This window comes from Psittacula echo, assembly GCF_963264785.1.
Source record: "Psittacula echo genome assembly, chromosome: 2".
NCBI lineage: Eukaryota > Metazoa > Chordata > Aves > Psittaciformes > Psittacidae > Psittacula > Psittacula echo.
In genome coordinates this window covers 147563558-147624505 of record NC_137737.1, presented here as the reverse complement: position 1 = coordinate 147624505, position 60948 = coordinate 147563558, and the positions used below count along the sequence as shown (strand labels likewise).

The 60948-nt window shown below is 40.2% G+C and overlaps 1 protein-coding gene across 1 annotated transcript; it reads left to right on the top strand.

The window, feature by feature from the left end:
- Positions 1-2508: 2508 nt before the first annotated feature.
- ENPP2 (ectonucleotide pyrophosphatase/phosphodiesterase 2) lies at positions 2509-57418 on the top strand (the record flags this gene model as incomplete). Its single annotated transcript, XM_080610506.1, has 25 exons — positions 2509-2559; positions 2998-3100; positions 8817-8972; positions 11071-11196; positions 13117-13177; positions 15064-15161; positions 15986-16065; positions 17246-17365; positions 26786-26841; positions 29060-29125; positions 29857-29929; positions 38242-38353; positions 39482-39607; positions 41566-41597; positions 42740-42867; positions 44894-44981; positions 45103-45190; positions 46037-46209; positions 46512-46560; positions 47046-47182; positions 47679-47814; positions 49002-49079; positions 51574-51706; positions 52339-52495; positions 57248-57418. The coding sequence occupies 25 exons, from the start codon at positions 2509-2511 to the stop codon at positions 57416-57418; spliced, it is 2598 nt and encodes an 865-aa protein (XP_080466632.1).
- Positions 57419-60948: the final 3530 nt, after the last annotated feature.

Genomic DNA, 60948 nt, shown 5'->3' with positions numbered 1-60948 from the left:
AAGCCAAAGACCAATTCTTATGCACAATGACTGATGAAGGGTATTTCACATTCTGTTGGTCTGGTTAAAATTCCTTTTTAATGTGTTTCATTTTTGCCCTAAAACTTGCACTGAACTGCTGCATTCTTGGGCAGGGAATACATTATTTCAGCTGAAGTCTTTCCTGTTTTGATGAGTAAAATAGCAATTAATTGCTTAAAAAGTTAATTGCCAGTGATCCCAGCAGTGAAATTTTGCCTGAACAAAATCATTAGGCTTTGTTTATTCTAATAGGTTCCTTGTGCATCTATGGGTTGGCTCCAGGCAGAACCCTTGTGACAGAAAGATGATTGTGCATCTGGGTATGCGGTCAGTTCAGAGCTACTGAAAAATGTATCTTACATAACACATATGAAAAAGATTAGCAGTTTCAGAGTCAGCATCATCTATAGTTCTAAAGGGTATTACAAAGGAAGTTAATTAATGTAATATACTTGCAACATGGGCCAGGAAACATAAAACGAGCTCCTCCACTTATGTAAAATTGTGCTGTTTGAGAGGTTATAGGAATGGAAAATGCAATATGGATTTTCACATCAGTAGAAGTCATCCATGCTGCTGTATTTTGGGGGTTTGTTTCTTGCTTTAATTTTCTGGGTGGCCATTTTTAACTTATGCAGAAATTTCCTTTCAAAAGAACTGAGCACCTATGTGTAAGGAAGATGTGCAGGAACACCAAGGGCTCAGCAATGGGCACTCAAAACTGGCCACCAGATTTGAAAGTTCAACTGTGTTTTGCCTGGGTCACTTAGTGCCCCGAGGGTCCCAGGACAGAGGAGAGCTTGGGGCTGCTGACTCCCATGTTTTGCCTGTGGAATCATGAATTTCATTAGCTATGCAGGCAATACCATCGAATGATTTTATTTGTGACACCTTTGGTTTCCCTTCTGCTGCTGTCACACACTGCAGTACTTGACTAGTGTTTAGGTGTGAAGTTGTTTAACCATAGGATATACCAAAGGCTAACAATGAAGAGTTTTATCGGAACAGCTAGTAAAAAACTTTTGTGATTACTTTTCTCTAGACTTCTATGCACAGACTTTTTTACTAGCAAAATATTGCCTATTGCAACCTATTTAACTTCCAACCCAGCTAGTGAGGAAGTAACCGTTAGAAGGTGGGTCTTGACTTCACAGCCCTGGTCTGTGCAAGGGAGAGGAGCATGATGCTCTGGTGTAGCTAAGATGTAGGTCTTTTCAGGCTAATTACATTTACCTGAGCCTTGCAGTGCAAAGAAGTAGCTGCACAGTGGAGCCACTTGAGTTAGAAACTGCATAAAAAAGGGTCAGCTCTCAGCAAAGGCTGGTGGGCTGGTAAGATGTTGCTAGGAAGATGGGGGCTTTTTAGCCTCTGCTCTGTAAAGCTACACAGTGGGGAAGGAGGGATATTGCAGCAGGTAAAAGGTACCTCTAAACAAAGCTCAAAGTTGTATGTGTTTAATATTGCAAGATAGTTTTCAGAAAACAAAACTGTGTTTCTTCATGCCAGTATAGAATACGGGACAGGTCCCAAGGGAAGCTCAGACCATAGAATCTTAAGATCATAGAGTCATAGAAAGGTTTGGGTTGAAAGGGACCTTAAAGGTCATCTAGTTCCAACCCCCCCTGCCATGGGGGAATACTTTCCACTAGACCTTCTGAGGGCTTACGAATCTAGACTCTGTCCCTTTAAATGTGATTGTTAGTAAACACGTAAATGAAAGAAGCTTTCATCAGAGAAAAAAGTGCCAAACTACGCTGGTAAGTAATTTGCCTCGGCAAATAATATATAAGTCACTGATTTGACCAGTAGTTCTGATCAGCGTTATCATTTGCTTTGTAAATAGAAGTGTTTATCCAAACAGCTGAGCTTTCTGTTGTTGTTGATGAAAATGGGAAAATGTGGAGCAGATGGAACATGTCACTTCCCTTCCTTTCTGGAAGTCTGGTTTCCAGCTATTCAGATAAAGTTGCTTGTACTTCCATCAATCCAAGCCTTGCACTGCCACAGAAGCATGGGAGAACAGCACTGAAAAATACGCCCCTGCTCTGAAGGTGTCCCCAGTTTTGGGGAACCTTTGCTCTGCAACACAGTTGGAAACTTCAGGAGGACCCATAAAGAATGAAACGGGTGCCCAAGCTCCCCAAACCCACAGAGAGCACCGATCCCACCACACTGGAACACCAGCTGGCATTTGAGGGTGGCATCATATTTTAAGTTCTCAGCCCCGACGGAGCTTCTCTCCCTCCACTTTTTCTTCTCTGAGCCAGATGGAGATGCATTTGGTTTCTCTTTTAGCCATGTTACTTTTGAGAGGAGAATAAAATAAGCAGGAACAGCTCTTGGCCGCAGCAACACAAGACAGCCCTGCTTTGCCAGAGGAAACCACATAAAAGCGTGTGTGTGTGCGTGTGTGTGTTTGGGGGAGGGCGCAGAGAGGGATGATGCCTGGAGCTTCTCGCACTCGGAGCTGCGATTTGTGAGTGAAACATGATGAAATCACCCCCTGGACAAATCACACGAGCCTGTCAACCTCACCAGGTGGGATTACTTGTAGCTAATAGCCCCAACTCCCCGAGCAAACAGAGCTCTGCGCTCCCCGTAAGGAAAAGGCGAGGGTGCGCCCAGGCTCTTCAAGCAGGCTCTGGCATGGCTGGGGAGGGCTGCGTCCGCCCGCGCCAGGTAGGGAGGAGAGCAGCGTGTTTGCTTTCAGAGGAGGAGTAACCCTGCTCTCCTGAATAAGTTCCTACAAAAAGGAGCGTTTCAGCCTCAGCAAGAGATGTTTTATTCATAAAGCCCTCCTGGTTCGTGTTACTCTCTAAGGGTGACGCTGTCAGCTGCTGCTCCAGTGATGGGAACTGCAGTGCTGGGGAGCTCCAATGTACAGAGGACTATCTCTGCCCCTTTAACCGTAGTGCTCTTAGCGCGCAAGCACTGCGCTTTGCACTGTTTGCTTACTTTGCTGTTTTACTTTTGCAGGTTATATCTTTATTTGCTTTTGCCTTTGGAGTAAATGTCTGCATGGGATTTACAGCAAATCGTTTTAGGAGATCTGAAGAATGGGATGAGGGCCCGATCTCAGGTACAGTAACGGACATGAATTGTACATCGCAATACCCTTATGTTATATAGTGTACTTAGAAACCACTCCTACTCCGAAACAGTAGTTTGCTTGTTCCTTTTCCCTCTAGAATATAGAGGAGAAGAAATAACTCGCAGAGCCTGAGTCAGTTGACCTTTGGGACTCACCTATAGGTCTCCTATTTACTTAAACTTTTGCTCTGTGTGCATGTGACTATGGAAAATCTGGCTTATTTTAGGACTGAGTGCTGTCAGTCCCTCAGAGACTGCTCTCAGAGCACGTCCATAGCATTTGTCATGTTTTGCGCTCCACAGACTTTCCCTCAAGAGCTCGGAGAAGCTCCCCGGTGGGTTTAAGAGTCCTGGTTTTATTTTGGTAGCTATTGAAGCGGTTTCTAGAAACTTGATGAATGCTTTCGAGAGGCGCTGCTGAGAAACGCTGCTGGGATTTCTGCGGCTCCTGAGGTCATGCTGGTTTGCGAACAGCAGACGGCAGACATCTGACGGTGGGGAGGGCCGAGCAGAGGAGAGCAGGTGTTCACCCAGATGTGCTGTCACCAAGTCCTCTGGTTTTGTTCTGCAGCCTCCTTTTGATTTGGAGGAAAGCAAGAACATGCCGCAGGGAAGACTGTTGTTTGTGTTCTGGGGCAGGATAGGGGTTGTGAGCTCGGGCAGAGTCTGAACGGAAAAATACATTAAATGGAAAACTAGTCAATTTTTTCTTTAAAGAAAAGTAGGCTTGACTTGTGTGTCTGTTCCCTTTGGCAGGAAAAATGAAACCTGTGGTCGTTGACTTAGAGCTGGTTAATATAACTGAAATGAAAGGGTTTCATGTGCAATGCCTGTCTGTAAGGATAGCTTGTGAATTTTGATTACAATATTGTTTGCTGTGGCCAAAGTTTGTTGTGTTCCTGGTAATGTATCTGTGTCCTCTTTCATGGGAATTGGTGTTTAATGACAATCACAATCAGGGCTGTTGATCACTGAGCAGAGGCATTTTAGATAATCAGGAAGATAGCGGCCAGTGCTTTTGATCTTTAACAATAAAAAAATTGCTTGAAAACCAAATATATTTCTATTTTTATCTTCTGGTATAGTTGCAGAGTGTGTGTAATAGTGATGTGAAAGATCTATGTTTCATGTCTTCAATACCTGACTGCCAGTTGCTTTCTTTCACTGGTGACCATCTAGGCTTTAGTGCAGGGCTGCTCAGCCGATTTGTACTGAAGTTCCAAAGGTCTGATACTGGGAACCCATTGCAGCTGGTCAGCGTCAACTCTGCTAAGCCAACCAGTGCTGTTCAATGGTGTTCCTTCCCGTGGCAGGGTGTTGGAACTAGATAATCTTAAAGGTCCCTTCCAACTCAAACCATTCTGATTCTGTACCACCACCACTTCTGAGATCAGTAGCTGTGTGCTGTTTCCAATAACAGGAATTTTAGCTCAGCATTCCAGAAAAATAGGAAGCAATACAGAATCTCTTGCAAGAGGGCAGGAGATGGGGTACTTTTGGTACTCTATGGAGAATTTGCTGGTAGGTGGGACTGGACCAGCACTTGGCACTGAAGTAGTGCAGTTGAGGGTGCAATACTGAGAGATGGAAAAGTGATGGAGGGTTTTGTCCCTTCTGTGTTTATGCAACTTGGTTGCTTTTATTGCTGTAAAAAACCAGGATGTGATAGCAAAGAATAAAGTATTACAGTGACATCTGGCTAAAGGAGAAAGTAAAAAGTGACACTGGAGAGTTTGTTTTCTAAGAAATGAAAAGCACAGTGATCAAAGAAGCTATTTAGGCTCTCCTAATTGCATGACTTCCAGTTACATTTTCGGAAGTCCAGTGCAATGAAATATCCAGAAGAAAATATTGGTAAAAATTCTTTTGCAGCATCACCCTGCCTTGGCTTATTTGTTCCAAGTTTCTTGGTGTTTGGAGTTAATTATTAGATTGACCAAACACTCTCTTTACCAACCATTACTGTGTAGACTAGTTATTTCTTCAGAGGTATGCCCTGACTGTAAGCAAATTTCAGTTTTCATCTAGCATAGACCTCTATGAGTCAAAACCAACATGTTTTTTTCTTACTGCCATGTCAAAGAAGTACCATAGTTCCTAAACACCCCTTCTTGTTCTATTTTCACTGTGTAGAGGTATATAAACCTTTATATGTTTTGAGATATTTAATGTTTATACCCAGCAAATCATACCATTGAAATAGATTTTGACTTAAAATTTCTAAAAGACATTGAAGAACCAAGGCTCCCACTTTTTCATAACTTAGTTATTTGCTTTATGAGCTTTCTAGATATCTCTGTAAGCGCTTGCAGGGAAAATGGTCTTAATCTCCTAAGGCATGTTCCTTGTTCATGAGAGAATGATGGCTTAAAATTTGGAAGGAGAAACGTTGAAGTTTTTCTGTCCCTTTTCACTGGATTTTTAAATGTGACATTAGAAATTGAGTTCTATCTTTCTTGTATTACAACAGTTAGGACTTGTTTTTATACTTTATGGACTTTTCATTGAAATTTTACTCATTGCAATGGTATTCTCAGAAAGAGAATTTGTAATATGAATATTATCAGGTAGTCTCATTCCTGTAATGACTATGTAAGCATGTCTATGTTGTGCAGTTCTATGACTGAAATACTACTGAAAGTAAATGGATTTTATTTTTTGGTTTTTTTAATAATTGTAATGGGATAGATTCAGAGCAAGTAGTTGGATATGGCACTTTACAATGGAAATGTAATAACCTCCATGGACTGAATCAGGAAGGCACTGTTGCCCTAAGTAATGTCTGTTTCTAACCTATGACATGAGGCAATCCTTGGATGGTTGTTTTGAGCTCCGTTGGCCAACAAAGAATGCATAGGAAAGGACATGAAGAGATTTATGTATTAAATAAGGAGGGAAGGATCTTCATGTTATGGTTGTGCTGCATGGTTTGATGGCGGGAGCTGTGGAGGGATGCAGGCATTTTGCAAAGGACTTTGAAATTGTGCAGGATTGTTCTGTACAGGGGTTTCTGTTAATTTGAAAATGCTCACCAGGGTTGGAACTCCTGATGATGTATTTTCAAACTATTCTGCCATGGCATTGTGCATGACCTGAAAACTATGGTCTGGCTGCAAAGGCAAGGTCAAGCACTATAAACAAAGGAATGATCTTAATGTATTCAGAGATCACAGGAATTAAAACAAGCCCTTTTTCCTGTTGCTATATGGAAAGTGTCCTACATTGGCTTAGGAGGTGTGACCTGAATTTGTTAAGTAATTTAGCATAATTTGTCACACCAGTAATAATGTGATTGTGAAGAGATGTGAAAAAATAACAGACAAGGTAATTGGGCTAAACCATTCTTATGTGAAATGGGACCCTACTTGCAGTTATGGAAAATGGATCTAGAGGAGACCCTGAACAGCCATGTAGACTTTCTCTGTATCCCAAGACGTGGTCAGTTATTACTGAAGTGCTGCTGACAGATTTTGGTTTAACCTGTTCTTCAAAATCTCCAAGATCAGAGATTGTACAGCCTTGGTGGGCAATTTGTTCCAGCTCCAGATAAACGAGAGCTGCTCTTTACAACGACAAGGCATTCCTTGAGCTGCAGATGGCTCTGTCCCTTATGTAATCTGCAATCAGATTTAAACCTTCTCTTTCCTAAACGCATGTTGATGTGTTTTTTTGACCTTCTAAAATGATCTCACTCATTCCTTTGAAACGAAAAGGGCAATGCCAGTATGAGTGATATATAGTGTGAGCTAGTATGTAATACCTTTGAGTCCCTAATGTCTTTGATTTGCAGCTTACTGAATGTGTGATTGTATATTACCTAGCTTACAAAAAGGAAAGTAATAGAAGAGGTTAAATAACATGGAAATATTATTTAGTAACAGATTTTCGGAAGCATTTATCAGGAAGCAGCTGTCATTAAGAATAAGGAACAAGAGTTCATAACTCTGAAAATATCTGAGTGTTGGCAAACTTTGAAACAATTCTCGTGTGATTGCTTTCTAATGTAGCTTTGTGGCCTGTTTATGTGAACAAAGAAAATACTGATCTGTGTGTTGCCAGCATAGATACACAACATTTAGCTTCTTGGAACTCCAGATGACCAAAATACTGATGGCTCAATAAGAACATAGAGTCATAGAATAACATGTTTGCATGGTATGTACCATAGAGTGAAACTTCACTGCGTATGTGATGTTACTTGCTCTTAGCATTACTGATCTTACTGAAATCAAAAACTAACCCAAACCCAACAGCAGAGAGACACAGTTGTCCATTACTACCTTTTCCAGCACTCATACAAATGTACCTTGCCTGTGCATGGTCCATGACTGCAGCCGAGGTAGGTGTGAGTTTCTTACCCGTTATCCTGCTGTGGGGTTGATTTGTTTCCAGGTTTGCTCCCTGAAGTGGTTTGTGCTGGTGTCCAACTAGTGCCAGTGCCACTCTGAGGGACGTGGTGGAGCAGTAGTGCTGGGGATGAGAGCTGATGGGACATCAACCACTACAATGTCACCTCAAACTCCCCTTTCATCATCTTTTCCATCCATTCTCATGGTATTGGGATAATGCCATCTTGTTTGGGAAGAGGTTTCGTCTCAGTTGATATGGAGACTAAACTTTTAACTATGTAAAAGAATAGGAACATATATAAGAAAAGATCAGAGCAGCTGTTTCCCAAAAGTGCCATTGCATCAGTCCTCTTAAAATCATAGTGCTAAACATGGTGAGGTTTGCCAAAACCAAACCTTGGTCTAAAAGAAAACAAATCCCAAGAAAATTTCAAAGACTTAATAGGTCTCTCAAGGAGCTAAAGGCATTGTGAAATTTTCCTTGGAACACCTCTGTTTCTAAGGAATAATGTAACATTTTTTATTTCATTTCATAAAAAATGATTAACACTAAAAGTCGCACACAATCTTCCTGCTTCATGTAAGCTGCTATGTAGAATTTTCTCATAGGAAAAATGTATAAAATATATCAAATGTGTAAAATACTAAGTTCTGAGAAGAGGGCAGAGAAGTACATATCAGATTTGACAGTAAAGGCCCTTACTAATAAACAGGTTATTGAAGTCTAATACATTATTCATGGTTTTCAGACTGGCAGTTCTTCATTTAGTTATACATTAAATACATTGATTTTTTACGTATTTCTGGTTTTTGTTAAGTTTTTATGACTTAATGCTCTGCAGAAGCCCACGAGAAGATTGAGCATCTTACAGTTTTCTTTCATGCTTGACATTGATTTGGCACCTTCCAGTGTAGCAAACCAAGTCCTGCTGACTGCAGATTAATTGCAGTTCTTTCCTATGCAAACTGCCCAGCCAGCCATGAAAATGTCACTTGGCTTCTGAAAACAAAGACCTGCTTCTCAGGAATAGCTTCAGCTCCTGGAATAGGGCCTTGGAGACTTCAATACATTTCTGCTAATGATCTCTCAATTGTTACAGAGGTAAAGCCTATTTCTTTGCAGGACATTATCACAGCATGCTGCTTCCTTCCTCTTTCTTTCCTTCCCAGAAAAGAGCAACCTTTTTGGAGTTTGTTCCTTTTTTTTTTTCCCCTTCGAGCAACCCTTCTCTTCTCCCTGCTCCCTTCCCCAGAGCAGGCAGCCAAGGTTTTGCTCATCTGAGTGGCTCAGGGCTGAGCCACCTGTAACACCACTGCCAGCCTGACAGATGTTGCCCTGTTTCTTGTTCCACACAGTCCTGTCAGATTCCCCCTGGATCAGTACCTCTGGCTCCTGCAAAAACAGATGCTTTGAACTTCAAGAGGCAGAGCCTCCTGGCTGCCGCTGTGACAACCTCTGCAAGAGCTACAACAGTTGCTGCTTCGACTTTGATGAGCTGTGCTTAAAGACAGGTACGATGGGTCTCCTGTCCTGCACTGCCAGGCGCTGCTAATATCTGGTTTCTGCCAGCAGTCGGTACCTGCCTGATGAACCAGCGTTCCCTGGCATAACCTGCATCTCCTCCTTACCTCACCTTGCCTTGCCAGGCAGGCTTAGCTCAGCCCAAATTGAAGGCCTTGTTTCCTTGCAAGAAGCAGTAGGGATGCGCACCCATTGCTCCTCACTGCTGGGCTTCAGCCATGGTTTCTGGGGCAGAAAAAGCAGGGTACTATTCACACTACTTGAGAAATAGATCTTCTGATACTCAGATAAAGCAATACTCAGTGATCAGGCACCAATTAGACCTCCAGGTTGCAATGAAAAGAGCCATGGTAAAGTCTGGATGCGGGTTCATTCTGTGTCAGCCATCCTTTTTTGGTCCCAAGTGATAACTTCACATTGGAGCAACTCAAGCTTGTGGGCAAGCGATTGCTTGTGAAGTAGCCTCAGAAGCTGGAAGCACTGAAGCAGCATGGGTCTTTTGGGAATGAGCTGCAGGTGACAGGCTGGGCTTGTTACCCTTGCTCCAGTCTCCGATTTCCAGATGTCAGGATGCATATAACACACTGGTAAAAACGTTTGACTTCAATTCATTGGACCCTGAAGATAGAAATACAGCACTGGGTTCATTTTCATTTTGCCTTTTTCATGAGTCATAGGGAAGAAAATCTTCAAAGAGTACCATGTTTCACTTCTTAGTATAGTGCATTTAAATTATTAGTTGTACCCATCTCCATGGGTGTTTGCACCGTGGTCAGAGTTGACACAGGTGCCTGATACTTCTGCCATTAAAATTTTGATTGCTTTATCAAAGAATTACACTTATTAAACAGCCAGAAGAGAAGTCTAATGGTTAAAAATATCATTGTCCATTGATGTGCAATGCTTGAAAGTCCTGACTTCCTCAGTTCTGTTTGTAATGATATCATTTTAATAACTTGGTACCAAAAAAAATGGTGAGCTAATCTGGTATGAAAAAACTTCTGATTTTTAGGCTGATGCTGTTTTGCTCTTGGTGTAAATATCTGCAGAAAGAGAGGCTCTATTTGAAGACTTTCAGTGCAATACAAGATGTTTGTTACCAAAGGACAGATAATAAGTTTCTCAGCCACCTGTCAACAACGCACCATGTCCACATGTGTATGGATACCTGCATGGACCTTGGGACTGGTGTGTGAATTGTCATACACTCCCATATGCATTTATTAAGGCAATTATCACATGTACATCTGTAAATACTACATAATTATAGAAAAAGGCCCCAAATGAAGGAGAAAAATGGGTAAAAGACATTGCTCTTATGTGATGTGTTTTTTGCTGGCTACGTGTTGTCTAAAGTAATTTCTAAAGTTCCTTCTTGGTTGAGCTAGGATGTGGAAAACAATATGCTTACATCCTTGGGCCCTATTCCAAAATGTGTCAATGTACTGTCCTTGAGAGAGCACCCAAATTTAGACAAATGCTTAGATCCTAACTTAATTTACAAGATGAGAAGGTCTGGGGTGTTTTACAGGAGCTGTGCCATGCTTTTCCTTGATACACAGCTCTTGTTCTCATACCTTTTGTGGCTGATACTGAATCTCACCCTATAGGTGAGGAAATGATGGAAGGAAGGCACCAATTTGCACCCCCATAGTCTCTCTTTTCAGTCTTTTCTTATTTCTTATAGATTGAATCAAGGACAGGGGTAGTTGGGAGAAAAAGACTGGATTATCCAAGAAACATCAGAATCCTTAGCTTGTGGTTCAGGCCTCACCACTTTTCTGTTGAGATCCTTTCTTTTCTTCTGCTTTCCATACTTTTTGTGGCATTCAGGTTGTATAAAGCACGGAGTACAAAACCTGAGGGCAGCAAAAGCACTTGTGGGTGGGTGAAGGAGCCCTCCTGTGCTTGCAGGACACAAGGGTCCTTTTTGTTTCTGATTGACATGCCAGCTTCAGAGGTCTTGAAATCACTAAAATGGGGCCATAAACTTTACCTTCCACTTTAACGACTAGAGTGTTGGCATTATGGGTATAGTGAGTACTTTTTTGTTTTGATTATAATCTCCCATTCTTGCTTACTTTTTAGCTCGGGGCTGGGAATGTACCAAAGATCGCTGTGGAGAAACCAGGAATGATGACAATGCTTGTCACTGCTCTGAAGACTGCTTAAGTAGAGGAGATTGTTGTACTAATTACCAAGTCGTTTGCAAAGGTACATCTTTGGTCTTTCTACTTCTTATCTTTCCAAACTCGATAGAAGGAGTTTGATAGAAAGGAGCTCTGTGGGTAAAGAGTCTTCTTTGAAAGGAGGAATCTTCTGTTCTGCTTTTTCGGAGGATGGGGTGAAGAATGCGGAATTGCATGGGAACTAGCAGAGGTTAATGCTTCTAATTTATTGATAGTAGAAGGACATTGTCTTTGCCTGTAGAGATAATTACAGAAAGAGGAGTAGGTGGATGAACCAGAATTTAAAGCAAAAGACACACGTGTTCAGATGCATTTGCCTGCATCACAGGGAAAGCAGGGATATCTGATGGTCTTGGAAGGAATGGAGCATTCCTAGATATGTTATCTCTGTTTCAAAGACCTCTCCCCACCCCCACCACAAAAACTCCTTCTTAAACTACTTGGCCTAACACCTGTAGGCTTTGTTGCTTGTGGGAGTGGAGTTGTGAGAATACAGAATGGCTGTAATTCGCAGATGATGGCATGGGCTTTAGATAACAGCCACCTTTAGGCACACCAGGCACTGGTAGATGGATGGGCTTTGAAGGCTTAATTTTGATCCTCTAGCCTGACTTTTTTGGAGCACATCCTGCCTTGTGTAATGTGTCTCCCAGTCAGAGCAGATCTTTTGATCCTTAGTAATGTGCTCTACATGTTCTTATTTTTTTTTGCCTCAGCTAGTTCTTTTATTTTTATTCATTAACTTTACAGGTGGAAGGGTTACAGTTTGAAAGTCTTTCTTCCACACAATTTTGGCCAACTGCATATGTTGAGAAAAATATAATAATCCAGATCCATACACTGAAAACTGGGTTGGTTTTTTTTCTCTTGAGTTTGGAATCCAAACGAAACATGTACTTCCCAACAAGCTCTGTAGATTACGTTCTTCCCCTTCTCAAAGAAACTCAAGGCTGAGACTCTTAAATACTGTATAGCTTTCAGTTCCTGCCTTTTTTGTGAGCTCCCTCTTACAAGGGTCAAGACAGAAGAACTTACATGTCTCCAGCTTTAACGTACATAATCTTTGTTGAACTGGCTAATAACAAATGAGCTCAACAACCCTGGCACTCTAACAGGAGCAAGCCTTATGTGAGAACAGTGTTTCCTCTTTCACGCCTTTGCCTATCTGAGGATAGTGTGTTTGGGGTTTTTTTGTTTGGTTTGTTTTTTTTTCCTTCTTGGAAATAGTCCCTCCACCTCCTGTTCATGGTCAGTTGGAATTGCTGCAGGACATATTTCCTGCAGGTCTTTTCTATGGTGTTTTTTGTTTTGTTCTTTTAATTGAACTGCCGTTCCTTTAATAGTGCCAGATTCAGGAAGCTAGGCCCATTAGCTAGTAATTTGTTTTTCAATTGACCTGTGAAAGTGCAAGTCATGAGTCACTCTATAGACAGCATTCAGCAGTGAAAACCTTAAGAACATAGTTGATTACATAAGGTAATTTTAACTAATCTAGCTCTGAAAGAGTATTAATGCTTTTTTTAGCTGTGTCTGAGTCTCACCTGATCCATGACCTGATCAGCTGGAAACTATTTAGAGTTGTTTTTCTTCCCCAGAGTGAATTTTGTTTTGTGTCTTTAGCCAGCTGCATCAGCTCATGGAGACAGGGCGGGAGGGTAGGAATTCACAGCCAGAAGCAGCACTACATGATTTTGATGACCACTGATCTTGAAGTGTAACCTCTGTTTGCTGCAGTCAAAAAGACACTCTTACCTCCGGTTTTAAGAGCTACTTCTAGGAGTGCTAGTTGGGATATTCTTGTTGAATAGAATAAAACCAGATCATTCATTCAGCTTTGTGAAAAGACCTGCCCATCATTCATGGGAACTATGACAAGGGAGTCCATTACTTGGATCTAGACTTTATTTTCTGTGTTTTTCAAACTCCAATGTGACTTCTCTGGTAGGAGAAACCCACTGGGTGGATGATGACTGTGAAGAGATAAGGACTCCTGAATGTCCAGCAGGGTAAGTATTTCCTATGCAACTGCAAAGCCCAGCGCAGCAATGCCAATGGTCCCCAGCTCTGCTCTAGACCTCTGAGCGCTGCATTTCTGCACTACCTTGTCTCACAGGTCGAATGCTTGTGGTCTGAATGCCTTCCTGTGCTTCACCATTTGGACAATTACGTGGATAATATTGAAACACATACACTTAGAGCTGCTAGATGAGAAATGGTGTGATATGTGAGCTTGAACTTTTGGTATTTGATCACCTGCTTATGGGTTTGCCTGCTTCATTTGGCACATAAGGAAGGTAACCAAACTCTATTTAGAATCATAGAATCATAGAATAGTTAGGGTTGGAAAGGACATAAAGATCATCCAGTTCCAACCCCCCTGCCATGGGCAGGGACACCTTGCACTAAACCATGTCACCCAAGGCTCTGTACAACCTGGCCTTGAACACCGCCAAGGATGGAGCATTCACAACCTCCCTGGGCAACCCATTCCAGTGCCTCACCACCCTTACAATAAAGAACTTCTTCCTTATATCCAATCTAAACTTCCTCTGTTTAAGTTTGAACCTGTTACCCCTTGTCCTGTTGCTACAGTCCCTAGTGAAGAGTCCCTCCCCAGCATCCCTAGAGCCCCTCTTCAGATACTGGAACGCTGCTTTGAGGTCTCCACGCAGCCTTCTCTTCTCCAGGCTGAACAGCCCCAACTTTCTCAGCCTGTCTCCATACAGGAGGTGCTCCAGTCCCCTGATCATCCTCGTGGCCTCCTCTGGACTTGTTCCAACAGTTCCATGTCCTTTTTATGTTGAGGACACCAGAACTGCACACAATACTCCAAGTGAGGTCTCACGAGAGCAGAGCAGAGAGGCAGGATCACCTCCTTCAACCTGCTGGTCACGCTCCTCTTGATGCAGCCCAGGATACAGTTGGCTTTCTGGGCTGCGAGCGCACACTGCTGGCTCATGTTAATTTTCTCAACCAATGCCCCCAAGTCCTTCTCCACAGAAGGAGATTTCTTTTCCTCTAACCTAACCAAAAGGTTTAGGGTTTTTTGATTGCAATAAAATTCAGGTTGGTCCATATGTGAATATAGTTCAGGCCATTTTTTTACTTGAATTTTGTATTAATGCTCCTAAATGAAAGGATTTCTAAATTGCAACAGAGTACAGTCTTGACTGAGTGAGGTATTTGAGCACGTGGCCAATAGTGAGAAAATAAGCACTTCAGGAGCCAGTTGGCTCACTATTAGTCTTACAGGTAAGCATCTGCTCAGGTGCTGCAAAGTCTGTGCTATTAGGAAGATAGTTTGGAGGAGATAGGCGTGCCTGCTTCTCCTGGTGACAGTGATGACTGCTTACCCCAACAGCAGGTGTCCAGGACCCACTGCTGCCTGCTCTAGAGTCAACTCCCAGTAGCAGTACTAAATAAAAATGTAATTAAATAACATGAAATACTGTCTTCTTTATTATGTGAGAATGAGCTCTGCCTCTAGAGCTCACTCAAAATGCCACATAGGCTTTTGTCTGTGAAGAGAGACCAGCTGTCACAAGCCATGTGGTTTTTAACTACAGATTGTATGCTAGGGTGGGTACTCATGCATACTATTTTTCTTTGTTCTCCTTGTCCTTCTATAAACACTTGCGTTTTTGGGCTAAATGCTTTTAGCTGCTCAGGGAGGTTGTCTTTTATGTTGGAGTTCAGTCTTTTCACTGTCAGTGAACACTAGATGTTACTAAGTATGAAGATTATCAGTTTGTGCTGATCTGTTAAGTAAGCAAAATAATTATAGACATGTGTCATATGTAGTAGCTGTAGATTCTCTGGAGTCTCAGTGAGCAAGTGGAAACAAAAATCACTTTGTAATGCTGTCTTACGCTCCTGCTGCTTTTGCTTTTAGCTTTGTTCGTCCCCCTTTGATCATCTTCTCTGTTGATGGTTTCCGTGCATCATATATGAAGAAGGGGAGCAAGGTCATGCCCAACATTGAAAAACTCAGTGAGTACATCTGTTTTCTTGCAATAACTGAAAGACAATCTCTTGCAGCCCAGTTGTTTCCATTGCTTATTGAGCAACAGAAGTAAGTGTGAGCTGGTGGGTAGAAGGGCTGTGGCAAATGTAGGGCTCCTCTCACTGAAAGGTCTGACAAAGATTAAGTCTTTTCTTTTTTCCATGAAATGGCAGAACTCTGCTTTGGTTTAGATGGCATCAAGTGGTGACTTGAAAAGCACCCTAGCTAAAGGAGCACCCAGCAATCAAAGTGAGGAGAGAGCTGCTGCTTTCAGGAATGCTGGTCAGAATCAGTGGCTTTCATATGGTTTTGTCAGAGCAAAGTAATCTTCAGTATGTTATATGTACCATGCACTTATAAGGTAGTTGGGAGGTACCCAGAAAATTTTTCACTTTATTCAGAAATATTAATGATAGTCCACTGTGAAACTGCAGCTTTAGTGTATTTATCATTTAGAATTAGCCTGCATTTTCTCATGTTGTTTTACTTAGCCAGATACTCCCAATGACTCTGGATTCTGGAAGGAGGTAGCTCAGAAAGTAAAATAGTCTATGGAAATGTAGCTGGTTCTGTAGTCCTGTCTGCTTTATTTCAGTTGCTTATTATGAAGTACAAAGTGTGCATGAGTGGATTTACTACTGTCCCATGGGAAGATCTGCCAATGTTAAGCAGTAGAATGTCCATTTAAATGGGTTAAAATTTAAGCAGGTTCTGCAGCATTTTGAGTCCTAGCAAATGACAGCTTCTGTTCTTGTTTTCCAAGTCTGAGAGTTCCACTTCCTAATGTTTGTATTTGCTATTGATTTTTCAGGATCTTGTGGAACACATTCTCCTTACATGAGACCTGTCTACCCTACAAAAACCTTCCCCAACTTGTACACCCTTGCTACTGTAAGTCTTTGTGAAAGATTTTTTGCTGATAAAATGTTGCACTGCAACAGAAATGTAGGTTGTGTGAAGCAAGATTTTGTTTTGCTTAATAAAACTGCTTCACTGTCCATCCTTTTCAGTCCTCGGCTATCTTAAGTATTTTCTTCATCATTTTGCTGTTCTGAGGTAAAGTATCTCACCATTATACACTGTGTTACAGCTTTCCTGTGCTTTCTAATGTCTGCTTTTGCAGTTATTTGTATTGCTGTGTAATTACAGGTCAAAGTTTTTCTAGGAGGGGGAAAAAAAACCACCCTGAAACCCTACCCAGAATACAACCAGCAGTTGTTCCTTCATTGGAGTAGCTGAAGTCAGTGGGGCTGATTTAGCAGCTGAGTTACAGTTTACAGTTGCTGAGTGTGTTGGATGCTGCGCTGGCTTTGCAGTACTACAAACCATCACTTCTGCACTTTTGCCAGCCTGTCCCCACGCTGGCATGCAAACGCTCCCATGTCACAGTACTCCTGAAACTGGGATAAGGGGCTTCCTACCTGCAGCTGCATTTTTTTAATCCTTCCTTTCTTTCGTGCAGCCCCTCCACAAATGTTAAATGGGAAAAGAGGGGATGGAGAAACAAATAGCTGGGGATAGAAGAGGGCCAGGAGAAAGAGAGAAGAGCAGAAATTTCTTACATTGACTTTACTGATGGACAAATTGTGCTGTGGCTTTGGTTGCCTTGCCCTTTTTTGTTTTTTTGTTGTTTTTTTTTTTCTTGGAAATAACTTATCTCACAGAGGCTCTGGTGAAGATAAAACATTATAAGATGGAAATGCTAACTGTTACTCTTGCAACCAGAGAATGAATTACTGTTTCCAGAGAGGGAACTGAAAGTCCAAATCAACCTTTTCATAAATTTCTGCTTACTTTAGATGGCCTCAAACTAACTTTTAACCAGTGTGAAAATACTTTGAAGTATCAAGTAACAGGAGTTTTTATGCTTTTTAGCACCATTCAATCATTTCCTACTGCTTTTGTTACTACAGCCAGTTTTAAATGTGCTTATCTTAAAGTTAAAGCTTTTTCTGGTGTGTAGTTACAAGGATACCTATTTTACAATAATTCGGTGGTCTTTGCAGATAGCTATGGAGAACTGGATTTGTGTGCATTAGGGTTTTACTAATTAATGTACTTCTGCACAAAGGGACTCTATCCTGAATCACATGGAATTGTTGGCAATTCGATGTATGACCCAGTGTTTGATGCCAGCTTCAGTCTTCGAGGGCGAGAGAAATTCAATCACAGATGGTGGGGAGGTCAACCAGTAAGTTTCAGATTCCCTTCTCCTCCTTTCCTCCTCCCTCTCCTCCCCTCCCCCTGTGCTGTGGAACATAGCCAATAATAATAATTAAAAAAATACATCTGTGAACAATTTGTACCTAATCTCCCCCCTGGCTGGCCCTGTGTCTGTTAATTTAACCTGATGGTTTGAGTTGGCTTTTGCTTTTCAGAATAATAAAACCATTGATTATGGAAAGGTGCTTGCATTGATACGTATAAATTAGATGTGGCTAGGAAAAAACCCTCGCTTTGGGCAGCAGTTTAACACTGTATTTTCGTCACAGTGGCATAATGTTTCCTTTTCATTATGGGTTTCTTGGGTTTTCATCCTCGCAATATCCTTGTGGCAGTTTTAGTATTAATGTTCTGTGAGCACAGCGTGGCACAACTTCATAATTAAGTCCACAAGCGATTGCTGTTACCTGACTTGCTGCAGAGGTTATAGAAGTTTGAATTAATTTCTGCCTTGAGCACAGCAGCAGTGGCTGAACCAGGTCCTCTTGGTGTTGGATTTGGTGTTTTCTCTAGCTCTGATTCCTTGTTCTGGGCATAGAAACATCCTTCTTCAAAATATTCCTTATTACTACAGCTAAGAGAGTCCCCTTGCTTCAGCTGCTCTTTTCCTCTATTAGTGCATGCTGTCGTGGCTTGCTTTGCCAACAAAAGTGGGTTTAAATTAAACTAACAAGTTTTATGTGCAAGCAGCCATGGGGCATGCACACATCATTGCACTGATTGCTTACGGAACTGTAGTTTAGCAGCTCCTTGATCAGTTAACCCCACAAAAGAGTGAGGTGATAGAGGTGGAGAAATTGGAAGGGGTTTAGGAACACCATAATCTGTCATTGCTGTTTGCTGAAGTGATCAGTGTCATCCCCCAAATCTCTTAAAACAGAAATATCCCAGGAGACTAAAGGAAGTTACTCAGATGGTTTTAGGCTTAACAAGTGTGTGTGTTGTCTGCATGTGGTTTTAGTCGACAACAAACGTGAGACAAGGCAATTTCAAGCTGCAGGCAGCTGTGACAGGCAGATGTGTCTGGCTGTAGCTGAGCCAAAATGAGGTATTTTTTTTTTCTCTCGTAAAATTTGTCGGCCTAACAGTGAGCATAGACACTCCCTTGCCCAGCTATGACCTGGGGTAGCTTTTAGCATGGCTCGTGTCAAGAGGAGTGGTCAAGGAACCTTACTAGCTATTATCCTCCTAGATGTGAGCAAAGAAACAGGATCAAAACTAGCAGCAATGAAAAGGCAGCAGTGGGTTGCCTCTTCCTTCACCTCAGCTACAGCCGGAGCCACACAGCTAACAAATCATTCCTGCTGCATTCAGGCAGCAAGCTCACAGACAATATTGTGGCTCAACTGCTGTGTGACAACTTGTTCAACAGCTGTAATTTAATTATACATTGCATATTTAATTGTGCATCTTAATCACAATTAGGTAAGAGTTAGAGGGGAAATAATTGTTTGGGACTGTACAAATGTCTCTATTTTTAAACTGTGATATTTATACCAGTCAAAGTCTATAAATACTTCACACCTGCTGTGCTGAGTGGGGAATACGGGTAATTCCCACACATATCCATTGAAAAACTTTTGCTGCTCCAGCAAAAAGAAGTTTTTCTGGACTGTAAGCAAGGGTCATGAGAAATGACAGCTGAGAAGTGTTCAAGAAAGTTACACAACAGTGGATGACCGTATGCTGGATAAAATCCTCAGAGGACAGGGAGTGTGTTGCTTAGACAAGTATGGACGATAATATCAACCACCTGATCTGAAGAAGTGTTAAAAAGGAAAAATACACAAACAAACTGGAAATGTCTTTGGGAAACTGGAAATGCGCATAGGGAAAGAGCTATAATTTAATCCTAAGCATTTAATGTGAGGGAAACCAGTAAGTTTAGCAAACCTGACAGAGTAGCCATAGTGGTTGGGTGAGGAGCTGGTAGATCCCTTCCAGAAATCTGATACACATGGAGCCTGCACATAGAAGAATTGCACGTATGATGAGTGAATTTCAGATTTTTATAAGAGGAAAAAGTTATATCCATCTATACATGGATTAGATACAGTCTGTTCTAGCTATCTATAATTTTCTCTAAATATCACTTTGACATAGACTGCCAAAAATAGCTAGGTATTGAAAGACAAGATAGTAAAACTAAGGGGAGAGGAAGGAAAACTTTGTCTGCATATCACAGAACTCTTAGAATCATAGAATCATAGACTAGCTAGGGTTGGAACGGACATTAAGATTATCTAGTTCCAACCCCCCTGCCATGGGCAGGGACACCCCACACTAAACCATGTCACCCAAGGCTCTGTCCAACCTGGGCTTGAACATTGCCAGGGATGGAGCATTCACAGCCTCCCTGCACAACCCATTCCAGTGCCTCACCACCCTCTCAGTAAAGAACTTCTTCCTTATATTCAATCTAAACTTCCCCTGTTTAACTTTGAACCCATTACCCCTTGTCCTGTCACTACAGTCCCTAGTGAAGAGTCCATCCCCAGCATCCCTAGAGCCCCTCTTCAGATACTGGGAGGCTGCTATGAGGTCTCCACGCAGCCTTCTCTTCTCCAGGCTGAACAGTCCCAACTTTCTCAGCCTGTCTCCATACGCGAGGTGCTCCAGTCCCCTGATCATCCTCGTGGCCCTCCTCTGGACTTGTTCCAACAGTTCCATGTCCTTTTTATGTTGAGGACACCAGAACTGCACACAATACTCCAAGTGAGGTCTCACGAGAGCAGAGCAGAGAGGCAGGATCACCTCCTTCGACCTGCTGGTCACGCTCCTCTTGATGCAGCCCAGGATACAGTTGGCTTTCTGGGCTGCGAGCGCACACTGCTGGCTCATGTTCATTTTCTCATCAACCAACACCCCGTTGTCTGTCATATCACATCCATCTGGTTCTTTGTAGGTCTTGGTCTCAACTTAGAGTACTCAAACAACTGCAGAGTGGTACTTGGTTTGCACACAATTGGGAACTATTATTTTTCTTCCCAGGAAGGCATAAAAAGTGTCTGAGACTCCCAGCCTCATATTATGACTGAAACTGCCTTGAAGAGAATGTCATTTAATGCTGATAATTTCTGAAATTCTTCCTTGCTCCTGGAAACTGGTCTGTTGCATCTGGCTTTATTAAAATGTGGAGGGTTCAGTGGGATTTAGAAGATGAGTAGCTGAATGTTTCCACACCAGGAATTATGTGAAATTAATTTTGAGAGCATTAGGAAGAGGGAAGAAGGTAGTTTGGAAGTATTTCGAAGTGCTGTAGCTGGCTGTGGGACTTCATGAAATCCGGTCTTAATGATTCAGCATGCAACCTTGATTTATTATACAAGCTTAAAACCACCTTGTTTTCAAAACAAAAGTGTTTGACAAGAAACAGCCACAAAACTACTCCCTTCACAGCATCTCACAGAAATGATCAGCATTAGGGCTCATGGTCCCAGAGAGGAAACTAAGTTTACTGCTCATTTTTCATGACACTGAGGCTCTTTTTTCATCCCAAGTAACTTCATGCACTAAATTAGGACTTAGCTGCCTTTGGCTTCTATTAAGCAGTACTTTTCCGTATCTTGGTTTGATGTTGCAAGCTTAAGCTTATACTATAGACAATATATTGCTTTTCTTTAGTGATCTTTCATAATCCTTAGAAACCCATTGGCCTCCCCAAGGTCAGAAGATCACAGAATTGTAGAACTGCTGGTCTGTGGTTAATGGGGACAGACCTTCATTCAGAAAGTAATCCAGCTTGGACCTTGAGTTTATTTTCACTATGAACCTTTTAAATAGAATACAACCTTCATCATTGTTACACAGCTTAACTGAGTATTCCTGATTTTATCTAAATTTCGTATTCTGTATCAGTTGTTGGGATAAAACCATTTTTCTCTCTTGTTGGTTAGAATTTTGTTGGTTTTTAACTATCTAAAGATTACAGAAAGAACTTCTTATTTTCATTTTCTTCCTTATTCAGCCTGAGCATTGGCAGGATAGTTGCATCTGAGGAGACCAGATTTTGGGCTCAGCTTTGCAGAAAGCTGTCATCTGCCTTTTTGTCTGGAACACATTTTGCAATCACTTTGGTGGAGACATAAAAAGAGGCATGTCTATAATTGTCTTTTTAGAAGCATTTCTTTTTATACAGCTTTATCCATAAATAAGCAACAGGGCTCTCTGAGTCTGTCTAATTATTTTTGAATCATAGAATGGTCAGGGTTGGAAGTTCTAGTTCCAATTCTAATTTCATCTAGTTCTAATTCCATTTAGTTTCAACAATCATTTGTGTCTTGTTAAAGAGTAGAGAGTATTGAAGGTGCTACTCCATGTTTTACCTTGTTGGGAAGACAAATTGCAAACGGTGCAGGAGTGGAACAGTGGTGGCACCACCCTGGTATTAATTCTGCATACTTGCACCAGTCCTGTAGATGTTTTTTCTCCTGGGAAATGCTGTGATTTCCCCTTTACCATTTTTGCCTGGATGTGGAAAGGATTTCCCGTTCATGGATTGCTAACTCTTGTACATGTTTCCCCTGCTTCTGACATGAGCCTCCTTCCCTGGTTGGCCAGCAGGTTTGTGTAACTTGGCCCAAGGGCCAGACTTCAGAGCTGTCCCTCCCATCAGCCTTGACCTGAGATGTGCTGCTGCCAGCTTTCATAATGCAACAAATACTGGGCAGCCTTTGCAAAGTTATGGGCTCTTATTTATTCATGGAGAATTAAAAATAGGGAGGTGCCCTACTTCCTATGCAGGTTTTCAAAGACAATTCATCAGCTATCTCAGATGATTTTGTATGTAATATCTGTGCAAATGTGTCTAGCAGTCAAAAGAAGAGAAAATATGGGACTTCCATGTTCCATATGGTGTTGCTTCTTAAACTATTGCTTAGCCTTTTTATCCACAAAGGAGAGAGAAAAACTGTAGTCATTAACACATAGGATATAAAAATGACTAGTTCAATGTATGGGATGTTTCATAAACATCTAGAAAAGCAAGTATATTATTTCTTGTGACATTTGCCAGTGTCCTAGGTTTGAATCTGTGGTTCCATAATTTAACAGATCTATCTGTATTATGAAAGTTAGATATTCTCTAATGCCTATGGCATGGTATGAAGACAGAATGGTTACTCTTTAATCTTTAAATATTTATTCCCTTCCTCTCTGCTCAAGCAAATTAATTCAGAAATATGGCCTTTATATAGTTTGTAATACAATAAGATTTGTCTCATATGCAAACTAGGGGTGCACATCTGACATAGTTAAATAGCTGACTCTAAAATTCTAACATATCAACAGTTAAAGCCAACGTATTTACATACAACAAATAAATTACATAAGCTCACAAATGGTACTGACCTCGCAACACCTAAGACAGCAAACTTTATAAGTGACCTGAACTGATGTGACCAGCCACATAGCGTATGTAATGCATTGCAGTTACATGCTGAGTACTGGAACATCTAGAATTAATCAACTTTAAGACTGACTAACCAACAGAGAGGAAATGGAACAAGAACTCCTATTCCCGTCTTAATTTCAATCGGTTTGGATGGGCAGGGTTGAGTGAGCATTGAATAACTTCTTTGTCTATCCTACACTGACTAACAGCATAGTTAGCCTGCGAGAGGCAGAACTTGACCTGAAAGATAATGAATTTAATTTAAAGACAGTGAGAGATGTTCACTGGTGATTAGGCTGCAGTAGCAGTTTGCCAGGCTTTTCTGGTGGATTTACTATCCTATAGCTGAGGGTAATAAAGAAACTTACGTGCTCCTATGAGCTGCTGCAGTCTGTTGTCTGGTTTTACCTAGCCAGTAAAGGGTGTGGCTGATCAAGGACACTTCTGGGAGATTGCTACCATTAGGATCTGTCACAATTATAAAACACACTGAAAATTTGATTTAAAGCTTGTTCAATGCTGATAGAAATTCTTCCATCTACAAAACTGCTGCTACTCTGCCTGCTCAAAGACATCTCTACAAATGTATTGCTGTAAGTAGGAGCTTTAGGTCAGATGTTGAATACTGTTGAATTTTCTTATTTTAATTTCAAATAAACCAAAGGCTTCTCCCCTTTAAAAGAAAGGAGGAGGGAGGTCCAGTAGTATTTTGTTATAACCTTGAGCTGAATCAGGCTCTGCCTGGCAAAGTCAGGATGGAGTCATTCAGACTCACTTCTCAGATGTTATGGTCAGATAGTGGCCTTTTGATTTGCTGGTCTTTGACTTCAACAGATCATTGTCTTTGCTGTTGAGTTTTTTTCAAGTGCAACAAACATGCGTGCCTATCCAAATAGCTAATGCCAATGTAAATGCCTGCATTCCTGAGGTGAAATACTTGGGAGCAGGGAGGGTGCAGTTTTTCCTGTCTGAAGCCATCCCTGGATGCCTTTGGACTGTCCTTACTGCTTACTTAAACTTGCACAATTAGGAATGGTCTCCATTTACTTGCATTGCTCCTGCTTCAGAAAAGTGTTCAATGCTGTTTCCACGTGACATTCATAAAGCACGCTCTATGCTCAAAAGGAATAAAGCCCACCTAAAACCTTCTTGCATGCCTGCTGGGTACACCTTGGCAATGTAGGTAGGGCCTCATTATTCATCTGTCAAGGTGACTGGTGTTTTACTTGCTTGGCCAGAGGGAGGGTGTCTTTTGGTACGTGTTTAAAGTTGTTGCCTAAAATAGACAGAGTCACATGTAATTTCAGCAGTGCTAACAGTGAGGAGCAGCACAGGGCAGCTTCAGCTGCTGAGGGTGGAACTTGGCTGGTGTAATTTGGCCAAAGAGGTAGCCCGGACCACTTGGACCTGTGCAGGCCAAAGCAATAGAAAGTCAAACTAGAGTTAACAGATGGTAAAATCCAAATGCTGAATTCCCTGGACTCAGTTTGTTGGTACCTTCCCAAAGATATCTGCAAAATTATTTAAACTTTGCAGGAACACAGACACTTTCAAAGAAAAAGAAATCTGCTGCAGCTCTGTAGGAACAATGGTTTTCCAAGTACTGCAAGACCAAAGAGCATAACAGCAGTGGAGCTGACACTCCCTCATGCTGAATTTGTATTTGACCTCTTTTCTCTGCCATGGTGGGGTTCTACTGTAGGAATAAATCAGCAATGCAAAGGAAAATGGGCCTTTTTTCACCTGGAAAGTCCATGAACTACTAAGGAATATGGAGTAGCTCCTGCCCTAGTTAGACACAGGGTGCAGGCTGAAGGCATATAACCTGTGCTGATTTATATGGCACAAGTGAGCTTGTGGATGCATCCTTGAATTGCAGTCACACCTCTGACTGCATTGTACAGGCTCAGTGACATGATAAGTGGATTGTAGGCGCACTTCCTCATCTCTCCTGTTCACCTGCTTACTTCTGCCCTATCCCATAAGGACTAATATTCTGTGATCACTTGAAGACAATATCCCTGTTATTCAACAATTCAAAAGCAAAATCCAGTATAAATGCAAAGCTATCTTAAAATTTTTTTACAGTAGATACTTTGCAGCCACATCATCTTGTGGTCATTGTCACCATGCAAACCCCAGAGTTGGTGGAAGGCTGAGGCTGAAAAGGCTGAGGGTGGTACCTGGGGGACTCCCCATTTGGTGGCAGGTTGAGCATAGATTAATATGAACCAACCTTGAAATCAAACTCTTGAGGAGAAGCACCTGAAAACAGAAGGATGGACTGCATATCTGTGGCCAATTTTGCTCCTGCTGCATTTGGTAAACCAACATTTCTATAGAGCTAACATGGATGTATTTTCCCCTGAAAAAAGGGATACATTGCTAAAAACTTAGAATACAATGAAAACAAAAGATCTTTTATAGCTGTGATTTTAATTTAACTGGATTGAGTCCAGTAAGATTTGGAAGAGTAGAAGATGAGAGATCAGTTAAAGGGTGTGACCAGGGCACTGGAAATGCAAAGATAACCAATTTTCCCATAAATAACATAATATCCAATTTTAATTGCAGTTAACTATAGCTTCAGTGTGCAAATGATCTTTCATTAGACTGTGCCAAATTTATTTCAATTAAGACTGATGCATGAATAATTCAGGCATGACGTTTGAGCAGTCCATGCCCAGATGACAGTTTATAAGTGTCTTTTTGAGCAAGGTAGAGGAATCTATTTTCAGAAAGTTGATATAAAGTAAACCAAAGATTTTGCAGTTATGAAGTAAGGGAACTACATTTTGGTTTAACTGCTCATGAAATGGATAAGTATGCATAAATAGTGGGAAGAAATAATCTAGTTGTACATATGATGCTGGCTTTTAAGCTATTACCACTTTTGAGATGAGTTTTGAGATAATTTGGATAGTTCCTTGCAAGAGAAATTTAGTTCTGTAGGGTTATAAACTCATATTGTTTGCTTTACTTAATGGTGAATCTTTCTGATGTTTGGTCGTTCTCATTCTCCTGCCTTGTATAGATATTCAAAGAATAGAAAAGAGAAAGTGGGTGAAGGACAGAGAAAAAGAAAAGGGTAATGAGGATAACAAGTGATATGGTACAGCTTTTATTATAGAAAGATCAAACAAACTAAGGTTACTCATGCTTGAAAAGTAATAAATAGAGGAGAGTATCATGATTGTGGTACAGAAGTGGGAAAAGGAAGGATTAATAACCTGTTTTCAAAGTATGAGAACAGTACCCTAATCCCAGAGATACTGGCATGTTGAAACCAAACAAAACCAAAAATACACTGATGTAGTGTGTGACTACATTGTGGAACTTTCTGCTCCAAACTGATTTGTAGGCAGAAAAATACATGGGATTTGAAGGACTGAAAAAAGGATTTGAAAAATTAATGGAGATTGTTTCCATCATTTCCATCAAGCACTTGGGGTGAGCTCAAAATTAAACATCTATGGAGGAAGGTGTCCCTCATTGCTTTCTTCATAGCCTTGCTCTCTCATCTGTTCCCTTTTTTTTGTGTTCTGTTTTTAATCCATTTTCTGTTGATGGCTGCTGTTGGTAGAATATCAGGAAAGAGGCACATTTATGCAAGCACTGCTTAGTGTTAAGCCGTGTTCCTTCCTGCAGAGTATCCTCCAACACCTGAACATTAAAAAGCTCAGGGGAGTAATGACGTATTTTTGAAAATTCAGTGGAATACTGGAGAAATTCCTGGCCATGGATCTTAATACTTTGTATTAAAAGGAACACAGAGTTTTAGGGGTGAAAGTCAACAGCACGGTGGCTGATCCACCAATACAGAATTTGCATAGGTTTGTCACTCCACGTGTTTGAACTGGGGACACAGGCTGAAAACTGCAATTTTCACTTCTAGGCTCAGGGTAGAAGAATGTGTGTTGAAAGCATTTCCTTTTGATTTCAGAGGGTAATTAAAGATCTGAACACATTCTAATCCTCTTATATTTTCCTCATTAGATTTGGATTACTGCAGCCAAGCAAGGGGTGAAAGCTGGCACGTTCTTCTGGTCTGTGTAAGTGCACCCTGTTTTCTGGAGATTTGCAGCTAATAATTCAGAATTAATTTGATGCAAGAGTTTATTAAGTCATTTTTCTTAACCTGAGCATTTGGCAGTTTGGAGACCATACCTGTAAGCCTCCCTTGTTTCATTTGAGCAACGTTTCTGATGCTACAGTTTGCTGCTTGAAGTTCATACACTGATTTTTAGCAGTTGTTTGAAGAAAAGATGTGTGAATATGTAACAAATTACTTTCATTACATGGTGTGTTATTTCACATCCTTAGTATTGCTAGTAATGTTTCCTAGTCCTTTGAGTGTTTGTGGAAGGCTTTTATTGTCCTCTTATGCTATCTGACATCAACAGCCTAATTGACTCAAAGCCTGACTCATTCAGTTTACAATCCAGTCTGACCTTTGAGTAAGATATCCAATTTCCCTTTCCTAAAAGACAGCCTTGAGGACTTTTGCTGTCTATTCTTTTGTTTAATGGTTCCAAATTATTTTCCCTTGTCTCAGCTAACATATCTTTCTAACCAAACATACCTTCCTAACCAAAAAATTAATAAATTTTGATAATTTCTGAGTTCTGAGAAATTTGTGTGGGTCAATCTCTCTATTTCATTTTGATGGCAGGATTGCAGGAGCAATGAAAATGGGCAGACTGTCAAGGCTGAAGTACTAAAGGGGTTTGCCTATTTTTTTGTGATTCCATTAGGAATATTATTCTTTGCTACTCTAAATATCATTTGGCATATGGAAGGAATAAAATAAAATATATTGTGTATGAACCTAATGATAGGTTTAAGCTTGCAGGAGGGTTATCTGTTAGAGCCCCAGTCTGGTGCTCTACAAAACAGAAATTTATGTGATTTCTAAGCTCTAGAACTACAAAGTCACCATAAACACCCTGGCCAATGAATGCTTGGGGATACAAAATATTACGGAAGGCAACCAAGGATATGTCATGTGAATGGCAAAAATAAGAGAGCAAGACAGCCACTTAAGGTACGAATGAGATAGATATATGTATATGTCTTAAAACTTTATTTTTTAATTTGGGACACAGAATGATTTTTGGAGAGTTTTCAGGCAAACTTTTTTTGGAAAAGAGAAGCGTTAAAACCATCTTCATCCCAAATTACTTAATTGAAACAATGGCTTTTTTCTTAGTACACAATTAATACAAATTTTAAAGCTGAGCAATACCCAAGAGGATTTTTCTGCTTTATGATATTGCCTTGTTTGCAAATTTTAGCACAAATTCTCATTTTTACAGTTGTTTTACAACCAAAAGTTTTCTCTGTAGTTAGAGACTGAGGACCACTGTTGTTCTACATGGCATTAAAAATGAACTCATTTTAAAATGGCTGTTGGCATTTTTATTTCTCTGTCAGATGTTTCCAAAGAGTGCTGAATTCAATTCAACATAGTGAATCCAAGACAGTTGTATTTGATTCCTGTCCTGGGATTCTGTAATTAATCTGATGGAATCTGGACTGGCTAGGCTATTGTATTAAAATAGCTGCATGGTCACTGACCAGCAGAGCTTTCCTAGGATGAGCTATTTAACTTTAACAGCTGTTTATAAGGTTAGTCCTTCGCATAGCATAAACTTGGCCTCTGCAGCCAAGTGAGAAGTCTCAGGACACAAACAGCAAAATAGGATGAGTCTGTTCTGCAGAGTGAGAAGCTGTCAAAGTTGTGCAAGTCACCATGCTGATGGCCTGGTGTGTCAGATGGCTCTGTTTTCATTTACACCAGACTAGCCTTCAGTTTGGTTACCATTAAGTCTATGGGAACAGCCTTCAAGACTGCCAGAGCAGGATGATAGTTTAAACCTGTACTGATGTGAGCAAATTAATGGTTTCTACTCATGCCAGCTATCCAATGGTAGCACCATTGAACATAAAAAAGGTCCATCTGGGTTAAAGCTACCAGAATGTTACTAATTTCTATTTAGAACAGTTAGATTTACTGTCTTGAGTTCTGACTCCAGTTACAACCTTTTGATCACCTTTCTTTTGGAGTATGTGGACATCCAGGAGATCTGAGGTAAGTCTGTTTGCAAAATAAGAATCAGGATCAAGCAAGAAACAAGATGCAGCATACTAAAAGCAAATAATGTTGTTATAATTGTTTTTAATCATGTTAGAATCAGTTCATAGCAAGACTGTGTTGATAGTTTTTGTATTCTATGATAACAAGGTATATTTTTGTATTTTGTGATCCAGTGTCATCCCCCATGAGCGCAGAATATTAACAATACTGCAGTGGCTAACCCTTCCAGACAATGAAAGGTAATTCACTTATTGGCATCTGCTGTTGGATAACTGCTAGCTTGTCTTCTTCTTAAAAGTAGCTGGAAGAGCAAGGGGAAATTTAGTTCTAAAAATAATTTTTGTCTGTTAAATGATATCCCTGATTTAAGGATTTGTTTGGGATTTGTGTTTAGTTTTAATCTTTTATTTTAATCTCAGCTTTTAACCATCAGCATTTTGATTCTTGTCAATAAATGTGTAGCATGATTTGAATTTATTTCTTATCAAGAAACATGTAGTTACATGGATTAACTTGGATTGTTCTTATCCTACTGAGTCTAATATGGTTTAACAACCTTACAGGCAATGGCAGTTGCAGGACTGGACCCTGAGCAGTGGGAAAATGTTAAGATTTTAATTATGAGTATTTTTTAGTATGCAAGTTCCCACATGCTGCTGGCTGCAAAGCTCAGGCAAGCTGCTGTTGTGATCTCTCCTACAAGACTTAAAAAGAGCGTGTGTCCTCAGATGGTACCCCATGTGCCTCCCTGCATGTGTTCTTGGATTTAATAAAACTGTAGAACAGCTAATTGCTTAATTGTACCATGGGAACATATGACTGCTAAATGATTCTATGATTTTATGATTGAGAAACAGTTCTTTTTCCTTAAAGCCAACTCTCATTGGAAGGTTGACTTGACCTAATGGATCTGTGGTTTTGTTGTTGAAGGAAAGCTATCCTGAACAAGACCTTTCATTCTTTCTCTCAGGCCTTATGTTTATGCTTTCTACTCTGAGCAACCAGATGCTGCTGGCCATAGATATGGTCCTTTCAACTCGGAGGTTAGTACAGATTTTCTTCTGCAGATAAACCATGTGTCTGAAATACACTTACTTTTTTTCCTCCAATAATTGCCACTGCTCAGGAGTAGCATTTCTAGCAGCCTTTTTTCACCCATTTCTGCAATATGCTTCCCCTCTGCCAGACAGCAAAGTTATTGTCTAAAGGATTTATCATGTGAGATTCCCTACTGAGAGAAGGAACTGCCCATGCCTTTCAGAAGGCTGTTGCTCTGTGTGATATGATAATGCAAATGGAAAGATTTACTTGGTAAAGACAGGAGTATATTTAGGCACAACAGCATAATTTAACTTTCCCCTAAGAATTTATCCTTCTTAAAAGTAATAAAAATATAATGCAGAAATTATTAAGGAAAATGCAGAGGAGAAAAAGCTTTCTTTGAACCTGACAGCCTGCAATAGCCAAAGTAATAATTCCAGTCTGTCATGAACTGTAAAAAGCTGCTATTTCCAGTTTCATATAGGCCCTACAGGGGTTCAGAAAGCTTTGCCAGTACTGTTCCCTCAGGACGATACTGTTGAGTTTGGAGAAAGTTTTGAAGCACTGTAAGGTATTTTAATGAGAAATGATGTGCAAAACACTACAGTAGTTTAACCCCTTATTTGAACTTTGGGTAGCTGGCTGGGACTGATGAGTACTGCTTCCTTGCCAACACTGTCCAAGTGACAAGATCATGCACTTGTTTGGGTTTTGCGGGGAGGGAAAGTAAATTCTGCACCTGAATATCCTGCTACTTTGTGTGGCTGGGAGCTGGCATCTCCGACGATCTCTGACATCTGGCAAAGGTCCTCTGCAAAGTTCCGGTGCAAATGTAGGCCTGCAGATTGCCATCACAAGACTTTAGGAGGTTTTATACATGCTTTTTAAAGGGTAAACAGATGTTTGCAAATTGTGAAAAACAGAGGAGTGTGTCAGATACCTACCCTTTGGAAGGTAATACAAATCTCCCTGAGCAGTCAGGTACACAGCAGTAGTTTCTTACTTATTTGGTATACATCTGAGAGCTGTTCTCTACTGGAGAAGAAGCAGGAATAGTATTTTTTAATATGCCAGAGTTAATTGGGCTATTTAAATAAATTTACAGTGGTTATGAACTTGCTGTGGGTAGCATCCCTGTTGGAGAACTTTGAGCCATGGTCCCAGAGCAGTGAGTGTGAGGAATTATTCCAAACCAGCACTGAAACACCTCACTGGATAGAAAGTAGTCCCTTCTCTGGATAAGTGGCAGTTAAAATCTGCCAACACTCTTGCTAAATTGACAGGCATTGATATGTCTTCATGTTGTTATTTTGCTTAAACCAGGAGAGATATCTGATTTGGTTAAGTGAGGTATTGGTAATGAGAGCTCTCTGAGTCAAGGATTTATTGCTCAGTGATGCTTTATAGTTCCTCTCATTGAAGTGTTACAAATATTATGTGTGACTTATGACTGACAACTCTAATTTTATTTATCTGTAGACAGTCACTTCCTTCTGAATAGAGTTTTGGCACTCTTTCCATGGACTTTGAGGAGAATATGAACATGATGACCCTGAATTTGTTTTTTAAATTGTTGTCTTTAATCAGTTTAGCATCCAATGTGGTAACCTAGTTTCAGGTTAATTATAAGTGTCTAAAAGTGAAGTCTAATTGTATCTTCATAGAAAAAGTCACTATAAAAGAAAAAATACCCCAAAGGATTTTAATGTTTGGTGGCTCTTCTGGATGGTTATCTGAAGGCTGCCTTTACTTGCAAGGCAAAGCTTAGGCTCTTAATAAGCATGAATTAATAGCTTATGAAAATTTTACAAATAGACAGATTTATGCCATTTGTGTTAAACATGAGCATGAAACTGATTGTTAGCAAATTGAGAACAGACAAGTTAGCAGATGAGCATGTATGGGTTTGCAGTTCAGACAGTGGATATGACTTTGTGAATGGAAATTTAAATAAATGAATACAGCTGTGTAAGTACACAGATGCTGAGATGTGCTGGGGGCCTGGTTTCAGGACAGATATTTTATATTGTTTTTCTTGACACAATTTTCAATATAATTTTTAGGAGCTATGAATTTAGATAAATCAGCTGGAAAGAAAGTCCTCAAAGGGATCCCATTCAGCTGCTTCCTTGATACCAACAGCACGACCTCTCCATGAAATCATTCTTTTCTTGTATAGAGCTGGCAGCAGTTACACAGTTGGAGTAATACTTACTGACCACTTCATTTTCCCCAGGCAAAGGCAGACCAGCCAAACAATAATGTTTGAAAACAAACTCTTCACAATTCTGCGTTGTGGTTAAGATAGGCTTCTTACTTCTTCTTTTGAAGAGTGAAGATTTTATGTTGAGTTTTCTTGCTGCTTTTAGTAGCTTAAGGGATATTTTTACACTTTGGAAACCTGAGCATTAAAGTGAATGTTTGCTAGAGTTTATTATACCAAATAATGTTCTAAATGCATTTAAAACATATTATCTAATGTCACCCATTACTGACAATCTTCGTCTTCCAGACTTCATGAGATGGCACGTAGAGCTTCACAGGACACGCACAACAGCAGAGTGTCCTAAAAGCTAGAAATAAAGGGACTTAGATGCATTTAAATTTTATGGGTGAATTGCCAGTGTTGATGAAAAGGGAATACAAATTATGGCCAGTGTCCAGTAGTGTAACACTGCATGTCCTCTAGCGTTATGAATTTCAGTGTAAATGAGTTGGCTGTCTAGGATTTGGGGTTTTTTTTGGGGGGACATGAATAAACATCACAGGAAGTATTTCAGTGAGTTCCATTATGTTTCCAGGAGTAGTTATGGGAGTTATCAAATATATGCTTGCTCTTGATTTACTTCTGCATTTTGTTTTTCTTTCCCTCTGTGCTTCTGCAGTTGAATTCTGGTAGGTTGTTCCGTCCGGGTCAAGAAGCAAAGCTTTGGCTGGCTAGTTACCCTTGTGATGTTACAGTTCCCTTCTGTAAGTGAGGAGGGATTTGTTTCCCTCCTCCGTAACTCTGTTCTGACTCTTCTGAAGCAAGACTAAGATTTGGCTGGTTAATAAGAACTTGGCTTTTTTTTTTTTTTCCTCCTAGCTAACATTTTTTTGAAAATAAAATATTCTAGAAATATACTACCATAAGAGCTCTAAAACACATCGAAATCTGGCACTGCTAAGCCGTTCCTGCTGCTCCTCTAACATGCTGTCTTGAGACAGCCAATTTCAGTGTTCAGATCTGGGTCTCCTGCGCTCGCGTGTTTCTGGCATTGTGGAGCTCTGTCTGAGCTGGTTCAGAGACAGTAAACCAAGAATCCTTCCTTTCCCTGCTGCTCCTCTCATCAGGACTGCACAAAGCTTGAAGCGTTTTAAAAACAGAAAACTCTGGTGCTGCTTTATTAAAATGCCTTTCTGGAGAGAGACGAATGAGACTGGACTAGAATCTCCTTTCCAGCTGCTTGCCTTGGAAGCAATGAAACAGCATGGCAGATGGTAACATCCCCTTCCTTCCCTTCCCTGTTTACATAGCTCTGTAACTGAACAACTGTGAGAAGCTGCCTAAGTACATAGAAGTTAAATAGCATCATAAATCTCCGACTTTTCTCAAGCCCATTCAGCGTGCTCTGTTATATGCAGCATATTGCAGTTACTGCCTCCCTGTAGGTATCATCTATCAGCACTTCACACGCAATCCTGAGCAATGCCAAGAGCCTGCAAGTTGTGTTAAAGTCAGTGAGAGTGGTACAGTTTGTTGTGGTTTAAGCCCAGCCGGCAGTTTAAAATTATGTGCAAGCTGATTAATGGGATAGTAGTTTTTTCCAGTCATGTCTTCATTCTTTCCCCTTCTACAAGTCTATCCCAGGTATTTGTGCATTTACGAACAGTAACATTACCCAGTAAAATGCAACACCAAAAGTGTTAGGAAATTAAATTCTAAAATTGCCCATAAAGCTGATAATAAGGCAGGTAACAGCACAGCTCCATGCTGAGTCTCGCCATTGTAGTTTTGTCCTGCAGACCTGCAGTCCCTGAATAGTGGCTAGCAGGGTTCTGGTGATTTCAGTGGGGTACACGGCTGGCACACAATAGTGGCACCTGTTAATCCTACTGGTTAGGGTACCTGATGTCACTGATTCAGTCAAAAAAAGTGGGTGCAGAAAACCTTTCAGGAAGCCATTTGAACTGGACAGGCTCTAGTATTTGTACCTGAACTATCATCCAAGTGAAATGTTGTGTTTCCACTAGCACTCTACCCCAGACTTGCTAAATTGTATGTAATTAATTTTACTTAAATTGAAATTAAGTTTACTTAGATTTTGCTAATATTAATAAGTTAACATTTGATAAATACCTCCCCCCATATAACTATATATTTTCAAAACCAGAAGCCCCACCTGTCTTCTGAAACACCAATTTAATTTGCTTGTATGCTGCCCGCTCTTGTAACTGCTGTTCTGCTTTCAGTACAATTTGGTGGATTCTTCCTTAAGAAAAGATAGATCCTAAATTGTCCAAAAACCGCCACAGCATTTATGCTTCAGGATTATCTGTCACAGGTAGCTTTACTATCTGATGTGAGCTGAGACAGGCTTTTTTCTGAGTCCAGACATCTCTCCCCGCCAGTACAGGAGAGTAGTTATGGCTCCCCTCTTACTGCGCCTAAGAGACCTAAGAGAAAGCTTCCTCCTAAGAGGAGACAGGAAAGACCAGTTGCAGCTCCAAAGAAAGGAAGAGGAAAAGTACATAGCGTGGATCAATATGCTGCGGAAGCTCGTCGGAAGAAAGTAAGTTTACATATGTTCCAAACTGTTATGATGGAAGTGCCACTTTTTAGGCACTATGATAGCTTTATTTTTTTTTCAACTTGAGAGTTCACTCCATGCTTCAGGTTGGGATTTTGCAGACACAACCTCTATAAATGTACTGAAGGACCCAAAGAAAGCGGCCAAACCAGACCAAGTCTTCTGGGAGCCATGTTTTTCTTGTTCCAGACTCTGTACTAGGGCAAGTCTTCTTTGTAATCTCTTTATAGTTTTGAATCCAGCCATCAGCTGAAGGCAATGTCAAACAAATCCCTGGGAAGATGCTACCAATGCTGCTAACCCTTCTGAGCTATTACAAATTGTGTAATATATGGTAGCCTCCTTAACTCCCAGCTCATGGCAACCTGGTGATTGTTTGAGCTTCCATGTGTAGTCATTGTGGTTGTGGACAAGTCCTGAAAATGTGATTCATAAAATCTTAAGGGGAAAAAAACTTCAAAAAGTTGTTTAGAGAACATGTATTTTAAAGCCAGTTTGTGACTTGGGAGGAGATTCTGGATTGCATGATTTCTGAACTCTGCATTTGCAATAGAAGTGCTTACTACGAAAATGTGCAAGTGAAGGAAAAGGGTATTCCTTAGCGTATCATCTTTCTCCAGCTGGTGCTAACACACTCGGAAGGGTTATAGACAACTTCAGTATTATTTTTATTTCAAAAATTGAGATAAATAATTAAAAAACTCTTCAAATAAGCAACCTAATATTTCTCCTTTAGGCTTTAAAAAAAAGCCTTGGCGCTCCACCCTCTCCTACAAGAGGCTATAAACACTTTTCTCAGTAGCTGTTTTTGTGAGGGTGTTTTCTTGACTTGTTGCATGATTCAACTTCAACCAATTATTTTGAGACTGATTCTTTAAGTGTAAAGTCATGACAGACAGTGACATGCAAAATGTTATCAGGTATAAGAAAACAAGTATTTTCCAGAGAACTTGTGGCACAGATTTACTTGAGAGGAGAACTGAGAACTACTGTGGTTGATATTGCTATTACTGATCAATTTGCCATTCCAAGTTATACCCTTCTGTCATGAAGTGTAGCTTATAACAATTCTGCTGATGTGAGCATATATAACATTCTTATTTTAATTTCTTTCTTCCTCTGGATGAAAAGGTCACCCAAACGTAGCCCTAAAGAACTCTTCCTGTTCTAAAATACGAAAATTTATCATTATTATTCCAGAAAAAAAAAATCCTAATATTTCACAATAGTTTCCATTGTATCTGCAAGTTAATCTTTTGGTGCTGTTTGAGAGCAATGGAATATAGTACAGGCTGGATCCTACTAATTAAAAAAGCAAAATAAAAAATGATAAAGTTATAAATTCTTTCATCCTTCTAATCAAGCTTCTTCTAAGGAAAAACTCAGAAGAGAATCCAATGGTGTGTATCTCAGACCCCATACCCGGAGCCGTTACAGTAGTGAAACTCTTTATTGTAGCACCATCTTAGAGATCCATAAATCCTGAAGGAGAAAATGTTTCTGTACAGGCTTCCAAAGACTTGATATCAACATACTAGGTGAAGAAAGGTATATGCAAGAGTTTTACTTGTTTCCCAATAACCCTTTGGAGGTTGCATCTGGGAAAGAACATGAACTGTAAGATCAACATGTGCACACAAAAGTTCTTGCCTGAAGATGTCACCTACAGCCAGCCTCAGGCTGCAAAGACTATTTAGGGAAAAACTTGAGCACTGTGTAGAATAATAAAAGATAGCTGAATTTAAAATTGAAGAGAGACAGAATGCAATGAAATGAAGAAATATAAGTGAGGCCTTTCTAAGGGCTTCTTTGAACACAGTCAAGTAGTGAAGGCGGCAAATTTGAAGGTTTTTTTTTTTTTTGTGGTTTTCTGTGTGAGTTTTTTGTTTCTTTTAAACCCAAGATTTTTCATTTATATTGACCTTCTTACTTAGAAATATGTCTGCAGGTTTACAGATTAATTTGGTGGAGAGGGTATCTAAACAAAATCACCTTCACTTGAAATCCTTGAAATCTCTGGAGGTATTGTTGCTCTATTTTTTTATTCTGATTACTTTTTAAAAGAAGCCTCAAGCCTGCTGACAAATGTAAACATTAATGGGAAATCCATCTGGATTTCCAGTTTCCTTGAATAAGCTTTGGATTCTGAGTAAAAGTTGTATTTCCTTATATGATTGATGTTATATAAATACAGCTTCATAAAAATGGAATTCCCATTTGTTGAAGAAATTCATTTGAGAGTGGAAGAATACTGAAACAGACAATTTCTTTTTTTTATAAACTTGAAAAGTTTCAAAGTTTTAACTGAACTGACTACTTAGGCTTTCCTGAACTAAAGTATTTCAAAATCTTACTCTTTGCCTGAACCACTTCCATATGTTGCAGAAACTGTTCTTCTTGTTCCCCACTGTGAATCCATCTCTCATGAGCCTCTTCTCTCTGTATTTATAGTGCCACATGGGAGATGACATATCCTGTCTCATAACCTATCAGACTCGTTTAACATCCATCCCTTAATGACTCAGGCAGAAGGAGAATTTCTGAACCGTCTCTTTCTGGGTCAAACTAACATGATGTTTATTTTTTCTTCTCAGAAAATTCTGCCAAGGTCTGGGTTTTTCTGATTCAAAATTTGTTAGCATTCTGTTTGTCAATGGGAGGATGTTTTGTTGTGGAGACTTGGACCAGCCAAATCAAATAGAGAAGCAAAGAGGAAGTTGACATATAATGACAAGAAATGTTTTCTTCTCAAAACCAAAACAAAATCTGAATCCTCTGCTTAAAGTCTTACTTTAAAATGTTTCCCTTCTCTGTGTCATCTGGTAAAAAGTCTTTCATTTTCATATAGCTGAAAACAAAATCCTATGAACATGTCCTGGTGTTTTCTGTTTTGTTTCTTGATGAAAAGGAAACTTAAATGAAGAAATTGCAGTACTGCGTCCATGTCTTCTGGGGCCTGTTGACAATTTTGCCAAAACTGCCATTTGAGATGTTGAAAACTCTTGGCTTTGAAGCTGAAGAACGCTCCCTCTGAGCCCCATGTGCTGCTCAAGTGACTTGCATATTGTCATCCTAGTACCAGATTGTTATTTGAAGTGAATTTCATTAAGTGACTTGGCATATGACTTCATCTTCAAGTTTTGACTAAACTATTCGCATAAAATAGCCTTTAAAAGTCCCACTATTTATCTACAAGAAACAAACCATGCCCCAAAGTAACATGTTTTTCTGATATCTATACTTTGTCTTACCAAATGTACATGTGTCCATGGGAGGACTAGGATCAATCATAAAGATCTTTTCCTGTCTTGTGTCAGCATTTCAGCAGGACTTTCTCATGATGAAATCAGTGTGGATATAGAGAAGGAAATGGGACTATAATTTTAAGTGTAACAGCTCAGCCAAGGCTTTGCCTCTTGACCTGGATGGTTTTCCTATCAGTTTTGCCTAAGGACTTCCATTTGTAGAATGGGAACATTGCAATGACAGCATTAACGTTTTTTCCTTTCTGCATGTTTATACAGATGATGGTGAATCCTCTGAGAGAGATTGACAAGACAGTAGGACAACTAATGGATGGACTGAAACAGTTGAAACTACATCGATGTGTCAATGTCATATTTGTTGGTGATCATGGTAAAATAAACAATATTCTAATCAGCATGACCCATCCCTGGCAGTGTTCAAGGCCAGGTTGAATGGGGCTTTGAGCAGCCTGGTCTAGTGGAAAGTGCCCTTGTGCATGGTAGGGGATTGGAACTCGATGATCTTTAAGGTCCCTGTTCTCGTTTTCATGAGGAGAGAAGTAGGGCTTTAGAGTGAGATATTTCCATGGCCAGGTGAGTCAAGTTGTCCTACTAGGAGAAAGACTGGAATATCAGTAAGGGACTGTGTCCAGCTTGGATGGGAAATGTCATCAAAATAATGGGGGAAGGAGGAAAATGATAAAAATATATATTGGGTCAGGGTTAGATAGTCACCCAAAAGCAGAGGTATTCTTTAGTAGGTTTCATTCCTTCAGGCATCAGAAGAAACTACAATAGACAGAATAGTAAATATTAGCAAAGAAGAAAAGAAAGCTTTATTAAAGAAAAATGTGACCATGTTTGAGATAAACCTGTTTCTGCATAACATTTTAGTGATGGTAGCAAAGGTCCTGTTCTGTTTAGATCTTTGTTTAAGTCTCACAAGAACTACTACATTGACAATAAAATGGCATGTCTCCTTTCTGGCTGTGCGGAGAAAACATAAGGGTCAGGGAGGATTTCCAGGGTGGGCAGTTTTGCGCTGACAACCGCCTGTGACTGGGAATACATTCCTCCCTGCCACAAACGGCTGTAGAAGAGAATTGTTTATCTGCGGCTGCCTTGAAACAGACCACCAACAGACAATACCTTTTGTGTGCAGTTTCTCTTAAAAATCCTCTGTTTAAAAAACCCAAATGTCTCCAAAGTAGTACACTAAACTAGAAACAGACTTCCATTTTTCCATGAGCTTAGTTTGGAGATATGTCAGTGCACACATGGTATATGTGGTGACTGTTTCTGTGGTGCTGAGATTGGTATTTCTCTTGTGAAGGCAAGTGCTAAAATCACCCATAGTTTGACTCCTACCAGTGTTTGATGTTGGAATTAAAACACTGGAAGGAACAAGATCAGTCAAACAAAAGGGAAGAATACATGGGCTGTTTGGGGTCTCTTCTTGTGCTGTTTTAGAAAACATATTTATTTTCAAGCTGGATTAATTTTTCATTTCTTTCTGCAGGGATGGAAGACACTACATGTGAAAGAACTGAATTTTTAAGCAACTATCTGACTAATGTGGAAGATATAATTTTGCTGCCTGGATCTTTAGGGCGAATTCGCCCCAGGTCTAGCAATAACATAAAATGTAAGTTACTTGTACCCTTTATGTCCTGAGAACTAGACTCCATCCCTTCCTTATATTGTCCAAAATGTGTACGTGTTGGCTGGACATTCAGAGGGAAGCCCACTGGAAACCAGCTGCCTGCTCCCTTCCCAGTCTGTAGTTCACAGACCCCAGGGTGACACGAATGTGTCAAGAGGATGGCTGAAATATTCAGAGTTAAAACCCACCTTTTTGTAGCAAGAAGGAGTGAGTACTCAAAGCGAGTTTCACACATCATCTGACATGTCACTGTGACTTTATGCATGCACTTCTGTCTGCCAACAAGCATGATTTGGGGTATCTCAGCCCTGCATTGATTTGATATATAGAAAAAGCATCTGGTACCTTTTCTGAGCTAGTGGAAAAGAAATGAATTGTTAATTTTGAATCTAGGAGCTTCTTCATACTTTTGGCACAGATGAGAACAGCATGGGTTGCTAAACAGCAACAGATTGGGGATGTTGAAGGATAAAAGGGAGATTTAGAGCATGCATTCAGGGCCAATGTTGACAGTAAAACTTACTGCTTTTTTGTACTGCACTGTTAGAAATTCATCCTGACTTGGTGTTTGAGATTAGCTGATCTTTGATGAGAGCACTCAGGGCTCAGGCAGGCCCTCTGGTGAAGCTTAGTCTGTGATTTAAAGCATCAGAGGCCCAGCTACATCACTACTGCTCTATTTAGGACTATCACCTACAGGGCAGCAGTACCTGAATGGGGCTTTTGCCAGCACTGTGGCTGCTCTGGTTCAGCATACCAGGGCAAACCTGGCTTTGTCAACAGTACAAGCTCCCATGCAAACTGTGAAACTCATAAACTAACCATAAGCACCTATGGTTTTTGCAACATTTGCTACGAGGGTGACAACTTTTGATAGAGGGGAAGGTCAGGCAACTGACTCACCATAACACTTCAGATATATTTTGGTTGAGGCCAGATTTCACAAAAAGATCTTTGAAGAGTAAATGTTTTCAGAATAGTAGCAGAAATCACAAGAATGTGCTAAAACTTTCTTAGCATCTGATTTATGTATGCATTTATTTTACTATAATTTACCTGGGTATTTATGCTCTAAGAATATGGAGTGTGAAAAGATCTGTTGAAAATAGTGTGCATATCGATAAAACTTACTAGACTAGCATAAAGACTGAATTCTTGTGCTTTGCAGTCTACTGAAATCTTGTATTCAGTTCCAAGCATTGGGGTGCCTTTTCCTTTGTGTGTGGTTTTGATGTTAGTTTGATGGGGTTTTTTTAAGATCTTTCAACCCTTGAATTCCCAAATTGCTGAGAAACTGCGGGTTTTCCTGTAATACCATTTTCCTCTTTTTTCCTCTGCAGCTTCCTACTTTGAATATCTGCAAGCAAACAAACAAAAAGATATTCCTTAGTTTTAGAACTTGGGTTTGTCCCCTGAAATGGCAAATTATGAACTTTTTTATTCCTTGTCAATTTTTCCATTCCATAATACTGCCTCAATACATCAGACACACCTTTGCAATGAATAAGCCTGTAGCTCATGTTTTGAGATTCAGTAGAGCTCATTTCAAGCTCAGCAAGATCATGCCTTAAGCAACCAAAACAGTAGTAATTAAGCAAGAGATTTTAATTTCCTAAGACCTTCTCTTAACCTATTTTTTCTCTCAGGTCTGGTAAATGCCACCCCAACCTTTTCACACACCCCTGCCCCCTAGAAGAAAACAGAGTTAGTGTGGACTGTTGCTGGTTTTAGACCTTCTACATCTTGCATGTCCCTTTAATAGTCTAAAGACATATCCAGAATATTTTACCGTGGCTTTTCACATGATGTATCCCCTGTACTTTTAGTAAAATTAGCCAACTTTTAGGAATAATTCTTCTGTAAAACTGTATTGTTACCTTGTGTTTTATTCTGCAAATTGTTCATCTTTTATATTTTTGATTTTTTTTTTTTCTTAACAGATGATCCTAAAGTGATTGTTGCCAACCTTACAGTAAGTATTTAGGACTGGGAGGTATCTCTGTCTACACTGCACTGCTCACATCTTAATTTGGGTCATTATTCAGGATCATAGAATCATAGAATCATAGAATAGTTAGGGTTGGAAAGGACCTTGAGATCATCTAGTTCCAACCCCCCTGCCATGGGCAGGGACACCCCACACTAAACCATGTCACCCAAGGCCTCATCCAACCTGGCCTTGAACACCGCCAAGGATGGAGCATTCACAACCTCCCTGGGCAACCCATTCCAGTGCCTCACCACCCTCACAGTAAAGAATTTCTTCCTTATATCCAATCTAAACTTCCCCTGTTTAAGTTTGAACCCGTTACCCCTTGTCCTGTCACTACAGTCCCTGATGAATAGTCCCTCCCCAGCATCCTTGTAGACAGACCACCTTGAAACAGGATTTTCTCCTCACTCTTCAGGTAGGAAAACCAAACCTGAATAAAGACTGTTAAATGGTGCCCTTCAAGAGTACAGATTAATGTTCGTCATAAATTCCACTGTTTGCTGCTGTAGGAGCTTTTATAACCTTTTTGGGTAGTGCATAGCCAGAATCTCTCTGACCACCTTGACTCCCTGAACTGAGTCTATTTATTCATTCCTTCAGAAATGGAAACTAATATTTTAGGGTAAATATTTTACTAGCACTTTAAAGATGTTAAAAAAGTTCATTTGATAGCCTCCAACTATAACCTTGCTTTTAATGAGGAAGAAAGTGTTAAACCAAAAGCTGATTAAAAAAATATATCTGATTTTGTAACCAGATGACTTTAAATATATCTGCAGATGAAAGATATTTAGAGCATTCAGCTTTCCTCTGAAACTAAAGTTTTGGTCCAGTTAGAATAAAATTATTCATCCTTGAGCTAAATAAGTGTGATGTTTTGCATGATGCTTTCAAAAAGACTGTCATGAGAATGGAGCTTTCCAAATACATCTTTGAATGACTCCCTGGGCCCTGGTCTTATGTAAATATTGCACAGAAGGGGCTGGACCACATACTTTAGATGTACACCTTGTTTTCAACACATCAGTAATGACCTAAACAGTTTAATTTCTGTAGTTCAGGGCTTTATGTGCATCTAAGCTAACTGACAGCAATGTCATTTGTAACTGTTCATTTTTTAGTGTAGAAAGCCAGACCAGCATTTCAAGCCTTACCTGAAACAGCACCTGCCTAAGCGCTTGCACTATGCTTACAACAGAAGAATTGAGGATGTCCATTTACTGGTTGATCGCAAATGGCATGTGGCAAGGTAAACTCTTGCGTTTGCTTCCATCCTGATTTTCACCATTTTTCTCTAAGGAATGAAACACCTGGGATTGCCCTGTCTTGAGTTTTGAACTCATGGTAAGGTTCAATCACGTTTGGTACAGGCTATGTGTCTGAGGATACAAAAATGGTTTAAGGTTTGGGAAAATCAGTAGCTGGACAGAGGGCAGAAACCCAGATTCATTTCCTCAAGCAGCTGTGTGTTTTTTGACTGACTAGCTCAAATATAGAAGCTGATAAGCTTTTTTAATGCAAGCTTATTCAAATTGGGAAGCAGGGAATATGGAAGGAAGGGGAAGCTATATGTGACTGACCAGGGATGTTAGGGAACAGGAGGCTGAGTGGATGCAATAGGTGAATGGAAAGGAAACAGAGATATTGGCAGAGTGGGTAAATGCCTGAGAACATATGGAAGGGTATGACAGGGTGGCCATCAAATTGCCAGCAGCGTACTGAGTTGCAAAACAAATTCATAGAAACCCAAGATGCTTTATGTCAACAAAAGCCCTGTTTTGGGTTGTTCTTGCCCATACGCCTCAGGATTTTCAGTTATAAAATATGGGCAAATTTGAATATTCCCACTCGGATAAAAATTGAGTGAGGAAAAACAAGTTGGCGCATATATATATAGGGGGAACAGGAGATGAGTAGCCTTTGTTTGTGAATTGTGCACCTCTTTCAGCTTTAGTATATATTCTGTTTCTCGCTTTGATCTTTTGACACATGTTGTGTATTAGAGTGTAAGAATGGCTGGGTCTTTATGCATGAAATTGACTCAGTGGTTCTTGGAAGATGACACAGCTTTTGGCTGATGGTAGACTGTTATGAGCTTTAAATTATGGTAGGGTTTTTTTCCCATATAGCTGCCAGGCAAACACACGATGTGTTGCAAGTGCCTTTTGACATCTGTACTTATCTTTCCATGAATTATGCAAAGATCACTCTGCTGAAGCAGTGAATGAGAAACCCCAGTTGTTTTCTTGCATAACTCTACTAGCTGGCTGGCCAGCTGCCCTGTGCAGATTCTGTGGCTAGGGTTCATGTACATTTCAAAGAATCACACTTAGGCTTATAAAAGTTTCAGATTTACAGATTTTACTGGAACTGATGGGATGGCCAAAGTTGATTTACATTTAATGATTTTTTATTAATTACGTCAAACTTTCTTTGGCTTATTTATGCATTAGTTCTTCTGAAATTACATTCGCTGGTAATTCATTCGTTAATGTAACTGCAATTTGTTGTATATTCACAGCCAGGAAAATGACAGTTACAGAGCTGATTGCTGTAACTCTAGTAATTTACAAGTCCAAAATGAGCATCATTTTATTACAGATGAAGAAATTAACTTATAAGATAATGTGGTCCACTGTATGTATTGCCTGCACGTGGCGCTCATAAAAGCATAAAAAAAAGTACTCCAGACAAGCTCATGCTTATAATTCCTATGACACAATGCTTATTTTTCCACATATTTAAAAAAAAAAAATACACAGTAACAAGCTGATGATTAATATTCCTATGATACAGCACTTACTTCCTCAACTATTCATTAGAGTCTTTCTGTTTTCCTTCTAGCTGTTTCTGCTCCCCGTTTTTAGTTTATTGGATGCAAGGCAAACAGGTAAAAGCACTTTAAAGCGCTGTAACATCACAAAAGTGCTTTTTTAGAAACCTCTGATGGTCTTTTGAGGATTGGGAGAGTATGGTCCAAAATACCTCCGGTCTGTAGGAAATTATGTGATATGAGAAACTCTGAGAAGATAAGTAAACCAATGGTATGATTGTTGTCAATGAGTAAGAGTTGGGTTAGGTTTGCACCCTTTTATAGTGGGAGCAGAGAGGGAAACCCTGGGGTTGTTGGATGAGCCTGCAGTCCTCACTACTGCTATTCAAGGAAGATAAGCAATGAACTGCCTTGTAACCTTATCCCTCCTACCTCTGTTGTACATTGTCAGGTCAGCCACCTGCACCTTTGAGGAAATTTTCTAATACTTTTTTCAATTTAGGAAAGCTGTAGATGTTTACAAGAAACCAACAGGAAAATGTTTCTTCCATGGAGACCATGGCTATGACAACAAGATAAACAGCATGCAGGTATGAGTAATGCAGTAACCTTTGTGGGAGGGTCATTAAAAGTGGAGGAGATTGGAGGTCTCTAAAACATAAATATTCACTAAAAACCCTATCTTTTAATGACTTTTTTTTTTTTCTTAAGACTGTCTTTATAGGTTATGGCCCTACGTTCAAATATAAGACCAAAGTACCTCCTTTTGAAAATATTGAACTTTACAACGTCATGTGTGGTAAGCTACCTACTTGAGAAACATGCTGTTTTAACTAACAGGGCTTCATTTAGCCACCTATGAGCTCATGCCCTGACTCATTCTCTGTGTCCCTTCCCCAGTCCCAAACACTTGTCTTTTGGTGAGGAGGGTTGAAGGCTCTTCTCAGGGGCCTCAGTTGCTCTACTTTAGCAGCTGGCCAGTAAAGGGGGAGGTACCATAATTTTGCTGCATGCAGCTTGGCAAAGATCAAATACACACCACTACAGTGTGTGGTGGCCACACCTCAGCAGTCTAGTAAGGAGAACCTGCAGTTCTCATGGAGCAGCTAAGGAACATCACTTAGCTTTCTATGTCATCTCCTGGTATGATTATGTTCCCTGAACTCATAATATAGCAGCGAAGAAGAATCCAATGATGTATTTTCATTAGGAACTTTAATAGTGATTTTCCAGTGCAATAAAAGTTCCAAGCCAAAGGTGTATGTCACTTATTTAAACTTTTTGTTTCAAATATGGAATACTAAGAAGATAATTAGCCCTTCTCTATAAAGCAGCTGACTAATAACACTGTGTTCCAGATGGTTGGTATAAGGTCATTATACCTTGACTGTAGGTTTGCACTGGAAACTGCAAAAAGTCAATTTTTGTCAAAATTTCTTCCTGTCAAAAAGGCTATCATACTATTCAGCCAGCATCTGCAATTTTATGATGTGGACAAAATGTCAGTATTTTTATTGCATTAAAAGCATTCATTTACTTGTTTTGGGTGTAAACAGTATTGCAAATAAATGCTTATAAGTGGAGATGCTGCTGAATACATATTTACAACCTAACCATCATTCATTTGTGTTTGGTGATTTCATAGATCTGCTTGGATTAAAGCCTGCTCCCAATAACGGCACCCATGGAAGTTTAAATCACCTGCTGAGAGCCAATGTTTATAAACCAACTGTGCCAGATGAAGTTGCTAAACCACTCTATCCTGTTGCTCTACCTTCTGCATCAGATTTTGATATAGGATGTACATGTGATGATAAGGTAGGTGTTCAGGATCTGCTGAAGTTTCCACTATTCGCAACAGTTGCCTGGTAAAGTTGAGGCCATTTTACTTCTTTTGTGAGGGTTTGATCTGTAAGAATTCCTCAGATCCTTCCTGTGAAGTGTTTGTGCCCTTTTGGAACAATTCTGGCTTTTTGTAAAACAGGAAACCAAAAAATTATCAGTGTTTTATAGTGCTAGTTCTGTTTTGCTTAGATGTTTTGCTTAGTTGTCTAGTAATACTAGAAGTCAGAATGCTCCTGTGATCCTAATCTTGTTCCTCTTTTTTTATTCTTGAGAAGAACAAGTTGGATGAACTCAACAAGCGCTTTCATGTTAAGGGAACAGAAGGTAAGTGATAAAAATACCCCTCTACCGAGTGACCGCTTTTGCTTCCTCTTTGAGAGAGACTTTAGAAAAAACATAGAAAGTCTGGAGAATAGCGGCAGGAGCGATAGGACAGGGGTTGACTTAAAGGTACCAAAAAAGTTCTTATCACCTCATGTGTGACTGAAATGTGGACATGAAGATCCTTGTGGAGTCTCCTGTGTTTGGAGAAATACCCTCTTTCCATGCTATGATCCCAACAAACTTTCACGTGCAAAATGGACTTTTAACCTCAAAGTGGGTTGTGACCCTGGAATGGGGATCCCAACCAAAGCTATTGATGAATTGCTGCTCTCTCTGTTAAAAGATTTCCTTAGCTGTTCTTTAGCATCAGTGTCCCATTAAGGATCACTGTAAAATCAGCATGAGTTGGAAAGAAAATCCTTTTTTCCTTTTGACCTTTAAGGTTTTCAGTAATAAATGTAAATGCAATTTCTTCTGATTTATAGAGAAGCATCTTCTTTATGGGCGCCCCGCAGTACTGTACCGCACAAAATACAACATCTTGCATCACCATGACTTTGAAAGTGGCTACAGTGAAACATTCCTGATGCCTCTCTGGACATCCTACACTGTATCTAAACAGGTTAGTTCTGTCTTTGGTCTTGAAAAAGTGCTTAAAAACTCCTGGGGAAATCTGCTCAGTACCTGTTTTCTTGAAGACCTAAAATTTCCCTTCCCTAGGTAGATTTTTCCCAGCAGAAATTATGTTGCAAATTCCAGAAACACAGTTGTAAACAGTGCCAAAAACCTTCTTGTCCTTCAGGAGAAAAGGGTTTTAAGGCAGAAGGGCTGTATAGTTCTTTTCTGTTTCATTTTCTTTCTAAGTTTTGCTTGATGCGGATTTGTTTTACTGTGATGGAATAATCAGCGACTTCATTTGGATTATTTCCCATGGTGACTTTTAATACCTGAAAGAAGGGCTCTGCAGCAGATACAGGAGCAGGATTTGTTTGCACAGCTAGGTGGTTTACTCCACTCAAGGTCTTCCATGTAATGTTGACTATATGAGATAGTTTTATTTTATCTATAAATGCTGGAATTGCTTTCCTTGTCATTTCTGTCTATATTCCTCAATGCAGGCAGAGGTATCTGGTGTCCCAGAGCACCTGGCCAGCTGTGTGAGGCCCGACCTCCGCATTTCTCCAGGGAACAGCCAGAGCTGTGCAGCCTACAGAGGAGACAAACAGCTCTCCTATGGCTTCCTCTTCCCTCCTCGTAAGTTCAGAGAGATTTTTAATACCTAGAGGTTTTGTAATGGTCTTTTTTGTTAGAGAAAACTTTAGGTATGACACAGCTTCCTCCAGATATAATCAGACTAAGGAGTATTTGAGATTGCTGGGAAAGAAGAGGTAGGAATGGTTTAATTTCCCCCTGCTCCAGGGTGATTCCTTCCTCTGTGATGTCTCCACTTCAGAGTAGCTGCTCCTTCACCTGCATCACTTATGGGCCCCAATGGAATGGATACATTATTCTTGCTGCACTTGCGGAGGACCAAGGACCCAGTGCCACATTTGCCATCATGGCTGTGGTTCCTCATGTCCATGAGAGATGCTCCAAACTGATGCCCAGCTTCATGCAGTAAAGAGTGTAGTATCCCAGTTTAGTTAATGAAAGTAAAGGTGAACAAAGAAGTGCACGGAGTAGGAGTACAAGCTAGAAGACAGTCTTCAAAAGCTGACCCTTTAAAGTCAGTGGGTAGATACCAGCTTATACGAACTAGGAATCTAGAGAGTTTTTAATTTTTAATTCAAACAGCAATAAGATAAATGTATAGTTAATTTATAAATCCAAAGTAGGTTCTTACAGACTGTAAAAATTTCAACCATGCCACAGGGATAATGCTAGTAGAACACTTGCATAAATGAGTGCTCTGGATTCTCCTGTTGCAGTTACATTGGTTCAGTCTTGGAGCAACAATCTTCTGGAACTAGTTAATGTTCAAGGCGCACAACTGTCTCACAGTTGTGAGCTTCATTGCTCTGCTTCCTCACTCAGTGGCTGAAATATTTTATGGTGGCTTTCTGATATGGAATTACTGGTGCAAAGGCTTGCTCAGAATTAGAACATAATCCTGCACGCCTCTCCCTGGAAATTCCTCTTTTGTTAAATCCTGCAGAGCAGCTCTCTGCTTTTGAAAACTGCAAAAATAGATGAGATATAAAAGTATTAGAACTTGTTGACAGTTGAAGCAATGACAAAATCCTCACTTTCCATGTCCAGTTGTCACACTAAAGACAAATTGTATGCATATAATGTGCACTTCTGAATATAGCATCCAGATTGCTGTTTAGATTATAATATTCCCTTTGGTTAATCTCCAAAGCCATTCCTGAAAACATGTTTATGTTCTTTGAATTTCTGACGTTTCATCTTGTTAATATTTTCTGGTTTATTATTTTCAGAATTAAGTTCCTCTGCAGAAGCCAAATATGATGCTTTTCTAATAACAAATATCATTCCAATGTATCCTGCCTTCAAAAGTAAGTACCCTTTTCATGGCTGTACTTCTCTATCCCAACTTATACATTGCCTAATATGTGTGTTGGACTATGGAATAAATTGATGTGACAAGCTTAGAACACAAAGTTGAGGTCCCTGTAGCCGGGAGATAATGCATGTTGGCACCTGTATAGTTCTTGGTATGGGTAGGCACAATACCACAAGAAAGACTTTAAGTTGTAAGTAAGGATTATTTTCCTTAGAGCTGGGCTAAGAGAAGAGCACAGGCATGATGTAGTTCAGCAGCTTCATGCCACAGTAACTCAGTTTGTGCAAGACACTTCAGACTTTCTTGTCTGTAGCCCAAGCTAGTGCAGAACATACTTCAGCAACATGTTTTTACTTCTCAAGCCTGGGAATGTGCACTTAGCATGTTGTTGTAGTTCAGGGACAAGTGGTTATTTTTGATTCTTTCTTTCCATGCCCTTAGAGGGAGACCTAACATATTTATTACCTATAAAGAAAAGGCAAAAGGAAAATAAATGAGGAATGACTTTAACCTGGCTGAAACTTTCAGCACTTTAGGGATATAGTATTAACATTTCTTTTGTCTGCACATCCTTTTTCTCTCTAGTTTTGCCAAGAGGTAGGAAAACCATCAGACTATTCTGGTGGCATTTTTGGCTTGGCAGGAATTGGGAAGCCTTGGAAGAATCTCAAAAGCCTGTTCTTGTGAGATTTCCAATTCAGATTTTAGGCCAGAGAGGTTTGGATAAACATCAAAGCCTATGGGAAGCTTTTTCTTTTTAACCAGAAAAGAGTGTTTTAACTGAAAAACCTCTGAGTAGGAACAAGTGGTGATGTTTGCTGGAAATCTAAGCAAAGGCACTTAACTGATTACAGAGTGCAACATTATTGGGGATTTCCCACTCAAATCACTTCATAAAAATGCTCTTGATGCTAATGTTAGTCTAAGCAAATTAGCCATGATGCTAATCACAGGAGAACAACCCACCACTAGCAGCTCATTTTGTCTAGTGGCCTTCCTTTTTATCACAAGTGAGTGAAGGACTCCCTAAGAAAAAATGCTGGAACTAATACCATTCTGTTACGAACCACTGCATGTGTGCAGGTTGCAATGCTGAGAGCTGATTATAAGCTTGTTACACGGAGCTTTTTCCACGCCAGCGAAAATAGAAGGTGGCAGTTTTATGCTATGCTGGCTTTGGTGGCAGTGCTAGCTGCAAAGGCTCACTGCTCTTCTTTGGGTTTTTTAATTCACTGTCCCATCACATCCCCCCCAGGCAATAATTCTGTATCCATGTTTTCTGTAGTGAGTATGCCTTAAGCACCTCCTGCTCTGCTCCAGGAGCTCCAAGATGATGCCCTTGGGCTGGCCCCCTGTTGCACTGGCATTGCTGTCTATGTGGCTATGTTGGGCGCTGATTCAGCTGGAAAACTGAGTTGGGAAAGCTTTCCTTTTGGGCTATTTTTATTCTTAAGGCTGATGCACTGGAGGAGCGAGCAGCTGGAGGAGGGGTACTGCCAAGTGCTTACCGCAGCTGAGGTTCTTGTTAGACTATTGCTTGTGGGGCTCTCTGCATCAGCTCCAGCAGGGAGTTCATGTGGCGCTGAGCTCTCTCAGGACACGGCGTACTGGGGAACTTGCTGGCATTGCCATCACCACTGAGGAATCATGGACTTAATGGACTGAGCTGGCAAGACAAAAGTTAAACTTTTACAAGTCTGAGATGTTTTGTTTACACATGCTTCTGTTAGTGTTGGAAAAAAGAAGGAAAAGAATGATGTAACGAGAGACTCCAGTGTGTTTCTGCAAACATCTTAACTTGTAAAGTTGAGGGGGGTGTGGTAGGCGAAAGTGTCATGCTCTTCCCAAAAGCTGCTGTAATGAGATGCCATGCTGTAATTTGGTCATCCTTGATGGCACCACATTTAAAAATTAGTCATTTTGTATCCAAGGAGAGTTTAAATTCTTTGTAAATACCTTTGTATTTCCCGTTCCTTTAAAATATCTGGTTTTTACTTTTAATCATGGTGCTGTTTCCTTTCTAGAATTAAACAACAACAACAAAAAAAAGCCATAGCACCATTCCCTGTAACTAGATAGAAAGGACAAAGAAAGTGTTTGCAGGGACATCAAAAGTGTGTGAATAGCTGTTTCTGCTGTTTCGTGAAGGAACAGCAGGCTCTCTGTGCAATGTCTATGGCAATGCCAGCCTGGGAGTGGTACCATGCATTTCCTTTATCACTGGCTGCGGAGAGAAATAGTCAACAGAGAACAAAGAAGCCTGAATAGGCTTTATTGACCTAACTGAATGAAACTGCAGTAAATCTATAATGCTTAGTCTTTGATTTTCCCTACCAATGCTTGAATGATGTCCACTGAATTTTTACTTTCAGGAGAAAAGAAGAATTGTTTATAATCTTGACTTGTTTCGACATCTGAAAATTGTGGTGTATTTTATTTTCAGTTGTTTGTTGTTTTGTTTTTGGTTTGTTTTTCTTTCCTTACAGAGGTATGGAACTATTTCCAAAGGGTTTTGGTGAAGAGATATGCCACTGAACGAAATGGAGTCAATGTTATAAGTGGACCAATTTTTGATTATGACTACGATGGCTTACATGACACACCTGACAAAATAAAACAGTAAGAGTTTGTCTTTAAATTGGTTTCCTGTTGCTTGTCTAAATGATGGCTTTGTCTTAAACAATTCATTAGCTGTACATTATTAGATTTTTGGGAGAAGATGTATTTTTTTAGCTGTTTCTAAAATTATTGTCCGTCAAGACTGAATGCCCCTGTAGCTAGGACAGTGGTAAAAAATAGGGAATTGCAATTCAGTGGGTAACTGTTCACTTTGACTTTGAAATTAAGTGTTTATTCATCCTTGAGATGAAGCTGAAATATGTTCCAAATAATCTGTTTTCCATAAAATCCTTCAGAATTTAAGAGCTAACAACTGGATACCAGAGCAAACTATAGCAAACCATAGCAGTGCTATTGAGTTAGATACTCAAGTCTTTCCTTAATTCAGTAATGCTTTTTCTTTCTGTTCCTGAACTGAAGAAACATTTCAGCACTGGCGTGGTATTTCTATAGAACAATATCAAAACATGAGCTTATTGAATGTTCATTTTCAGATAGCGTTTAGGAATCAGACGCATCTCAACAGTGTACATGTGTCCTCCCACGTAGGGGAGAAAAGATCATATTGTTTGTGTAACCTTCTTCCGAACAAGTTTATCCTTTGTGGATAAATGTTTGCTTTATTTGCTCAGGTTTGTGGAAGGCAGCGCCATCCCCATTCCTACTCATTACTATGCCATCATAACCAGCTGCTTAGATTTCACTCAGCCAGCCGACAAGTGTGATGGACCACTCTCCGTTCTCTCATACATCCTTCCCCACCGGCCTGACAACGATGAGAGCTGCAATGTAAGTTCTGCTGTACTACTGTAGCCCTATGGTAATACAATCCTGAGACATGTGAAAGCCCATTACTATTAGATGCTGTGCTCACTGATGTCTTGAACTATTACTTCACCTAAAATTGTCTGGAACAACTGATATACAGTAGGTTGGCAGTAAACAACCTGTAGGCTTCTACATTATGGCAGACACTGTCATTGTAACTTCAGAGCAGACTGGGGAGAGGTTGTGTGCGTAGATGTATTGTGCTGGCAGTGGCCTGATGTTTTTATTGAGATCTGTTTCCATGTGTAGGTTCAATATAGTCTCTCTGCTATGGCAGTCTGGATGCATCAGACAGCATGATTACATTCAACCCACACAGTCTTAAAACTGTATATTAAAACCTGACAAGGGTAGAATGTCAATTCTTGCTGTTTCCAGAACATGTCTTGATTCAAGGGAAAATTTTGGTTTCTTATTAATAGAGATGAGCAGACACCTTCCTGCCTCCTTTCCTATCTTCCTTTAGGTTGCAAGATCCTATAGTGTAAGAATCTTTGTGAAGTACAAAGGCTTTGGTCTGGTCAGCACTACAGAAAGTAACACACACTGGGCAGCTGACCATGTAGCAGGAGAGCAGTCAGGTCCCCATGGGCTCTGGTGCTCTGCAAGGACATCAGTCCTCCCAGGCAGCTGTATTTAGACTTGTCCTTCCGCCTGAACTTGCTCTCCCATTACACAGCTGTGCGGATTCCTGCACACAGACACTTCACTATAGGCTGCCAGGAGGCCGTTTCCTGAATGAACGCATTAATGTTATGAATTTTGTATTGGCACAAAAAAGTGAAGATTCCTATTCCAGCTACAGGCAGAAATAGTCATTCCAACTTTGTAAACAATTCACCTGGAACACTGTCTCTTTCTCATTCATCAAACATCGCCTGCTTTCAGGTCCCTCTTTTTAAAACCATGCTTTTGGAGCAGTATCCCTCTCTCTCGAGCAGATCTGGCTTCCCCTTGTTTAGACTCTTAACTACTTTGGGCAGAGATGTCTTCCACCAGAAGTCTCAGAAAGTCCTACATATATTTGATTGTGGCTATTCTCTGGACTCCTCTTCTGAATCAAGATCCAGTTGGTGATATGGAAGTTACTAATCTGGCAGTTATTTGTGCCTCTGTTCTTGTATCTCTGCCCATATGTAATTTTAGGACAGTCAATTATTTCTTTCTCCTGACTGCGTGACACAGTCCTCTTAAAATGCTGAAATCTTTTTTATGAGCTGTTTAGAGTAATGGCCTCTTTTAGTTTTTGGTTTCTTATATTCCAACCCAGGCTTCTTTTTCCTATAGGTCATACTACTTATCGTATTTACAGTTCTGGGAGGAACTTCAGTGCTACTACAAGGTTATTAGCAGATACTGATCTATGCTTTTTACATAGCAAAGAAACACTCCAAAACTGTTTAAATGTAGCTCTTGAATGAAAATACATTAGGCAAAATTTTGCCTTTCAAATACAGCATCAGTCTTACTTCTGCCCATGGTGTTCCATTTTATCTGTTCAAAGAAGTGATTTTGTAAAACCTTACATACTTAATGGGTGAAATGCATGGGATAATATAAGAATTTTTCCTTAACCTCTCCACAGGTTTCTTATAAGATCTGAAGAAATATTAGCTTTCCCCCCACTCTGCCCTTGTTGCACACACTTTCTCTCTCTTTACATGGCTGTTGGAGAACACCGCTGCTCTTCTTATTTGAATTTGTTCCATTTCCAAGCTGTATTTATTCATGGTGAGGTTATACCCATTTATTCTTGTGTCAACATTTTTCTATGGCTTAAATAGCCCTTCACTGGGCTTGTTTGGGATTTACCCTAGTGATGATTTATGATGATTCTCAAGGCATATACTTCTCTCTATTCATGGGAGACCCAGGACCCTTTTTTGCTCTGTTTGTAAGAAAAGATGAGCATTTTAGTAGCTTTCCTATGCATCTGTTCCAGACTGTTTTTTTTCTTCTTTTTTTCCCCCCTAGGAACATGAAGGAGATAAGCACTCCAGCTGAGATCTCAAAATGAAAATAGTTTTCTTTCCACTGAACACAACTCCTTTGATAGTATCTAGGATTTGCTTTTTCCATAGCTGTGTTTATAATGGTGGCTCCGAGTCATGCACAACCAATACACGCAGGTCCTTTTCTTCTGCCTCCTATTTCACACGAGAAACTCCCAGCTTAGCAGAAATTTTTGCCATCATTGTGGATAACTCAGTTTCATACTGTACCACATCTGCATCCTCCAGTACAGTATTAGAGTCACAGAATAGTTAGGGTTGGAAAGGACCTTAAGATCATCTAGTTTCAACCCCCCTGCCATGGGCAGGGACACCTCACACTAAACCATGTCACCCAAGGCTCTGTCCAACCTGGCGTTGAACCCTGACAGGGATGGAGCATTCACAACTTCCTTACAGTCTTCCATTGCATTGACAGGAGCTCCCAATTGTTGTTTTTTGGTTTGTTTTTACTAGCACACCAATGATCTTAACACAAAAAACATGTATGAAAACATTACACAAACCGCTTTCCAACATCAAAGCTGAAGGAACCCTACTAGGAACTTCCTCCAGGCCACAATTTTCCGTTTCAAATTTCTCTTTTTAGTAAGCGAGTTCTTCACCCACCTTGTCTACATTCTGATCGTATTCAATTTTCCCAACTAATAATCTGACATCCAGAGAAACTCTTTTGTCCAGAATATCTAGTATTTTTTCCAGTGAATTTTAGGCTAGCCTCCTAATTGATTGCCTACTTATGTTTACCTCCATGTTTTCAATTGTTAGTTTTTCCTTCTAAGACTACTATTGAGGTGCTACTATCTGGCACTGATGGAGAAAGCTGTCATTTTAAATATATATGCTTCATTCATTGTTTTGCAGTAATATAATACCATGTTAGCTGATCACTGCGTTTAAAATTCTTCCTGCTGGACCTGAGGTTTCATGGGCCAGTTGTGGAGAGGAAAAAACTACAGTCTAGATCAGTTGATTGATTTTCTGGAGCTGTCTTGCTGGACTTGGTTTGAACCAACCTCACAGTCCTGTGATTTATTCGTATTCATATTACAGACCTTTCGCAAACACTTAGAGGAGTCCTCCTTACATTCAAAAAAAGTGAGCTTTCTAGCAATGTGACTTCCCTCAGAGCTCTGTAAAATGCAGATTTCCTGCTCAGAAGGAAGGCTTGAAGACAACAAAATGTCACAGTGATTGCATTTGCAGTAATAATGCTATTGAGGCTCGTTTGTAGAGTAGCAACCTGATCGTTAGAAGAAAGGCTGAGTAGGGAGCTTCTTGCAGCCAAATCCTGCCAGGCAGCTGCATTCCTGCAGCACGGCGCTGCAGGATGTGAGCAGGGCACTCTCCCTCCTCTTCACTCTTAGTTTGCATGCATCTTATGCTCCAGGACCTGGTTTTGAGCTGCAGGTTGCTAATCCTCAGGTTGAGAGGAAAGTCTGTTCAGAGCCGAGAAGCTTCAAACCAGACAAGCACTAACTGGGTCATGGCCATTTGCTTTAGAGCAGCCATCAGTGACCTAGCTGGTACTTGGTGTCCTCTCTGTGCAAATGATCACGCTCGTCCTCCTGGCCCTTGCAGGGCAATCCACTGCCTTGTCCGTGGCTCATCTACTGCTTCGGGTAGGCTGTGGCATTGCTGAAGCTTAGCCTTGATCAGCAAAAGGACCACTCTGCAGGGAGACCTTGTGGAGACAGCAATAGATTTTTATCAGCAAGATTTCCAAACCACACATGGAGTCCAAATGGCCAGAGGCACAACCCTCCATTCGTAACTTGCTTCCCCAGCAGTGGTGTCAATGTACCAGCCAGGGAGGCCAAAGGGGGAAAAGTCCTGTTTGCTGTGTCCTTTTCCCACATCTGCTCCCTGCTGTGCAGGGCTGACTGCAGTGCTCATGGAACTTTTCACTAGGCTTGTTAACGCACTCAAAACAGCCAGGAACTGCAGTGTGTTGCAGGGCTGATTTTCTGATGTATGAGTTACATTAAGTTCATGGATGGCTCCAACATGTGCTGGAGCTGGCACAAGGTACGCAGCAGGAGCAGTCTCCTAAGAAAGATTACACCCACACAACCCTACCCAAATCACACACTCTGGCAGCATCACCTTCCTTTTCATATTGGGAAATGCTTAGTGAAAGTCTTCTTTTCTATCAGTGTGTAATTTGTATGTTCCAATAACAGGATTTCACAGGTACAACAGAAACCATAGTCCCAACTGTATAATGAATCGTAATCCTAATATTAAAGTGGAAAGTTTAAAAAAAGTATTGTGCTAGAGGCGCTGGTCAAATAAGAATGATGTGTAGAGGCAGGGTTCAAAGCTGAACAGCCTGGTGTTTGGGCTTTAGTAATACACAATTGATGAATATGGAGCTCTTCTGTGGGATAAAAAAAAGACATAGGGACGAATAGATATTCTAAAAGCATATGGCTGTTCTTCTGCAATGCCTGCAGCATCGGTCCAGCTTTTCCTAGATGACTATGGTCATTGTCTCAATCCCATCATAAAATGGGTCCCAAAATAAAATAGGAATCATCTTGCATGTTTCAAATCTGTTTTCTTGGAACTTGTTTACCTCAGTCATTCTTGAATAGGGCGCACAAATTGTTCAGACGGACTCAATGTTTAGAAAAGTTACATTTGCTTTTGGAGCTCATTTTTGACATGGCATGGGATAAAACTTTATTTTACCTTTCAGAGCTTGGAGGATGAATCGAAGTGGGTTGAAGATCTCCTTAAGATGCACACTGCACGTGTGCGTGACATCGAACAGCTCACAAGCTTGGACTTCTTCCGAAAGACGAGTCGCAGCTACACAGAAATCCTCTCCCTAAAGACATACCTGCATACGTTTGAAAGTGAAATTTAGCTTTCTAACCTTACTCAGTGCATCCTTTTATCAACTGGTGTATATTTTTATATTGTTTTTATATTTATTAATTTGAAACCAGGACATTAAAAATATTAGTATTTTAATCCTGTATCAAATCTTAAATATTAAACCCTTGTGTCATTTGTTTGTTTCTCTAATGTTTAATATAGGTATGTCTCTTGGTTTATTTAGTAGCGCTTGCAATACTGCAGCTTGAGGCCCTACTCCGAGCTTTTAAGTGGTGCTGCAGGGTTTGATACGTGCATCATGGAAATATTAATTTCCCGTGTTCCTTTACCACACTTGTAGTCCTGTACTGTGTATCAAAATACTGAACATGTAAAATTACATTCATTTACTGTTAACTATGTGACAGACATATTTAAACCCTATAGACAAATAGCATCTTAAATATAATAAACCACACGTTCAGTTTTTTTAATGTGTTTTGATTTGCTTTCACAGGGACATTCAGAGGGACTTGTGGGCAGCTGAGTGCTGCCACATCTCTCTTATTCACTAGGCAGAGCTTAGGTTTGCTAGTAAGAGGACTGCCAGGACTACAGGTGCCCTGCCGTAATACTGAGCAGGGAGTCCATAAACCATACACCCACAGAATGTCATTACTAGTTAGGTTTTGCCATAGTAGCAAAGCTGGGAGAGGAGTTTGGTTGGTATTATAAGCTACTGGGGTACCCCACACATGCCCTTGCTCTGGAGCTGTGGGAAGGCTGTGACATGACAATATCTGCAGTCACTGGTAAGGCTGTGTCACATTCTTCTGCGCTGCTGCTGCTCTTGGCTGGTTCCTGGGAATGTCTGCTCCATTACCTGCCCCATTACCAATATCTGCTTTGACTTAGAGTGAAACTGAGATAAGGGAGATGTTTAATGAGGTAACATTGCTAAACATCCAGCAATGGGCTTTCAGCTGGGAGGAGAAAATCTGATTTTTGTCATCTTGTTCTAAAGGCCAGAATCTGCAGAGTTTTTCCCTAATCTCAGTCTGAGTCTTAATGCCAACCCTCACTCTCAAGGGAAGCCCCTTGGCCTGATTGCACATACATAGCTTCTGATGCTGTGGACTGCATACAGTGCATGTGATTTACAGCCTGGTCAAGTGAATCAAATCTCTGTTGGCTACTTCTGTGCATGCACAGTCTTGTAATCCTGGCAAGCCCCTACAAGTGGCACTGATGGCATAGTCCTAAACCAATAGAAGAGACACTGTTGCATGCTGGTATATCTAGATAATGGCCTGATTTGGCATGGACAGCTTCTGTAGAAGGCATATGGCATGAAGCATTAGTGTTACTGTAGTTAGCTGATGTAAAAGTTAAATTATTGTTTAGAAATCTTCTTAAGACTCATACCACCAGTGGCACTATTAACAAAGCCATCATTTGAGGTTACAGGTTTCACTCTCTACTGAAGTGCTTTGTGTCTATTTTCAAGGGTTGAAATGCTGGAGGGAAGTGGAAAGGGCTGGAAAGCATCTCAGCCATGTACACAGACAAATAGCCAGGTCGCCTAAGTAAAATTAATCTGGCACAATTTTAGCAACTTGCATCCCTGTAACGTCTATTTAGGAGAAAGCAGCAAACAGGAATTAATCATGTTAACACCAATGATAAAGTTCTTGTGACCAGTAGACAAAATTTTATTATTTTAGATTAAATTAGAAAAGCATGAAACTTGAAGGCTTTAAAATCTCCTCCAAATGTTACGATAGGGATTCTAATAACTGCAAAAAGCTCTGGGAAACATCTGATTCCTGCAACTTAAAAATTGTCTCTTGTGGTTGTCTGGTAGCACAGAAGTATTTTCCTGTAAGCTTTTGGCAGGGCTTCTTGCCATGATAAACTTTACGTTCTTACATGTGCTACAAAGGGTATTTCCTCTGGATTTAAAACCATTTTCAGTTAAGACCTAATTCCTTCAACACCAACTTTAGTGATTCTATAATGTGGTTTTTCATAAACTAAACTCAAGACCTTCACTACTGTTTTGCTTTGGCATTAAACTGTTGCTTTGGTTTTGGGGGTTTTTTTTATTATTTCTAATTTAATCTAACAAATGATGCAAGTCTTTTATTTTCTCTCAAAATATTTATACCAAATGAACATTTAAGCTCTGAAAGATATTCTTATGTTCAGAGAAGTTGGCTTTTGAACTAGTTAGTGATGTTGGATGATGGTTTGGAGAGATGGTTTAACTCTACCTCAGTTTCACTAAAGAATGATGACTGGTGTGTAGGAAATGTGATTTTCTTACTCAGTTACTTGCTGTGAGAATAAATACTAGTAGTTTATTTCTATTCTGCTTAGTTCTCTTTAGCCGTTGTCCTGTGCTGTTGTATGACACTGCTGATTTATTTGACCATGCTGGCAGAAGTAGCTATGCTGGTGACTTCTGTGAATTGCATGGGTTTTTTTCCTGTTGAAAGATACCTTATCAACACAGAAGTTTCAGTGCACAGCTAAAGCCTTGTAAATCCCTCTAAACAGCATGGGCTCTGCAGGAACAACAGACATTTTAAAGGAAACTTGTAATTTCCCTTTGGTATTCATCAGGGTGAATGTTAGCTTAGGGCAATGTGTAGGAAGGAACCCCTCTGCTTTCTATTCCTGTTAAACCATTTTGAAAATATGAAGTACCACTTGCTTCTGTTACATGTTTCCTTTCCTTGATATTACTCGGGCTTCTGCAAGAGGTCTGTTGAGGAGAACAAACTCTGAATTTTTCTGCCAAGCAAACACTAGTTTTGAGGGTTTGGGTAATTACTGTTTGCAATGGGTGATGTAAATTTGAGGCATGTTTAATGGGTTGGAGGCAGTTCAGTTGACCAACTGTCAAGGCAACAAAAGCTGTAGGTGTCCTGCACACCTAACAAAGTCCTTTTGTTCTGAGGAAACCCTCCAGAGGCAGTTACACAACTGGAATATCCCTGCAACAGGAAACTGTTAGATTTTTAACCCCTTTTTCATAGTCGTTTATTTTTAACAAATAAACACTGAAAGCAGCTCAAGTAACCTGACCAACAGCATTACCATCAGCAAAAGTCATCATCCTATACTGGCAGTACTGGCATACTTAATTACTACTGATTATATTCTATCCTGTTCAGCTAACAGCTTGGATAGATTGATACCTTCCGCTTGCTGCTACTTCGCTGTTCTTTATTTCCAGCCTTTATTCCCTTCATAGTGTTAGGTGCAAGGTTCAACAGTTTCTGCACTCACTTGGGCACCATTTTGGCAACAGAGTTTGTATTGTCTTGTAAAACACTTTACAACACAATACAGATGAACAAGAGAATTAAAAGATGTGATTGTCAGATCTGTGCCACCTTGTGAAGTTTTCCAGTATTCACCGGGAGTAAATCTGCACACGCATCTTTAAGTAGGCCAATCTTGCTGTGTCCCTGGATACTGGTCCAAAACAATCCTGCCATAGTTCCCAGCTTCTTGGTGCTATATATGTAACGGTCAGCCAGCTGATGGTGCGAAGATATTTTAACAAACAAA